Source organism: Populus trichocarpa, chromosome 11 (genome assembly GCF_000002775.5).
Source record: "Populus trichocarpa isolate Nisqually-1 chromosome 11, P.trichocarpa_v4.1, whole genome shotgun sequence".
NCBI classification, from domain to species: Eukaryota; Viridiplantae; Streptophyta; class Magnoliopsida; order Malpighiales; family Salicaceae; genus Populus; species Populus trichocarpa.
In genome coordinates this window covers 2309415-2374403 of record NC_037295.2, presented here as the reverse complement: position 1 = coordinate 2374403, position 64989 = coordinate 2309415, and the positions used below count along the sequence as shown (strand labels likewise).

General features: G+C 34.6%; 5 protein-coding genes, 1 long non-coding RNA gene and 2 pseudogenes across 7 annotated transcripts; 1 reads left to right on the top strand and 7 right to left on the bottom strand.

Moving 5' to 3' along the window:
- Positions 1–140: 140 nt before the first annotated feature.
- LOC127904049 (cytochrome b5-like) lies at positions 141–2102 on the bottom strand (annotated as a pseudogene).
- A 3854-nt stretch (positions 2103–5956) lies between these two features.
- Positions 5957–9607, bottom strand: LOC7464319 (metal-nicotianamine transporter YSL3). 2 transcript variants are annotated; one of them, XM_024582240.2, is made up of 9 exons: positions 9255–9607; positions 8905–9114; positions 8738–8874; positions 8466–8638; positions 8165–8262; positions 7936–8070; positions 7652–7841; positions 7425–7539; positions 5957–7130 (listed from the first exon to the last, which is right to left on the bottom strand). In XM_024582240.2, the coding sequence occupies exons 2-9, from the start codon at positions 9099–9101 to the stop codon at positions 6208–6210; spliced, it is 1968 nt and encodes a 655-aa protein (XP_024438008.2). In that variant the 5' UTR covers positions 9102–9114; positions 9255–9607; the 3' UTR covers positions 5957–6207. The 2 variants fall into 2 exon arrangements, with proteins under 2 accessions (XP_024438008.2, XP_052301582.1); XM_052445622.1 differs by having other exon boundaries at positions 8738–9114; positions 9255–9399; positions 9502–9556.
- A 5881-nt stretch (positions 9608–15488) lies between these two features.
- Positions 15489–21857, top strand: LOC18103663 (uncharacterized). Its single transcript, XR_002976818.2, has 5 exons — positions 15489–18067; positions 18627–19689; positions 19982–20481; positions 20844–21045; positions 21519–21857. It is a non-coding gene; the product is annotated as an uncharacterized LOC18103663 (long non-coding RNA).
- A 208-nt stretch (positions 21858–22065) lies between these two features.
- On the bottom strand, positions 22066–25251 carry LOC7496443 (receptor-like protein 9DC3). The gene has a single exon (XM_052445621.1). It carries the CDS (start codon positions 25020–25022, stop codon positions 22128–22130), a length of 2895 nt encoding a protein of 964 aa, XP_052301581.1. The 5' UTR covers positions 25023–25251; the 3' UTR covers positions 22066–22127.
- A 5194-nt stretch (positions 25252–30445) lies between these two features.
- On the bottom strand, positions 30446–34759 carry LOC18103224 (ribosome-binding factor PSRP1, chloroplastic-like; annotated as a pseudogene).
- Positions 34760–42574: 7815 nt separating this feature from the next.
- On the bottom strand, positions 42575–44728 carry LOC112323399 (receptor-like protein 9DC3). The gene is made up of 2 exons (XM_024581455.2): positions 42939–44728; positions 42575–42832 (listed from the first exon to the last, which is right to left on the bottom strand). Exon 1 carries the CDS (start codon positions 44521–44523, stop codon positions 42961–42963), a length of 1563 nt encoding a protein of 520 aa, XP_024437223.2. The 5' UTR covers positions 44524–44728; the 3' UTR covers positions 42575–42832; positions 42939–42960.
- A 6709-nt stretch (positions 44729–51437) lies between these two features.
- LOC112323389 (uncharacterized) lies at positions 51438–54154 on the bottom strand. Its single transcript, XM_024581398.2, has 4 exons — positions 53825–54154; positions 52356–53707; positions 51703–51866; positions 51438–51607 (listed from the first exon to the last, which is right to left on the bottom strand). The coding sequence occupies exons 1-4, from the start codon at positions 54152–54154 to the stop codon at positions 51438–51440; spliced, it is 2016 nt and encodes a 671-aa protein (XP_024437166.2).
- Positions 54155–57118: 2964 nt separating this feature from the next.
- On the bottom strand, positions 57119–58552 carry LOC18103669 (ribosome-binding factor PSRP1, chloroplastic). Its single transcript, XM_024581456.2, has 2 exons — positions 57848–58552; positions 57119–57383 (listed from the first exon to the last, which is right to left on the bottom strand). Exons 1-2 carry the CDS (start codon positions 57989–57991, stop codon positions 57267–57269), a joined length of 261 nt encoding a protein of 86 aa, XP_024437224.1. The 5' UTR covers positions 57992–58552; the 3' UTR covers positions 57119–57266.
- Between the last annotated feature and the right edge of the window lie 6437 nt (positions 58553–64989).

Here is a 64989-nt window from a genome sequence, read left to right as displayed (position 1 = left end):
CAAATTGTTTCCTCAACTAGGAGGCATCATCTAATAGTTTCAAAAGCAAATTCAACCCAAACCAGATGGTGCCATTGGTCCCAATTAGTTCGAAAATGTTGCAATTTCGCTTTAGAAATTTATTCAGATATTGCCGAGAGTTCGAAAATGTGAAGTTTATTCAGATATTGCAGAGATCCAGTTGAGACTTTTACACAGCTTTTGAAAAGATTTTCACACCCATTGCAATGCCTTCGGTTTACAAGGTACCTCCTGATATCATGAAAACCAATATTTATCCCCGTTGCTACAGAAAGAACAATGGAAAGAAAGATTTCAAAAGTGGAAAGCTCCTGTTTATCAACCAACAAAATCAGAACATGTCCAGTTACCACTTACAAGTGACTAACTGTTCCAAATAAATACCAATGGGTTCAATTATGGACCCCTAGCTAACTTCAAGCACAAACACAATGCAACGGAGGAACAAAACAAAAGAGTGTTTTAAGAATTAAACTGATTGAATCCCCCATCTAACCCCTTAAAAAGATAGATATTGATAAATCATAGCCTCTATTCTTTTTTGGTGTAGGTTCGGACGGCAAGAGCCAAGCCCCAAGATCAGGAGGGGCACGAGTAGCTGCAAGATCTTAATCAGAAACCCAGGCTTATCGTCTTTAGGGTTTGTTCCTCCCAAACCTGGTGCTACGTAGAGGCGTTTTGTTGGGACTGTTGTTACATCTACCTCACCAATGACATACTTTTCCATCATCTCTCTAGCATCATCGCTGTGACCCACATCTCAAAATCGTTTGTTGCATCTTTCCCTGTAAAATAAATGAGAGAGTTCATGCAAGTAACTTGGAATAGGTGGTTGAATTTGGGTTTTTGTACTGTTAAGTAACACACAGAATGAGTTCAAGAGGGCAGGCTTGGTTCCTCTAAAAACTCTTCGTGCTAAAATTTAAGAGGTTTACAGAACAGATATCAGAACCAACCTGTTGATGACAGCAAAACCTCATCGCCTCCGGGGTGATCATCCATGAACGAGGTGACATCATACACCTGAGTATAATGCTCAAAACTTCAATAAACAATTAAATAAAAAGAAACAAAGAATCAAGTACAGATTCCATTGCAAACACACATTGGCGTTATTTTTCATATCAATGAAAAAGAGTAGTGCGGGCAGTTCACATCCTACTGCAAAGAGTAATTACCATAACTCCAGTTTTCCATGCAAGAGATAAATATCAGTGTATCACTAAGCAATCAGATATTGCACTGACAGATATTAAAAACAAGGTGAATGACCATATGTATTATGTACAGGCGTTACTCTTCCAAAATCATCATAGAAGACCTATCAAAGTGATTTTGCCAAATATAATGCAAGTTAGCTTCTCAAGGCCTTCCTCTTTACCCCTTCCATAAGGGAATTATTCTGTTACACACTTCACAAATTAATATGGGATCCAAGGTTGATACAAACCATGCGATGAGAGCGCACTGTAGCATTGCTTTGATAGGTTTAAATTGTGTTTGGGAGTGTGACGAGGGTTGTTTTTCAAAATACTTTTCGCTCGAAAACATATCAAAATAATGTTTTTTGTTTTTTTAAAAAATTATTTTTCACAACTCACATGAAAACAATCTTAAACATAAAAAAAAATTCAATAAATTTTTATTTTCTAATTTTGACGAATACAGGTAAAACCGCGCAGCCAAACATAGCCTAAGTAATTTTTCCTTCCACAGAAGAGGTGGCACTTGGTTCATAAAGCATAATAAAGGAACAGACTTTGCAATTATAAGCATAAAAACAAACTTCAGCTCTTAATCATGCAATAGAAACGATAGCAGAGGCAAAGATTTAATTTTCAATTAAGAAAAAAATCCAAAGAGGCAAAACAAAAGGTCAAAGTTCCCATCTTGCAATCTCACACAAAATTTTCTCAGCAACCAAACAGAATTTCCCTTCTTAGTCACAAAAGGTACAAAAATGAAACTTTGAGAAGGAGATCTGACCTTGCCAGAGATAATAAGCCAGCAATCCTTGGTTTGTTGTGCTTGGAAATCTCATCAAATAAGTAAACCTTTGAAGAAGCCATATCTTTCACAAATACTGATCACAAAACCACAAAAAGCATTCAAAACCCACAAATATCTACAACCAAAACCCTTCAGATTTCCACAAAAAAGAAAGATCCACATAAAAAAAAGGTAAAAAAAGAAGAAGACCCTTATTAATCACAGAAACCCATCACAAAAACAACGAAAGATCATCAAAACAGGCGATTAAGAATATGGCTAAAAAAAAAGACACCATGAAGAATCTATCTTGCTTACATGAAAGACGTCTTGTAACTTGTAAGATGCGGGAGGCTGCCTCTATCTCTTGGCTTTTGACAAAAGTTTATGGAGCTCTACTAACCTTGGATTATGCTTTATAGTATTTTATAAAACTCGAGAGAGTGGCAGCTGGCAAGACGACGAATCATGGTTTGGTGGACTCTCCCATTTTAGATGCCGTATTTAGAGATTGTACACTATATTAGAAAAAACAAAGAAGCATAATTAGGATATGATTAATTTATTAATTCGATGAATTAAGTAAGAAAATTTTTCCATCTTAATTTGCAACAAAGTTAGAAAAATTACAAATGCTATGAATATTTGCGTGTGTCAGCCACTCAAGATTTGATTGCCGCATCCATACACATGAGATATGATAGTTTATGCTGCATAGTCCAGTATTCAATGAACTTAATGAAAGTTTTTAATTTTTAATTTTAAACTTATAAATTAAAAAATATATTTTTCTTTATAAATCATTGGAGGGGAAAATTAGATCTGAGTTTATATGTAAATTAGTTTGAAAATACCATGATATAAAAAATAATGGTAGAAAAGATTTTGTATTATACAATCAAACCTCTATAAATTAATATTTTTGGAGTCAACCTTTTCTCCTGGGAACGCAGAGTAGACAAAACCATTAATTAAAAAACAATTAAGAATCCTTAAGTTTTTGTTTAGATATAGGTGTGGTTTGTAACAGCTTTTAAAATTTATGTTTTTAGATTATTTTGATATATTTAATATTAAAAATAATAAAAATATTATTATGATGAATTTTAATAAAAAAATACTTTTAAAAAAATTAGCATCCTAATAAAAAATAATAAATTTGGAATTTTTGAAATTGGTAGAATCCAATGAGTAAAGAAATTAATTTGATGAGGAAAGAACTAAAAAGAATGATATCAAATAATTCATTTCAAGAGAATTGTCTTGTGACGAAAGATGCCAATTTGTTGTTTGGTATTGCAAGGTGGAAAGGTTGTTGTATATAATTTGGTGTATGTTTGTGTTGCAAAAATATATATAAAAAACACTAATTAATTTCAACATAAAGATTACTTGCATTACTAAACTATTTGTTTTTGTGTTTTAAAAATTTTTTAAAAAAAAATTATTTTTTTTTATTTTTTTTACTTCAAATTAATATTTTTTTGTATTTTTAGATTATTTTGATGCACTGATGTCAAAAATAATTTTTAAAAAATAAAAAAAAATATTATTTTAATACATTTCCGAGTGAAAAACATTTTAAAAAACAACCGCAACCACACTTCCAAACACGCTTATATTAATTTATTGCAATCAAGAAACATTATGACCATGTGATTTTAATTTTAAGAGTAAGAAAAAAAAAACCCTATTCACTTACCCTAACTTGCCTCTAAAGGTTGATCTATTCTAAAGTATTAAGTTCTAGGCTTCTAGCTGCATTAATGTTTAATTTAATGAGATATACTGTTTTTAAAAAATATCTTAATTTAATTAAAATAGATATTTTTATCAACAATAAAATTATTTTTTGTTTTGCATTATCAAAACTTTTCTTGAGACTAATTTTATACGAATTAATTACCCAAATTATATATTTTGTATAATTTTTGTTAAACCTACTTTGGTATTGTCAAGACTTTTCTTAGGTCTAATTTTATCTAGTTAATTAAGATTTATTAAGGAGTTTTGAGTAAAAAAACAATTTAATGGGGGTTAGGGGATAAAATAATAATTTAGGTCACCTAAATTATCCGAAATATAATTTAAAGAATAAAGAGTTATTTCATGTCAAAGAATGTGAGACATTTTTAAATAAATCAAAAAAATCTTTGAAATGGAAAATATTTATCCAAATTTCTTAAAACCCAACCAAAAAAAAAAAATTCTTACATTTTAAAAATGGACCAAAAATAACTTTTAAACAGTTGGGAAAATAAAAAAGAACCAAGAAAAGCTTGTCAAAAAATACCTATAGAAAAGAAGGCTGTGGGCCTCACGGTGAGAAAAGCATATCTACAAGTTATAGACTATGGAACCTGTGGCTGCCGTGAAACAATTCATAATTTCCAAGTTGCATCTACAAACTCCCGCAGCTCACAGCCCGCAGCTCAGAGTCGCCTTATAGCCAGACTTCTGAAAGAGTTGTTATTTTTTAAGTATTTTTTATTTAAAAATATATTAAAATAATATTTTTTTATTTTTTAAAAATTAATTTTAAAATTAACACATTAAAATAATTTAAAACATATAAAAAATTAATTTTTAACAAAAAATAATTTTGAAATTTTAACAAATATGACCTGCGTTTCCAAACGCTCTTTAACCAAATTTTGAAATTTTAACAAATATGGCCTGCATTTCCAAACGCTCTTTAACCAAATTCATTGGCTGTTTGTTTGATTTTGTATTTTAAAAATTTTAATATTTTTATTTTATTTTAAATTAATATTTTTTTAATATTTTTAAGTTGTTTTAATATTAAAAATAATTTTTTAAAAATAAAATAATACTATTTTAATTACAAAAACTTTATAATCAATTGGCCGGCAGTGCCGTGGACAATGAACCTCACAACTTGACCTCATGATATGATATGGGCAGCCGCTTACCATGCAGGATTGTCCAATATATTAATCAATTCTTTTCAATGGCTTTGAATGAAGGCTGAAGAGATTGTTTAAATTATAATGCATAGTTCTATAAACTCCATCACATCTGATTTGGTGTGTTAATTTAAAGCTTTACTTAAAAATTCAGTTAATTTGATTAAATTAGAGTCAGATTTGTCCATCTCAACTTTGATTTATTTATTTTTATTTTGTGTCTGAAATGATATTATTTGGAGGTTTTATTTTTTCAAAACAAATTCATTTCAAAAAAAGAAATTAAAATAATATCATGAATGATAAAAGCCACCACCATCTAAATTCAGCCTCATGTCAAAGTCTTGGCATGAATTAATTTATTAATTTTTCATGTCCCATTGTCATCTATTCTGCTATATATTTTCCTATTCTCTTATGCCCTTTCCCCCCTCCTTGAATAGATCTTTGTATCACATCACAAACCAAAAGTCTAACCCTATTTTTTTATCCATGAAATTCAATCTTGATAGCTTGAGTTTTTGTTTTTTTTTCCAGTAATATTCTTAAATTAATTTTTGCATGTTAAATACCGTTCGAGATCTTTGAGTAGATATTTTTGATTCATTCCTGAGAAAATTCATTCATTCCTCGCATATTTTTTAAGAGTATTTAAAAATATAATATGTATTTTTTAAAGTGTTTTTAACTTAAAAATATATTAAAATAATATATATTTTATTTTTTAAAATTTATTTTTAATAACAGTATATTGAAACGATCTAAAAATATTTAAGAAATAATTTGAATAAGAAAACTTTTTAAATTTCGATGAAAAACAGGTTTTCATTTCTATCCAGTATATCAAATAGGCACGAAGTTACATATGTTCTCCATTCAGCAAAGATGAACATGACCAATCTTGCTGTCCATTTGTCTCACCTCTTGTACATGTTTCCATTTCCTATCAGGTGTCACCAACCCCAGAAAAGTTGTGTGGATCTGAGCGAAGAACAGAGCATAAATGATAAAACCCTGGCTAAAACTGAAGCTGAAAAATAAGTGATGCTTCAAATGGGACACTGTTTGGAGAGAGCTGAACATTGGTGTCAGCTCAAGTAACTCTATTAGAGCTAAACTGTTTATATTATGCTATTTGACTACAGGATTATTATTACTCTACAGAGCAGCTTAGCTATAAAATTTGCTCTTCTGGTGTTAAAATTGGAAACCTCTCCAACATAGCTATACTTGTCTGATTCTGCAACCAATACTGCATGTTTGATTAGTTTTAGTTGGTTGCCAGGAAGCTCATGCAGATCGGAGGACGGATTTTGGCTAAAGCAAGGATTGATGAAGGAAGAATCCACAGCCCATCTCCACAGATCAAGCCAGAGGCCACGGCAGGAACCATCAAGCTTGCCTTTCTGCTGTTTAGCTTGTGCCAAGCGAACACAACCAAACTCCCCACACACATATCAATTGCGAAGTAGGCTCCAACGAGGAAAGGCACTGCCATAGCCATTGGGAGAGGAACATATTTCCCAATATTGTTGGGAGAAAGATCTCTCGACAAGTTGGCCAGTATAGCAAAGGCGAAAAAACCATAGCAAAGCTGCAAGCAGTGCTGGGGAAGGGCAGAGAAGCCTTCAACACCAAGAATTGCCATGTTTCTATAGATAATGGCATAGGGAGCTTTGTATTCACCATCGGGGTTTCCGACATCAAAAGCCTTGTAGAAGAGGAAGAACGTGACTGGAGCTACAACACAGCCTATGACAGTCCCAATGGCCTGGCTAAGAAGCATTGATCTAGGAGAAGTGAGAGTGAGATGACCAGTCTTGAAATCATGCATCAAATCAGAAGAGATGGAAACAATGGATTTAATCAGGCCACAGCCCACCAGTCCTGCAACTACGCCGTTGTTTTTACCTGCCAAGGCTGCGAGTAAAAAGAGGGCCACCTTTCCATAATTGTAAGCCATGTTCATGTCAGTTAGACCAGCCCCATAAGCATTGCAGAAGCTAAGAGAGGGAGCTAGAATGTAGGCAACAACTACATAGTACCACTTTAGCTCCGGAAACATGAATGGGATGGCAATGATGGCAATGATGGAGAAGGTGATGTACCCTAAACATGCTACCCAAAGAGGGATGCCCTCTCTTAAGAAGATTTCATTTCTTTGAAGATCATCAAGAGCTTGATTTTTGTCTTCTGCAATTGCAAGTGGAAAACGATATTAATGAAGTTTCTATGACGAGCTCAACGTTATCAAAACGGGGCTTATCAACATTAGCATGCCACTGGTTGTAGCACATCAAATTACAGAATATAAGAGCATTCCGAAAATCACCAAGAAATTAGAAATGAAAATTCCTGAAGTCTCTGGTCAGGTCAATGGAGGTCTTTTTAGCTATAGTATGGGGGAGCTGTAACCGGAAAGGGAAGATTTAGCTATGCAATATGCTGTACATAAGTAACATGATGAACAAAATAACATCAACTCACCTGTTTTGAGTTTGTTAGCTTTTGCTCTAGCACGCATACTCCTGGCAGTGAAATAGAGTATCTTGAGAAAATTGTAGAGGCCATCTCCTAGGATCAGAGAAATAGAAATGAAAACCTGCAACAAAAATGAATTTCTTTAAGACTTATTTCAGCAAAAACCACTTGCACCGAGGAATGTGTGGGGGAATCTACTGAAGAGATTGAGCTAAAATTTCTTAATTGCAGACCTTGTAGCCATTTAGACTCTTCATACTACTTTCTGATAAAGTTGAAGGGAACCACTCTCCTTTAAGCCCACCTATCAACGGCCACATTAATCCCCACGAAAGCACTGCTCCGAGAAGCAAAGACAAATTCACAAGATGGGAACAGATCATTCCCGCACCAATATAAGTCATGCTGAAATCGAAGTAAAACCTGCCAAATTCAATTTCTCTAATCAATTATGATGGAAGAATCAATCACAAGCAGGCCCACAACATGTGGAAAAAAAAAATAGCCAAGCACTCACGAATTTTTCCAAGCTTTCAACCCCAACGCAGGGAACTGAGAAAATCCACATTTTTCTCCACCAGAATAGAACCACTGAAAGAAAGCCCACAGGAAACTTAATGAAAAGAACTTCATGAACCCATGCACCTGTTTCCTGCAAGGTAATGGTTTTCGTTTTTGAGTTGTTTCGTACTCAACTTCTATCTAGTGCTAAATCAGCAAGAATCGGGAACAAGACTCATGCTTACCTAGCCATCTTGTCTCCTGTAGGAGTGTGGAACCCATTGATGAGAACTGCAGTTGCAGTTCCACTTGGATAACTCAATTTGTAATCTATTATCATGATCTGGGGCAGCAAAAAATGCATAATCAGAGACCAATTCAAGCTTCATAAGTAACATACAGAAGAAGTCGAGATCATTGTCGATTAAGATTCAAATTAAGCTGAAAACTTGCAATCATCAATTCATGAAGAATTACCTCTAGAACACCAGCACTAATAAAACATAAACAATCGATTCATCAAGAAAATTGAAGAAAACATTTTACCTTTCGCAGAGGAACTAGAGCAAGTAGCCCAACGAAGCTGCTTACAAAGAGGAAACCAGTCATCCAACCAATCCCAGGTTCCTTAGTGCTCCCAGGAGTATTCCCCTCTGCATCAACCCCAGCTTGCTCATATGTCTTCCTATTCAAACCCAGTAGATAAGATCCAAAACCACCTGCAATTCAATAAACAAATCACAATTCGGCACACATATTAAAAAGATTAGCAAAAATTGTTCAAAATATAAACAACAAATGAGATCAAAGTCTCAAACCTCCAACAGCAATGCTATAACAAGCAACAGCACAAGTTTGAACTATGGTATTCTCTTGTCGGGTAAAGGGACTGGTTACAATTCCAGCCTTTGAGAGGAGCTTAGTCCATGTTCTGAGGAACACAAATGCAAGAAGAGCAGCAGAGACATTGAGATTTGGAACTAGACCAGTGGTGAGATTCAGCTTCATGACTATAACACTGTATATGATTCCAATTGCTATGCTAGCAACAATTCCCCTAACTGTAATCTGTTTCGTCCACGGAGCAATCCTCTTGATATCCTCTGGCTCATCTCTAACTTCTTCCATGCCCTCTCCCCCAACCCTCTCAATCTCTTTCATTTCTTCCATGTTCATATTCATCACAATCTTCTCACTAATACAATCAACCAACCAAACTCATCATCTTGAATCCAATAGAATGATTTATAGAAGCTAAACACACATCAAGAAAATCTGATAAAACTAAAAAAAATAAAAAATTGAATAAAAACAAAACGTCATGAATTATATTACCTTATAAGCCTCCTCCTCCTTTTTCTTGCTCCTCTTCTTCTTTCGACCACAGCTTCAAAAAGCACCCGAAGAATCCAACTTCCTCAGCCAACTACTAACAAGTCTCCATCAATCAATACGAATAGATGCGAGAGCATATGGTTTCCTTCAGAAAGACAACAAAACATTCAAATCAACACATGGGCAAGGGCCAGCCTCTAAGTTGACTTAAGAAACTCTCCAAGAAAAACAGCGACAGCATACAAACTTGATTCGAGGCCTTCAAGAAAAGCCCAAAAAACATAAAGATTGCTTCTTCCAATGCAATAATCAAGAGCAATAAATGCCTAGCCAAGAGAACAAAAACCCAAACTTCTTATACGGGAAAAAAACACAGCAAAATTTTTCTTATTTATACTAAATTCAAGCACCACCAGCCCACCCACCAGCATTTTCTATGTACTGCAAAGAAGTACAAGGCAAGGCTGCGTTGTAGTACAACACCTATCAGAGCTCCAACGACGGCTGCTATACATTTGAACAGATGTCAGGTTCATAATTTTGATCCTCGTCTCGTTGACTTATCAGCACCACTTTTCACTCTCTCTTCATCCTTGTAGTACAGATATAGAGCGAAGAAAAGTGGGCAATCGTAAGCATAAAATTGCTTAAAGTGAAAAGCACAAAAAGCAAGAAATGGAACTGCTAACTGGCTTGAACTGGCTACTTCACTTGAAAGTGTCCCTTTTACAGTCATAACATGTGTGTGGCAAGTTAAGAGTGCATTTTGGTCCCTCTACTCTCATTTCCCTTATTCTATCACCTTTTGTCTTCATATTATATTCTTTATTTTAGTCAACTGTAGCCTAGCAGTTAGACACCTCAATCCCAACCTAACTTGTTTGGATTAGAACCCAAAGACTGCTTCGTTAAAGATTGAGATTTATTTAATCAACTATTGTACTATACTAGGGAATGACGTCGTTTAATACTAAACATTTTCAATAGGATGTTCTCTTATCCCACGCATAAGAAAAAAAAATGTTACTAGGGATTAATTGTTAAGGGGTTATATTGAAGAATAAAATAGTATAAGGATCAAATTAAGATAAAATGTATAGTGGAAGGATCAAAAAAGACAACATTAGCAAAAGGCGTGTGGCCAAAACATGTCAAAGTCAGTTAACCAGAGGAAAAAGGCCAGTTTTGAGGCCAATAATATAAAAATCCTAAAAAAACGATTGATGATTGATGTAAGAGAGAGATATCATTTGGATGGTGTGGTGGGCCCCAGAAATGGTGGGGATGGTATTCATCGAGTGCTAATTTTATCAACCTTTAGATGGGACCACTATTTCTGACCATTAATTTCCTTCCAGTTTATAAGATAATGTGATAAGAATCGTTATTTTAAAAAAATTATGTTTTGAATTTAAAAAAAAATTATTTTTTTAATGTTTTTTTTATTTTTTATGTGTTAATATAAAAATAAATTTTAAATAATAAAAAATATATTATTTTAATATATTTTCAAATAAAAAATAGTTTTAAAATAACTGTTAAAATAATAATAGGTAGGCAATGACATGGTTTGTTAAATATGATTCTTTTCATGCTACTTGGAATTTATGCAGGTTTACCATTATAAAAAATAAATTTTAAAAAATAAAAATATTATTTTAATATATTTTTAAAAATAATTATTATAATAATATTGATCTTACTAAATTTAAGATAATATTGTTTTAAGATTTTTTTATAGAAAAAAGTTAAAACGTTATCAACTTCACTGGATTTAGTTTAATATATATAGGAAATTGTTTTTAGTAAATTATAGTAGGTCATAAAAATTTAATTTATTGGTAGATGGAATAAACTACACGAGAATTTATAATTTGATTGATTTACTTCATATAATTTAAATTTAAGAAAAAAAAACACACATTTCCTCTGCCTCAAAATAAATGAAAACAAAAATACAAACGAATTATTGAATTTCCAAGTGATTTTATTATTCCTATTTTCAAACTTGGAATGTAATAATTCCTCATCTAATTTTTTAATCGGATGCAATCATTTATTATTCCTATGAAAATGAGAAAAAAAATCACTATTATTTATCTCTTAGTTTACAAAAAAAAAAAAACATTTATTTCAAAGGGTAGATTTTCTAATTAATTCAATTGTTTTCTACTGTGATCACTTTGTTTCTGGGATTGAGAGTGATAAAATTATCATCTAATTAATTTTGGTAAGAAGGGAATCACTTAGCGTGAGTATATATCTATCTCTTAATGGGAGCCGATCGAGTCAAGACAGATAGTTACGTGCAAAAGGGGAACCCTCTCGTCCTTTCGTTCTTTTGCACCAAAAAAGTCATCGAGAAATTATTCCAAGACGAACACCACAGACACCCACCCTCCCACCCTCCAAGAAGCAAACAATTTTGCTGAGAGGAATAGGGAATAAATATCTCCGTTTAAATAACCTTAATTCAGTGGAAAATTATGTGCGCATTATTTGTACATTAAGCTATGAGCATGCATCAAAGTGTGGTTAATTTGATTAACTACTTGACATAAATAAAATGAAGAGAGTTCTTTGGCATTTTCTAGAGACAAAAAGTTACTTTATTATGGGCCAGAAATGTTTGTGATATTTGTTTTTCTCTAACCCAAGTTTTGTGGATACGTAAAAAATCTGGATCAAGGTTAAGTTCTATTAATTAAAATAACATTACTTTAAACTTTTTAAAATTAACTTAGATTTTGATTTTATTAACTAGATCATGAACTAATTCATCAGATCATTTAAATTACATTGGTTCAATTTCCACTTAATTTTTTAAAAAAAACCAACATGAACTAATCGAGTTTAATAGCTTGTTACTGATAAATTATGCCATTTTACATTTACTTATGTTTTGGGAGTAAGAACTCAATTTTGAAAGGGTTTCAATTTTGCACTTTCTTTTCATCCAATATTGCACTTTATTTTTACCTTTTATTGGAACTCAATATTGAAAGGGACGGTGAGTTTTAGTTTTAATTCTAGGTGGGCTCGATTGTATTCCTTTGTTAAAAAAATAATAACATGATCAATATATATCTTCAAATCAACTTTAGTGATGTCATTGATATAACATTTTCGAGAATCGATTATATTGTGGATTAGTGATAAAATTTAAAAGAAGGAGCATTCTTGTTTTAATTTCTTTCATGTTAAAAGCATTAATTACATGTCTAAAAAACAAATCATGATTAATTTGCTATAGCATACTTGTTTTAACAAACAAAAAATAGAGTTAATCATGCATTGCATGCGTGAAAAAAATATAACTATAGGTTCAAACCTATGTATCTCGTATCAATATGTTAAATAAAAAGTGTGGAATACATCTCATTTTGTCTATAACTAGATATGTTTCTCACGTGTTGCTGCAGATTAAACAATTTTTTTAATGTAAAAAAAGTGATAGGTTAAAAAAATCTAAATCCCAAGTCATTGATTAAATTGATAATTTAAATATTTACAAAAATAAAATAACAACAACAACAATAACAACAACAAATAAACTGATAGAAAAAAAACCATACCTGAGCCTATTCGAATTATCAAATAATCCAATGTTAACCTAACCGAAGGAAAATCCAAGAAAAACAAAGTCAAACAAAAAACATTGGCTTCAAAAAGAAAGATAAAAACCAAGCAAACCTAGACGAACCTCCTAAACCTAGTCTTATCTAAAAAGTTATAATTTGTTAAATCATGAACCCGAGTTCAATTAAAAAACTTAAATGTCATCCAATTTAATTTTGAAAGTTGCGTTGGAAAAACTATTAATAAAAAATCTTGCAAAAAAAAAAGGAGCAACAAAAAAAGTATAGAGCTAAAATTTAACAGGAAAAAACTCAACGAGGATGGAAACTAAAAAGACATTATCGCAAACAAAAAAATTTCAATTAAAATAATTATGACCAAAATTGAAAGATTAAAAAATCATAGGGGGTGAAATTAAAATTTATTTATAGATTTAGAAATGGTGGGGGTAAAATATAATAAAAAGTATTGACGGCTAACTGAATAGAATCAAATCGAAAATAAAAGTTAAAAATAGAGAATTAAACCAAAAAAATATTAAAAAAGGTTAAAATAAGGATAAAAAATAAGACAACATCAATTTAGAAAAAAAAAAAAAACAAGGCAAACATCTTAAACATGATCTAATCTCTAAAAGTCGCATCGCATTACATTTTTATCTTGATTCAATCAAGAATCGTAATTTTCAACTAATTTAATTCCGAAGGATGAGATCAGTAGAAAAGTATTAATAAAAAACTTGCAAATAAGCTCGCAACCTATTAAACTCCGGATCAGGGTTCTATCAAAAAGTTTATTATAAGTCAATTTAAAAAACTTGTCAATAGCAAAACAAATATATATAAAAAAAAACCTAGAGAAAGCTTGACAGTCAGCTCGAGTCAACAAATCAAACACATGGTCTAGGACATGAAATTAGGATGACCATATAAATAGGAAAGCTAAAAAAACACTGTAAAAAAAATACTTTTAAAAAAATAAAAGTCGAATCAAGCTAATCTTTCAAATCTATTACCTGTGTCATGAGACTAAGGTGACCCATTCAAAGGCATATTTGAAAAAACAAAGAAGCAACATTCTTAATCAAACAAACTTTGAAGGATAAAAATGAAAAAAAAATCAATAAAAAAACATTGCAAAACAAAAAAAAACAATTAAAAGAATTATGATTAAATTTGACATAAAAATTAAATGAAATAAAATGTTTTGGTAAAAATCAAATCAAATAAAATGTTTAGGGATGAAATTGTAAAAAACGAATCCATTAAGAAAATAATTAAAAAAATAGCAATTAAAATAATTAAACCAAATTTGACATAAAAATTAAATAAAAATAAATGCATAGGGGTGAAATTGTAAAAGAGTAAATCAATCAAGAAAATGATTAAAAAAATAGAAATTAAAATAATAAGGACCGAATTTGACAACAAAATTAAAAAAATCAAATGACCAGAGATAAAATAAAAAATAAAACCCAATTAGAAATAATCAATGTAAATAAAACAATTACAAATAAGAGAAGAGGGACTGAATCAAAAGAAGAAATAAAATGAAGGATTGGAATGAATTTTTTCATTGCCAGCACGCAATCTGATAAAGAAAGAAAAGGAAAAGAAAGAAAAAAAGAAAAGAAAAGAAAAGTAATTTCAAGTTAAATCACGCTGAACCACGATACACGCGCCACTCAAAGAAAAAGATGATGTCAAGATGAATCAAATGATGCTACAGAATCACGACTACAACCGCTCGAGTTAACCACACACACTGCTAGAATTGAAAATGTCCTTTGGACTAAATGATATTAACAAATAAACCATGGTGAAATTACAATTAAGCCCCTGAAACCAAGGTTAAAAAATAAAAATTGTATGGACAATGTAGTAATTCAATTGTCCTATAAAAAATAAAAATATAAAAACACCCTTGTGGAGAAAGCATTGAATTATTTTATTCAAGGGTTAAATTAATAATTTTTATGTGTATTAAAAAATATAATTATCAAAATAACCCCACACAATTCTTAAATAACATCTATGTCATTGTAAAAATACCACCTTACTCTCGAAGCAAAGACAAAGGATAAAATAATGAAGGGATAATGAATAATAACTTATGTCTGGAGTGTTGTGGATTATTGTATAAATATTCAAGTATGTATATTATATCTATAAAAAAAATAGAGATAACAGGGCCAAATGAGATATGTTTTCATATGCCTTTTTATTTTAAAACTACATAAATTCATTATCAAATTATTCTAGAGATTAATTTCTTTTTGTCCCGTTTCATCCCTACTGAAAGACTATAAAAAAATAGTAACCAAAATTATAAAAAAATGTTAAATAAATGATAAATGGGTACATATTTGTTTTTTCTCTTGAGATCAAGTTGTTCAAAGAAAATTGATTACTAGAACCTCATGAAAATCAATTGTAATTTTTATTATTTATAATCTGATTTCTATGGAATTCTAGAAAATTTTCCATACCATAAATGATATACATTTAATTGGGTTTGGAAAATATAGCCTCGTTGATTAAAATTAAATTTGGCCTTATATTATTTCTTTTTATAAAAGTATTATTATTATTATTATTGTTATTACTATTTTATCACAGGGCTTTTAAGGAAACTTCATTAAGCCTAGAAGTAGAAAGCAAGTTTGCTTTAATGAGGCTTCTCCCCAAAAATTCAGCTTGTCCTTTCCCAGCCCAACCCTAACCACCCAACATAGCTCATACCCTAACCACCCAACATAGCTCAAACCCTAACCGCCACCACCAGGTCTACTAGCACATAAATTTACAACACAGCCCCAACAAACCACCCAAAAAGAACTGCAACCCAAGGAGATTACTGTACTTTAAACACAAATACAAAATCAGAGGGGGTTTCGTCAGAGACCATGTTTTTGCAAGAACCAGTGTTATATGTAGCAAGTGCAGCTTTAAGGTGTTTGGTATTGTTTGCTGAGCTCCGGAAATCGTGAAGCATCAAAGAAAGCCCTTGAACATAAGAAAGAAATCACTAAGCATTTGGGTCGTCCCTTTATCCAAACAAACCCTTATGAGGTGTGTGTGTGTGTGTGTCAGTTTCTATTTTCGTTGAAAAGATTGGATTTTTTTTGCATTTTTTGATTTGGGTTTTTTTTTGGGTTTTAGAGGATTATGTGAATCTTGGTTCTAGGGGTAATTAATGGAATTTAGGTTTGTTTTGGTTTATTGTTTTCTGGAGGATTCTGTGAATTTTGGTTATATGGTCAGATAATGAAACGAAGAATTTTGTGAATTTGGATTATATGGTTAGTTAATGGCATATAGGCTTTGTTTTTATTATGTGCTATTGGTTTTATTATATGCTTGAATTGTCATTTATCTGCAAAAGTTTGAGTTTTGTTTGTGATAGTGGGGTTGGGGTTGATATTGCAATAAGGGATGTGGGTGGTTTATTGTAGGGAATAGGGATTGGGGGGGTCTGGGTGTTTTGATGTAGATAGGTGCTTTAATCGGTGTTTGGGATATGAGGGAGTGATTACTTGTGCCAAATGGGATGGGATTAAGTTTCCAGTTTTGCTGTGATGAATGAAGTTGCTTTTTGGTAGTTGAAACTAAGTTCATTTCAGATTGAGTTATTTGTTGAACTTTTGAAATGATGGGTTGGAGCTTAGGCCTCTGGGTTGATGAAAAGTTCAAATTCTTGTGTGACAATGGAGATGGGGGCCATGAGATTAAGATTGCGATGAGGGATCTTTGGTGGTTTAGTGGGTTATCGTAGGGAATAGGGATTAGGGGATTTGGGTGTTTTAGTGAAGATAGGTAATTTAATCAGTTTTTGGAACGGCGGGGAGTGACTCCTTGTGCTGAATAGGGTGTGTTTAAGTTCCAGTTCTGCTGGGATGCATGAAGTTGTTTTGTGTGTGTTGGTAGAAACTAAGTTCAATTCTGATTGAGTTGTATATTGAGCTTTTGTACTGGAGCGCTGGAGTTTAGGCCTCTGGGTCGATGTTATAGCATGCTTGAATTGTCATTTATTTGCTAGAATTTTGAATTTTGTGTTATAATAGGATGAGGACCATAAGGGTAAGACTTCAATAAGGGATGTGTGTGGTTTGGTGGGTTATTGTAGGGAACAGTGATTGTAGAATTAGGGTGCTTTGGTGAAGATAGGTGCTTCCATCAGTTTTGGGGATGTTGGGGAGTGATTGCTCATGCTGAATGGGATATGATTAAATTTCAAGTTTTGTTGGATGGATGGAGTTATTTTTGGTTGGTGGAAACTGGAGACCAAGTTCGTTTCTGATATATTGGAACTTTTGTACTATTGTGTTGACCTTGGGTTGGTGCTATAGTACTGTTGTCATTGTTTATACAACCATAAACTGTTATAATATTTCCTGGTGTCTTCAAACGTGCCATTTGTTTTCTAGGCTGTCTATGCTTTGTTGGGTGCTACCATGCAACAAATACTCAAAGTTTCTAACGTCAACTGAATAAATGAAAATATCCATCAATTGGAGTATATTTGAGTCTCTTCTATATCATAAACTAATGGCACATGATCATTAGTTACATTTATATTAGTCCACCTTTTTTGAAAATGATACTATGTGAACGCTGATGGTTGCTATGTTCAGTAATAGCCTCCTGCGTGACTGACTTTACAGGTTCATAGTTGGAAGAAATTAAATTTGAAGACTTGGCCTTGAACCAATATGATTGCTATAACTGGGAAACATAGATATTAGTTCTTTCTATGCCTAATGAAATTTGGATCGAAAACCAAATTTTCAAATATGAAGCCTTCTGATGGCAATTGCTTTGTGGAAGATTTAAACTGCTTCGTAACAATCAAGCCTATCCTCTAAACACTATCCAATATGGCCATGTTCTCATGTTGAAAATATAATTGATTGGAATAGAGGCTTTAAAATTCATGGTCGGTTTAATGGTTTATCAATATGCTGCAATTGTATATTTTTATTTTTGAATCAATTGGATGATTGGAATCTATCAAGCAAGCTTTGTATGAACTGGTTATTCTTCCTCTGCGGAAACCTGAGCTCTTCTCACATGAGAAACTTCTTGGTCCACAAAAGGGGGTATTGTTATATGGACCTCCAGGCACCGGGAAGACCATGCTTGCAAAAACTATTATCAGAGAGTTTGGAGCTGTTTTTATAAATATGAGGATCTCTAATCTGATGAGCAAGTGGTTCGGCGACGCACAAAAGCTCGGTGAGCATAGATCGCATTTGAATTGCCTCTCATGTGCTTGAGCTTTGTCTTGCATTTAGCAAAATAATGATGATTTAAAATTATTGCCTTTTTATTCTAAAACTTGCTGTCACCCACCGACTATGTTGAGTGAAATTTAGTTTCACTTTGATAATGGAAGCAAGGTAGTACTTTGTGAAGATTCTTAACTAAGATTGAACATTCCTAACTTGTCCTTTTTGAAGATCTTTATTAGCAGCAAGATTATTTTGAATGCTCTACTAGCTTTAAAAAACAGGGCACTGTAGCTTGCTTATCTAATGGATCTTACTCCGATGAATGAGATTGTGAAATGATCAAAATATTGGTATTTTTGTTGCTGTGTGGTATTTTTATATGTCCTGCATCAGGGATATAACAGAAGTAACTGAATGGCATACACTCTTGCAATTGTGAAAGTGGTCATTACTGTATTTTACAACAACATCTTTGTGTTGAAACCATCCCTCATTACATTCTTTTCTGCACCTGAATCCAAGCAAGGTTAAGCCCAGTTACATGACCGGATTTCATTCCACAGGTCACCCCATCCCACAAGCAGCAATCTGTACCCTCTTTCCACGACTCTGTCTTGGGATGCTGGCAATTCCATGAAGCAGAGCTATTAATGGAAAAGGATTCTTTGAATTGGAGCAAAGAAAGATTTTGGTCATGAGCACAAAAATGAGATGAAGAAATTGTCGAAAGGAAATGGAAGAGAAACAGAATGAAAGAGAGGGACGGTGGTGAAAACCCCATGTTTGGCCTTACAGGATTTAGTAGTATATTTGGGAGAGATGAGGAATAAAGAAAGGCATTGTTTGTATATTTAGTAGTATATTTATAGACAAAGCAATCTTAGATTGTATACTGACGAAATCAAAGTCACTGACCGACCAAATCTCAAGTACAAGAGTGAGTAATACGTGCGCAAAGCAATGGGGGCACTAAAGACTTTGCACTTATATATTGTTTCTCGTGACCCAAAATTACTCTTTGTGTGCGCTCGGTAATGAATAACAGTTTAAAAATCGTGACAGCTTAATTTGAATGTTCAGAGATGTTTTTCCAAATTGTATTTAGCAATGAGATTTATGCGAAGATTGCTTTGCCAACTAAAATATAATTTCCAAGAAATTCAAGTCACAAAATCCTCAATACATAGGAAGAAAACTTATCGATGATTTACACTCGTAGTTTACTCACAGCAGAGTTAAAAAGTCATCCTCACCTTCTTATGTCGACTTCAATCCAATCCAGTCAACACGTTCTGGCAATAGCTTTATTGAACCGTTACTAGAAAACTGACAAACAATGGAGAATGGAGTTTGAAGGTTCTTGCACTCAAGATGCTGTGGGATCGGTCCTCCTAAAAGGTCTTTCTCTTTCAGCATCAACAAGGGAGAAGCAATCTTCATTTGGTCTGTCCTTGATCTTCAAGTCTTCGGAACTTGGATGTATAGATATTGTCCACTCTTCATGTGGTGTTGAATATGGAACTGAAGGTTCACTTGCAAATATTTCCACACAAGAGTGAGCGTCGGAAACACGGCAGTACTAATTTCCAAAATTGACATTTTTGCAGCAAGTCTTTGTGCTAACAGGTACAGTTCATGCTCTAATTAGAACTTCCTTTGTAGCTCGTCTGATGGCAGCTGTTCTCGGGGACATCTACCCCGCTATTATTCCTTGCTGGCTTATAAATTTAATACTAATTGGATCCCCCTTCGCATGTACTGATAGATTATTCTTGCTATTATTAACAAGAATACGTGACTGTTTACTTGAAGGGTTAAGCAATTTATATGTTTCCCAGAAGAAGAAGAAGCATTTCATAGCTTAGAAAATAGCAATGAATATCTGCTAATAGATACAGTTTGTGCTCTTCCTTTGCAGCTCGTCTGATGGGAAGTGTACGTTTCTGGGGACTTCTACCACTCGTCCTCGTCTTCTATAAAACTCCATGCCAACAAAAGGCATTAATGCAACCCTTGATACAGATTTTTGCTGGATATTTCCACGCAAGGAGAGCTCCCTTAACTAGTTGATGACTAAACAAGAGTATTGGACAGAGGGAAACAGAATCGTTCTCAGGTATCATTAGGAATTGTTTCAAGGAGGAAAAAGTATAAGGTTAGGTTTCTTAATGCCAGAGGCAGTTTGACAGAGATGGATAAGGAGGTTAGTGACAACTCTATGGACTCTACTCTTGCCAATGTCAATGGAAGGTTGGAAAATTTGGCAACTTGTACTGAACCCACAATAGTCTATAGCTCTGAACGAGAGGTGGCAGCTACACATCACCTTGGCAAGGTTTTAGGGATTCATAGAGATACTAATGATGGTTTGGTTGCTGAACATATTCGGAGGCAGATTGATACGAAATAGAAGGAATGGTTGGACTCCCTCTAAGTTCTTGCTCTGGTGCCCAGTTTATGAGTTTTGTTCTAATCTTAAGCAGATGCTACCATAGAATTATAGAGATTTAGACAGTCTTTGTAGAAGGGGGGCTGCGCAAAAGTATGTTAGTTCCAATGATATTGAAGCTTTTTGTTTCTTGGAAACTAAAATTTCTAATTATACGAACACCTTAGTCATAAGTATTTGGAGTGGGTCTAAACTAAAATTTCTAAGTATTTGGAGTGGGTCTAATGTTAATTAGAATGGTATAATTTCTAAGCAATTTTAACTATGTTATTGTATGTGTGTTAAGCATTATTGCATGCATCACTTATAAAGTATTTTTATTTTTGAACAGGATGTCATAGCATGTGATGTTATAAATCCTGATCACATAGATGTGGAATTTGAATTAATTGGAGGATTGGAATCTATCAAGCAAGCTTTGTATGAACTGGTGATTCTTCATCTGCGGAAACCTGAGCTCTTCTCACATGGGAAACTTCTTGGTCTACAAAAGGGGGTATTGTTATATGAACCTCTCTGATAATTGAAGCAAGGTAGTACTTTGTGAACATTCTTAACTAGATTGAACATTCCTAACTTGTCCTTATTGAAGATCTTTATTAGCAACAAGATTTTGTTGGATGCTCTATTAACTTTAAGAAACAGGGCACTGTAGCTTGCTTACTTAATGGATCTTACTCCGATGAATGAGATTGTGAAATGATCACAATATTGGTATTTTTGTTGCTGTGTGGTATTTCTATGTATCCTGCATCAGGGATATAACAAAAGCAACTGAATGGCAATTGTGAAAGTGGTCATTACTGTATTTTGCAACTACATCTTTGTTTTGAAACCATCCCTCATTACATTTTTTTCTGCATCTGAATTCATGCAAATCTTGTTGGTTCTGTGCTAACTAGAAACAGTTTTAGAAGTAATTAACTAAGTTTGGATAGTTGCTTTTTTGCTCCTATCGAAGTTTTCATAATCTGACTGCTGTTGATTCTCTTCTATGCTGTTGCAGTTGCTGCTGTTTTTAGCCAGACTTATAAACTCCAGCCTGCTATTATATTTATGGATGCGGTTGATAGTTTTCTAGGGCAGCTTCGTACAGATCGTGAGTTCTTACTCTTGAAACATATGCTGCATTTGTGCAGTCTTCTTATACAGTGACTTGTTAGAATGTGTTTAATGTAAGATTTGTGAAAGTGTGATAATATCTTACAAAAAATTATTTTAATGTTTTCCCTATTAAGCATTGTTTGCATAAACCTATGTTGATTTTTTTTTTTGCTTTAGATATAAACGATGCATTAGAACATTGTTTGTACCTGTTGAGATGATTATATTACACTTTTTAATAGTCATTTATGTCTTATAAGTTACCGGAATTACTCTATTTTACATGCAAATATTGCTGCTGGTGTGATAACAGAATCTGTCAGTCCAAGTGTTCTTTCAAATTTACAAGAATTGCTTCAATCTGTTCATAACTCTATAACTTTCAAAATACTCCCAGAAACAGAGATTGATTTAAGTGATCACGAATAAGAAAATGGACACATAAAAAAAGGTCCCAAAACATAAATGATTTTATAGTTAACACAAACCTGTTACATACATGGATTCTTTTTCATAGAAGTAATGCCCAATTAACCTCGAGATTCCATTTATCTTCAACCATCCTAAGAAACCATAAATATTTTTTTGTTCTAAACACAAAGTATCCCGTTGCAACTCCAAACACAAACCCACATCCATACCCCATTGTCACAGCTTTCCATCCACATCCATCTCCAAACAATGTTGAATCATCTCCTTCATTAAAGCTTGATGGCGGCAATGATGGCGGCAATGATGGTGCCTCATCACCGTAGCATTCTTTTAGTACTTGAAATCCACATAAACCCAAGTTTCCTTCAAATGAGCTTGCATTAAAGGTGTTGAATTGCTCTCCACTTGGTATTGGCCCCTCGAGTTGGTTATGTGAAAGGTTTAGGATTGCAAGAAATGTTAGACCCTCCAGCTGCATTGGAATCCTTCCGGTAAGCAAATTTGAAGATAGATCTAATGATTCCAAATTGGCCAAAATTCCCAATGATGATTGGATATGACCTGTAAGGGAATTATGAGAGAGGTTGAGTTGTTGGAGTGCTTTAAGCTTTCCGATCACCTTTGGAATTTCTCCCGTGAAATTGTTATTTGACAAATCAAGTACTCTGATGGTACTTTGTATCTTGAGAAGCTCAATTTCTACACCTTTCCATGTTATTTCTATGGAATAGACATAGCTAGAGTAATTTCTTGCTCTCATGTAAATCATGTTTTGATCCGAGGCCATCATTGCTTCAAGACTATTGAAATATTCAGTTGGCAATGGCCCACTAAAATTGTTGTCAGAGATGTCAAGAATCCGTAATTTAGAGAAGGAATTATATGCAGTCGGACCCTTCACAAAGCCTTGGAGTTTATTGGATTTTAGGACAAGAATTTGCAGCCGTGGAAGCGTTTCTAGAAAGCAGGGAAATGTATCCTCAATCTTATTGTTGCCAAGATCAAGAACTTCCAACATTGTGCAGTTGATGATAGACGGTGATATTTTGCCTTCTAATTCATTTCCATTGAGGTTGAGATATTCCAAGCTATTATCCTTTGAAAATGTTGAAGGGATGGTGCCTTGAAGATTGTTCATGCCTAGATGCAATACCGAGAGCATGTTGCTGAAGTTCCCCAAACATAGTGGCATAGAACCACTAAAGCTGCTGTTGGACAAGTCCAGGACCCGAAGGAATCTCAGCTTGCAAATAAAAGAAGAAATCTCACCTGTCAATCCACTATTGGACGCAAGAATAAGGACTTCCAAGTTCTGTTGTTTGAAAACCGAACTTGGGATTGTACCGTGCAAGTGGTTATTACTCAAATCAAGGTATACCAATGAATAGTGTTGGAGTTCACTTATATTGCCTATGAGATTATTGTTATGAAGATCAAGATGCTGTAAAGAAGGAAGAGCTAACAAAAAGGATGGTATTGTTCCATTGAACAAGTTATTGGATAAATATAGAGATTGTAGATTTGAAAGGGTATTTAATTGAGAATGGATAGAGCCTATTAATTGATTATTTGATAAATCTAAATATAAAAGATTGACAAGGCTATTCAAAGAATCTGGAACTTGACCCATAAAATTATTAGAACCGAGAAGCAAGGAATGGAGGTGTACAAGGTTTCCAAGTGACGATGGAATCTCACCGCTTAAATTATTAACTGAGAGATCTAAATAAATGAGATGTGTAAGATTACCAAGCGGGGCTAAATCTGACCTTATAATATTACTATTACTAAGATACATATATTCTAATGACTTTAGATTACTGATTAAGTCGTTTTCTAAATAAACTGAAATTCTTGTATTAGAAAGACCCAACCGAGAGAGGACATTACTCAAATTGGACGAAGGAAAAGAGCCAGTGAGGCCCTTGTTGTCTGACAGATCCAGTGATTCAAGGTTTGGGAGGAGAAAGATGTTACCCGGGAATTTCCCCTGCAATCCACAACCCCAAAGGGAAAGAGATGACAAAGAAGAGGACAGATTCGTCAAGGAATTAGGTGCAACCAAAGACATATTTACAGAACCCAGAGCGAGATCTCTTAGCTTGGTTAGGTTTTGAACAATCTTGTCAAAAGAAATTGGTTCTAGACTTAGATAATTGTTGGAAGAGAGATGAAGGGAAACCAACTCACTGAGTTGCTCAAAATCATATGGAATTGGACCAGTAAGATTGTTCTCTCCAAGATCCAAGTACTGCAGGTGCTTAAATTTCCCCATTGAGGATGGGAGTTTTCCTTGCAATCTACAGTCATTGAGTTTGAGTGATGACAGAGAAGAAGACAGATTCATCAAGGAACTGGGTACAACCAGTGACATGTCTACGGAACTCAAATCGAGTTCTCTAAGCTTGGTTAGGTTTCGAACAAGCTTGTCAAAACAAATTGGTTCTAGACTTAGATCGTAGTTCCAAGAGAGATCAAGTGAAACCAATTTGGAGAGGTGAGAGACTTCTAATGGAACTTGGCCTGCAAGATCTGAAGAACTTAGGTTAAGATGTGTTAGATTGGAGAACTGGCCAAATCGAGAAGAAATATGGGAGGAGTTGAAATCATTGAAAGAGAGGTCGAGCTGTTGAAGATGATGGAGAGAGAAGAGAGAATTATTGGGAAGGAGGGTGCCGTAAAGCATGCTGCAAGAGAGGTCCAGTCCAGTGACATGCCCGGTTTTCAGGTCACAAGAGACCCCATCCCACAAGCAGCAGTCTGTACCCTCTTTCCATGACTCTGTTTTTGGAAAGGGATATTGACAATAGTACTCCGATGAAGCAGATCTACTAATGGAGAAGGATTGTTTGAATTGAAGGAGAGAAAGAGATTGGTAATTTGAGGAGAGTGGAGCTGAAATTGTTGAATGGAAATGGAAGAGAAACAGAATGAAAGAGAGAGATTGAGAGAGGCACAGTGGTGAAAACCCCATGTTTTGCCTTGCAGGATTCAAAGTATAACTGGGAAAGATGAGAAGTAAAGAAAGGCATTATTAGTAGAACTTATAGACAAGCCAGTTTTAGATTGTATCAAAGAAACATTTAGTTAGAGAATCGGAGCAAAGGACGACTACTTTGATCATGAGCACATAATTGTTAGTATTAAAAAAGCTACAGAAACATAATATGAATAATACCTTTTCCAGGATTTAAAAATTAAAAAAAAATAAAGTAAGAATAAAAACCGATGGAAATAATGTATACATCTTGATTAATAATATTTTGTTTTTTTTTAAATTCTTTCCATTCCTTCAATTGATATACTTTGATTTTTTCCTTTTCTATTTTAAATAAAAAATAATTTAAACTATGGGATTATGTATACATAATTGAAATAAAAAATTTGATAAACAAAGTCATCTTCACCTTCTTATGTCCAATCCATTCCACCGTTGTAAATCATGTGTATTTAGCAATGAAATTTATGCGAAGATTGCTTTGCCCACTAAAATGTAATTTCCAAGAAAACATCGGAAGAAAACTTGTTAATAATTTACGATCGTATATAGTTTACATCACAGCTTAAGCAAGTGGGGATGCAGAGTTAAAGAGTCATCCTCACCTTCTTATGTCCACTTCAATCCAGTCTCCAGTCAACACGTTCTGGCAATAGCTTTATTGAACAGTTGCTAGAAAACTGACAAACAATGGAGAATTAATGGAGGTTTGAAGGTTCTTGCACTCAATTAGATGCTGGGGGATTGGTCGTCCTAAAAGGTCTTTCTCTTTCAGCATCAACAAGGGAGAACCACTCTTCATTTGGCCTGTCCTTGACCTCCAAGTCTTCGATCGGAACTTGGATGGAAACCAAGGCAAAGTAATAATGACGCCAAGCAATGGAGCAGCAATAATGACTTTGCACACATATATAATTGTTTTTCACGACCCAAAAAGTCTTTTTTAATTATCCAAGAGTTCCTATCAACTTTTCCTGTGTACTTGGTTGAAATGATATTATTTTTTTACATTTACACATCACAATTATAAAAAATCATTTAAAAAAATTAATTTAATATTTTTTTTAATGAAAAAAACAAGATTAAGTAACCAATAAATTCGTTCGGTGAATATATTGCAATGACATTACTACTGGAAATTAAACAGACAAATTAAGAAGATTGGAGTTTCTTTCTCAGCATCAACCAATGTTCACTGGGTCTTTACTTTTCCAGCATGTGGACATGCAGAGTTTTAAGCACCAAAACCATCGTTGATAAAAATAAACAAATTAATGACTTTCTGAGGACTATAATTTGTATAGCAGCAGTAAGTAAATGACAACGTGCAGGATACACACACACACTTGGACTCTGTTCTTAACCATGTTCAAAGACATTATTGAGCCTGTAAACATAAGCCTCATCCATCTATCATTTGATTATCATCTTACCTTTAGACCTTTTTAAAAAAATACTTAATCTCAAAATTAAATTTTCAAAATGCGCATAAGCATGTGAACTCGCTAGGCTGTTTGAAAGACATCATTCGAGTGGAAACATAAAATTAGCCCCCGATGTATTACCTAACAATCAATTGAATTCCAAGACAATACTTTCATCAATTAGATATCCTAATTAAGGGTTTATAAACCGGACCCCTTTATCCATTTCTGCCAAGTTTTGTATTAAATTTGATGTAAAATTATGCCCTTTTCTTATTAAAATAGGCATAGTAGATAGAAAATATTAAGGAACTTGATAAAAGAATCCAATTAAGAAATGTTTGAAATATTTAGGGCCTAATTAATAAAAGACATTGTATCGAGCTTAATTGAGTATTGAGATATAAGTTGAACCACAATGGTTAATTTGCATACGTCTAGAAGTTAACCTTTGTTTTTGAAAGCTTATTAGAAGATATCCTGACTCATAAATTAAAAAAAATTACAATGAATTATTTCTAAATCTTGCTTTAGGGGCTAATTAAATGGATAAAATAAAAAGATCGTTGCTGTCTCTTTTGGGATGCTAAGGAATCGTGTTGGGGTGCTTGAAAGTGGAACGATGAACGAAGTTTATGCTCGAAACCAAACTTGAATAAATATGTTTATAACTTTGAATGTTTAGACATGCTCCTTCATGGTATGACTACTCTTCCAGAATAACTTGTTTAGAATTAATAGCTTGAGAAACGTTTTAAAAAAAAATTAATTTTTTTTTTATTTTTTTCTTTACTTCAAATTGATTTTTTTTAGTGTTTTCAGATTGTTTTGATATGTTGGAGTCAAAAATAAATCTTAAAAATAAAAAAATTACTTCGATGTATTTTAAGAAAAAAATACTTTTAAAAGCAATCGCTATTAAACGGACTCTAAAACTACTATAACATCGAGAGAGAGAGAGAGAGCATGGTTAGCTATTGATACGAATCCAAGCCCACTGCGTAGCACAGACAACACATCTAATGTAAACTATTAAAAAAACTAAAATAAACAACAACAACAACAACAATTTGTGTAGACATTATGTAAAATGATAGCTTAGTAGAACTATATATACTTGGGCTCTGCTCTTAACAACGTCAAAGGACATTGAGCTTAGAAATGAGCTAAAATCATATCATTTAGGCTTGATATTTTGTCAAGCCTAGAGATATTGGATGTTAACATAAACTCAACTTGTACTCTATAATTGAATTATCACCCTACCTTTAAACCTTCTAAAAAAAACATATTTAGGCTCAAAATTAATTTTTCAGCAAGTCTATGTGTTTATAGATATACTAGGCCTTTTTGGAATTGTAGTAGCGGTTACGGTTCAAAGTGTTTTTCGCTTAGAAATGCATCAAGATGATATCTTTTTATTTTTAAAAAATTATTTTTGATATCAGCGCATCAAAATGATCTAAAAACACTAAAAAAAATATTATTTTTAAGCAAAAAAAAAAATTTCAAAATTTTTGAAAACACAAGTTGGACTACGTTTCCAAACAGGCCCAGTATATGCTCCTCCTTTGCAGCTCGTCTGATGGGAACTATATGTTCTTAGGGACTTTTACCCTCTTATGCCTTGTTGGCTTATATTTTTAATACTAATAAGAATCTCATATCCTTTTTTACCCCCAAATGTCAAATCTCTTATGGCATATAGACGAAACTGAAAGTATTAGCCCAATCATTATATCTATATTGGTCATCTGCGTTAACAACCTCAAATTTAGGAGTAGGAGGTATCATGTATTGATTAACAAGCTAAACTAACTTAGCGTCCCTATCATCTCGATCATCCTTATCTTCCCCATCAAACACAACTATATTAATATGATGCTTATCTTCGTCATCACTTGGTTCAGATCCTCCATAGCAATATGGAGCAAATGTCATGCCTAACAAATGTTCCATATTAACGATTTCTTACACCGAAACTTGTCTACTAACATTACCACCTAACCTATATGGACTAGCTATTTGTGATACTTGTGTGGTGTCTCTGAGAGTTACTTGAAAATCAAGTTAACTCCATGCTAGAAGACTTTTCTCGTCTATGTCTACTATTTAAGTAGAGGTCCAGCATATTAATCCATTGATCCTTACAAACCTAAGCATTGAGTTCACACTTCTGTCACTACAAATTGATACACCAACATAACAAGCTTGACTAACCCTGATTTGCAATGTCCTCCAAGTAATTTCAACTTCTATTTCAAACATATTCCAACCAAGTTGATAACATAGTATTCTTGATAATTTGTTAAGGGACATGTCTGATATAGTAGTTAGAAATTATTAGCTTCTTCCATTATAAGTGATAACATTGTCAGTATTGACAATGATCCCACCATGAAAGCATAATATTCTTAAATTATAGACATTCTGTCAAACAACATAACAAAACACAATTTTAATTTATTAATATCTTAGGGTTAATCAAAATGCATTAATTATCAACTAAATATATAACAAAAAGGAGAGAAACATGGATAATGTAGAGAGAGATGAGTGTTTTAGGGTGCTTGGGGTGTTTTTCACAGTGGAGAGAGAAAGATCTAGCCAGTGGTGAGAAGGGAGGAGCGCGGTACAGAGTTTCTCATGTGTGGAGTAAATTAGCATAGGATCTTATAAATTATGATCTCTTATGAATGTAAATATCTGCCAACCTCACCATTCTCCACTCAGTAGAGTAGCTCATTCAGTATTCTTGGTTTGACATTTTTATGGCTAAGTTAACATTGTAATCTGCATCTATTTGTCCAAAGACTGCAAACAGATCGAAGTATCCTTTTTCTTTCGGTTTGTTTGGACTTGTGGTTTTAGAACTGCATCCAACAGCGTGCCCCTCTGAAAGCTGTTGGGAAGTTAAAGATTGCTATAGCAGGAACCCATTGAAGTATCCTTTTTCTTTATGCTTATTTACTAACCTGTGTTCAGCATGCTTTTGGCATTTGGCATCTGGCTTGGACTAGTTCAGTCAAACTGTGTGAAAGTAATAGTCTTTCACATAGGTTCTGCCTGAATCAAAGCATGGCAAGCAAAAGTTGACCACCTATGTCATCTCTCTCTCTCTCTGAATCAGACAGCCATTGAAGTATCCTTTTTCTTTCTGCTTATTTGCTAACCTCTTTGTTCAGCATGTTACGGCCATGCTTTTGGCATTTGGCCTGGACTGAGTTCAGTCCAACAGTGTCAAAGTAATAGTATTTCACACAGGTTTTGTTGGAATAACAAAGGCAGTAATGCAAAGTAAAAAAAACTCAAGAACAAGAAGAAAATTGAGATGAAGATATATTTTTATTAAGTGTTTCTCTCTAAACTCTTTTAGTTATTCTCTCTTTTTGTCACTATCTAATAATGCTCAGTTACAAGGTTATAGCAGATTATTCTAGATAACCCACAGTTAGAGCCTTCTATTCTAGATGTGAATCTTCGGTTCATGGCAGTCCCAAGACTGAAACACCCTGCCCCAGTGGTGTTTATCCATTGTTGAACCTCTTGTTGACACAACCATAGCCATACGACCTCATGTACTGGTCTTCAACCCAAGTAAATACAGTTGGGAAGACTGACTGGCTCAGTTGGACACATATTAAGAAGTCCCCAACATAAAATTAATGGGACTGAGATTGCAGAACCTATCGCTTGAATAGCAGAATTGAACTATATGGATAGGCAAAAATGACCAACATATATAGCTCAAATTCACTGATTAGAGCGCGGATGGAAGCTGTCAATCAACAAGAGAAGTTGCAAGAAATTTGAAAAACCTAACATGAGAGAAAAAGCAGAACATGATATCATAGGAGGGGAAAAGCAGGAAAAAAGAATGACATCATAAGAGGAAAAACAACTGAATTTCTAAACAGAAAACACAGCGAAAATCCAAGGGAAATGGGAACGGTTCAATACTAGATCGACACCAAATGAATAGAAGTTTCGATCGAATATAAATTGAATAGTGATTCCAAAATTCTTTTTTCTCGTCCCTGTAAGTTTGGACGCCAACATAGTGGGTCTGATTTTCCATAAACTAACTCATACAAGCATGTTAATACATCTCATTAGTTTGAGTTCACTTGATCTCAAATTCTCTATCTTGCCCTTTCAGCATGCCTGAAACCATAGAAGGCATGATCCACATTTACCAGCCGCACAATTGCTTCATCGACAGTCAGAGGTGGCATGTCAAAGTACTTTGTGTGAACAGCCTGAAAATGGTGTAGATAATGAGTCTATGGCAGACAAGAATAATATGTCCAGGTGGGCAATGGTTTACCTAGCCAAAAGCATGCATCAAACTTAAAGGTAATAGAAAATATCTTTTACATTGACACCCAGATGTAAAGAAGAATTTTGAGCGCCAAGCCATGATTTGGAAAGATGAAGATGGTAATACATTTTCCTTGTGCAACAGTCCATAAGTATCTGGCTAAGAGAACCGATATGGTATTCGCAATAGTTCACAAGTTATAATGCTAAAACATTATATGCAAATTACATGTGCCGTAGTAATCGCCAAATGGTGCAATGGGGAAAGCCCTTTCGAACCGTTGGGAGTATAGCTATTCACTACAAGTCTATATTAATGAACTCACAAGAATACATAAGACTTACATTAGATGGTATGAAGCTATGGATAGTAACTAAATGCATATAAAACAACTAAGACAACATAAATGATAAACCGCGAACAAAAATGTTAAAGAGCCCTACCTCATCAAGATTGTCGTCATCTTTTCGCTGTGAAACTGTATCTGCATCATTCTCCACCACTTGTGACATTGGCTCCCTAACCTTCAACTTATTAAATCCTTTCATGTGTCTACCATGATCGGATTCCTTGTCCTTAATCTTCCTCAACTTGTTGAATAATTGACGACACCAAATCAATACTTGCTTAGATTTCTCCGCATCTTCCTCTGCCCTCACCACCCCATGACTTTTAGTAAACACAGTAACCCAAAATCACAAAAAATCTAAAATTCAATTCATAATTTGAAGGGTACCTTTCTAATCCTTGGGCCTTTCCCCATCTCTCCACCTCTAAAACACAACCTTACATCAACTGCCCGTACAAGATGACAACGTTTCTGAATTGCCTGTCGTACTTTGTACCCGACATGCTCTATAACTGTATCAGTCAACTGTTACATCGAAACATTTGTTACAATAATTAATGATTAATTTGACAGAGGGAGGAGGAACATCCCATGACATCTTCACTGAGTATCCACCATGGATCGAAGGGATCTTTGTTTTCCTTCAAGTTTCAATAATTTTCACGTTTTTTGCATTAAAAAACTGGACTTTAGAGACACTTTCGGGGAGTGGATCTTTGTGGAATTCACCAAAGAAGAAGCTAGTGAAGTAGTAGGAGTTGTTGATGATAATGGCTTGTTTGCAACGAACCCAAGAGAGAAGCCATCTGCAAATTTTCTTATGAGGGTTGTTTGGATTGCTGGAAAATGAAGGAAAATAATGGGGTTTTTAAAGAGGTACTATTAACATGACAAATGGACAATGACACGTCAGCTAATTGATTAAGTTGGGCCCCACTTTATGAGGGATGAATCTTTATCTGCCAAGTCCACATTCAATTTGTGGGAAACATAAAACATTAGCCACAAGTCTATAAGATAATTATAAGTTAAGTTTAAGAACAAATAATGTCATCAATTATGTCCAAAGTATTGCAGAGGTTTCTCAATTGGATCCTTCCATCCATTTTCTCTCAATTTTAATGTTAAGTTTTCCTTTAATAGACCAGTTTCATTGCATAAAACAGTAAAATTATAGGGAAATAATTTTTAAACAAATTGAGAAAAATACCCAATTGGGAAATATATGGCGTATTGTGGATCTAATTGATAAAATACATTGCTCAGGGTCTTGATTAAGATACATATATAGTTTAAGGTCCAGAATGAGGTTTACCCTTTAATTTACATGCATGGAGTCTTCAAAGTGGGGGCCACCTTCTCCTTGATGGCTCACCAATCATGATCTTGCTTGAGCGACAACAATTATTACCATTAATTAATTATTAACATATACTACAAAGCATGGCGGATCCCATGTCAAGTTCTGTTTTTTTCTTTTTTTTTTTTTTCAGTAGATGGGTGAAATTCTTTGTATTTATTTGAGATATAAGGGTTTTTATAAGATTTCAAAACTTGATTATGGATTAATTTTGATGAGATATATTTTAATTTGTAATATTAAAGAATAATTAAAAAAATAATAATTTGACAGATTATCTTAAATTTTTATAAAACAAAATACATATTAGGATCTATCCTTACATTTCAATACAAGATGGCGTAAAATGTTAACTAATTTTTCCTTTGTCATGATACTATTCATGAAATTTTAATATTTTTTATAAAATATATATTAAATTTATTTTTTATTAATTTAAAATTAAAAATAAAATTTAATTAAAAAAATAAGGCAACTCAACACCGGTTTATCTATCAAACCTGAGTCATGAGACTAAAATAATCCTATAAAAAAATATCAAAATAAATTATAAAATTCAATTCTCGATCAATTAAAATTTTAATAATAAAATTAAAAAAACCAATAAAACAAAATGCTAAACCAAATGTTTCAGTCATATTATAGGCTAAATCCACTCACTTAAAAATCCCAATGATATATGAGTCCATAAAAAAAAGACCTTCGCACGTAAAATCTCAAAAAAAATCAAACTAAAAAAAAATAAAACTCACGAAAGTATAGCAATATGTTAGACCAAATGTTTTTGAGCCCGCTTCTCTCTAAGAACATATTAATTTAGTAAGATATAATACCCAAATTGTTTGGTAAAAAATCAGCTTGTTGTAACCCAATTTTGGATTCACCAAGATTTTCTTAAATGTTATTTTATTTCTATTATTATTTATAAAAATCCAAAAAAAATTAATTAAAAAGTTTAAAATTCAAAAATATATTTTTCTCGAGTCAACCGCATCTTTCAACCAAAACCGAGTCCACCGGGTCAATACGGGTCAAACCATGTCGACCAGGGTAAAAAATGAGTTTCGGGCTGTTTCGGGTCAAAACCGTCATTTTTGACCAAAACCGAGTTCACCAGGTCAATACGGGTCAAACCATGTCGACCAGGATAAAAAATGAGTTTCGGGCCGTTTCGGGTCAAAACCGTCATTTTTTACCAAAACCGAGTTCACCGGGTCAATACGGCTCAAACCATGTCGACCAGGATAAAAAATGAGTTTCATGCCGTTTTGGGTCAAAACTGTTATTTTTTTGGTCAAAACCCGGTCCACCGGTTTTATATCATTTAAAGGTTTTTTTTATGTTTCAACATAATTTTCGGTAATTAAAATTGATTTTTAGCGGTTGAGTTTGGCTTTTTCTAATACTGATTTGAGTTTTTAATTTTAATTATATAAATATATATTATTATACATAATAAAAAATAAAATAAAAATAAAATAAAATAAAATAAAAAAATTTGTCAAATGGGCAGTTGCGCCGAAAGCAAACGGTGATTAAAAAATAAGATTTGTAGAAATTTGAGATTTGTATGTAACCTGTCATTGTCATTGCTATAAATAGACAGTGACAGTGCGGACGAAAGGAGGACGAGAGGAAGAAAAGAAAAAAAGACAAAAAAGAGAAGAGAGATTACATACATACTATTCAGGTTTTTTTACTATTTCTTCACGAGAGTAGGATATTGATTTTTATTAAAAACAATATGAAAAATATTAAATATATCCTAACCGTTAGATCTAATAGTGTTTAGATCTGAACCGTTGATTTAATAAATACAATAGGGCTTATCACACCAGATTAAAACCCAGACACATCTCAGCCCTTGAAATAATCTAAGCTTTGATCCCGTTGCGCCACGTCACCGGGTGTACCGAGATTTCGGTGCACCGCGTCGCACCCGATCCCACCTCTGTTCATCCGGACCGGCCGATCAACCTGCAGATTGGGCCAATCACAGCCGCATGATCTTTCCATCAGAGATCCAACGGATCACAGGCCTCAGCTGCATAGGTGTACCGTGCTTGCGTTCTCACCGTAGCATAACCCAGAGCATCTCTCTCCTCTCGCCGGCGACTCCCTCTCTCTCTCCCGATCTCCCATCTCCGGCCATCTAAAGCTTCCAAACCACCACAGAAAGGTCGCTATCCTCATATAAAGCAAAACCCCGTCAGGTTTCAGCGTTTTCTCCGCCCCATTTGTCCGGAAAAGGGCCGCCATCGTCGGCTGCCACCGAAGCTTCAAGTCGTCGATTCTCACTCATCAGCTATCAACGGCCGTCGAGACCACCGCCATCAGAATCCTCGCCCTCAGATCTACCAGAAGCGACCATTTTTTGGCCGGAAATCTCGCCAGAAAATTTCACCACCTACAACAGTAACCGCGCGTGGGCCACACGCGCCGCCAGTGGCATTTTCGTAATTTTCGGAGAAATTCGAGGGTATTTCAGTATTTTACCTATACAGTGGCACTCAGGTAATTTTTCGGGGTTTCTACTGGTATTTTTTATATTTTTTTATATATAAATGCTTGTAAATTTTCTTGCATGTTGTAAAAAAATACAAAAACCAAAGCCGACATGTCTCTTTTTTTAAAAAAAAAGGACCGATGTCAAAAATGTAAATACCAAATATGGATTATGTCCATTATTTCTTTTGGTAACCCAGACGTAACTCTCATTTTTAGGGTTAAAACGTTATATTTTAGACAAGTCTCGTAATTTTTAGGGACTGATGTCATTTTTAACGCGTCTTCTATTTTTAGGGACCGACGTTAACCATTTAAAAAAAAGCAAGTTACCAATAAACCCAAAATATAATGGATTATATCCATTATTTCTTTTGGTAACCCAGACGTAACTCTCCTTTTTAAAGACAAACGTTAATATTTTAGACGAGTCTCCTAATTTTTAGGGACTGATGTCATTTTTAACGTGTCTCCTATTTTTAGGGACCGACGTTAATCATTTAAAAAAGAATTACAAATAAACCCAAAATATAATCGCATTTGAATCAAACAAAAAACACACAAGTAATGGTAACCTTTCTATTGAAAGGATGTTTTAAGGGTGGTGTCTACCTTTCCTTAATCATAACTAACCCCGTACCTGAATCTTTGGGACCAGTGTCTAATTTGGGATTTCTAGTTCCCTCAAATTATTAGATGGCGACTCCAATAAAATCTTTATTTCCCCCAATCGAGAAAAAAAAACCTTTTTTGTTAAATAAACAAAAAAAATAGGAACCGTCGCCCGACGTCGTGTATCGACACAGCTAATCAGATATCATACTCAATATCTACAAAGTGGAATTCTATTCATGTCTAATTAAGGTTGTGAAAATTATGAATTCACTCATAAAATTATATAATTTTACAAGTTAATATGTATATAACAAGTAAAATCAAGTTAAAAATTTAAAAACCAGCAAAATCAATTAAACTTGAATAAATTTAGTCAAACTCGATAAAATCAGCCAAATCAAACCGATTTCACGAGTTCGACAAAAGTTTACAATATTACTGACTAATACCAGCAGTCCACAATCCCCACACCCGTCTTCCCTTTTCTCTTTGCCAAATCTCAAATTCTCAATCTCAACCCTACTGACTAACACCAACAGCGCAGCTGATTCCTGTTCCACTCTCCAGTCTCCACTCACCAGCAGCGCAAAGATTAATCTCATTTTTTTCTTTACTTTGTTTGCCTCTGATTTGATTGTCTCTACTCTTTCATCTGATTTTGCTTGCCATTGTAAATGCTGGATTCCCTTCTTTTCTAGATAGTGGCCAGGTTTGCTTTCTGGAATCTCTTCTTTTCTTGTAAGTTTTATTATGCGGAATAGGGTCATGAGCTTATATCATTTTTTGGTGGTTTCAGTTAAATAATCTTGAACTTGTTGTTATTCTTCTTGGTGCTGAAAATCTGGTAAACACATTACTTGCTGTTAATTTCGGTTGGACATTTTCTCTCCCTGTTTTCCCTTTGTTTCGAGTCCATCTTGTGGTTGCTACATGGATAGAGTTCATGAGGGATTTTTATGGTTTAGAGATGGGCATGAAGAGTGTTGTAACCCAATTTTGGATTCACCAAGATTTTCTTGAATGTTATTTTATTTCTATTATTATTTATAAAAATCCCAAAAAAATTAAGAAAAAGGAAAATTCAAAAATATATTTTTCTCGGGTCAACCGCATCTTTCCGTCAAAATCGAGTCCACCAGGTCAATACGGGTCAAACCATGTCGACCAGGGTAAAAAATGAGTTTCGGGCCGTTTCGGGTCAAAACCGTCATTTTTGACCAAAACCGAGTTCACCGAGTCAATACGGGTCAAACCATGTCGACCAGGGTAAAAAATGAGTTTCGGGCCGTTTCGGGTCAAAACCGTCATTTTTGACCAAAACCGAGTTCACCGGGTCAATACGGGTCAAACCATGTCGACCAGGATAAAAAATGAGTTTCATGCCGTTTTGGGTCAAACCTGTTATTTTTTGGTCAAAACCCGGTCCACCGAGTTTATATCCATTGAAAGTTTTTTTTATGTTTCAACATAATTTTCGGTAATTAAAATTGATTTTTAGCGGTTGAATCGGGCTTTTTCTAATACTGATTTAAATTTAAATTTTACCTGTATAAATATATATTATTATATATAATAAAACAAAATTAATAATATAGAATTGTCATATTAGGCGGGGCAGTTACATTTATTGTAGCGAGCAGTTGGATGGATACATTTTTTAATTTAAAGCAGATGCTTGTTGTCCCCTCTCGCAAACACTATTCACGTTTTTTTACTATTTCTTCATGCTGGTAAGATATTGATTTTTATTAAAAACAATATGGAAAATACCAAATATATCCCGACACATCTCAGCCCTTGAAATATTCCAAGATTTGATCCCGTTGCGCCACGTCATCCGGTGTACCGAGCTTTCGGTGCACCGCGCCACACCAGATCAAAACTCCGCTCATCCAGACCGTCTGATCAACCTGCAGATCTAGCCCATCACAACCATCCGATCGTTTCATCCGAAATCCAACGGTGCACAGTGTTCAGCGGTACCGGTGTACCATACACGCGTTCATACCGTAGCATAATCTCGGACTCTCTCTCTCCTCTCGTCGGCGACGCTCTCTCTCTCATCCGATCTCCACTTTCCGGCCGTCTCCAGCCTCCGCACCACCACAGAAAGGTTTCTCCCTTGCTGTAAAGAAAAACCCCGGTGGTTGTCATCGTTTTCTCCGCCTCATCTGGCCGGAAAAAGACCGCGATTGTCGTCGTCCACCGAAGCTTCAAACCGACGATTCTCCCTCGTCAGCCATCAACGGCCGTCGAGACCACCGCCATCAGAATCCTCGCCCTCAGATCTACCAGAAGCAACCATTTTTTGGCCGGAAATCTCGCCAGAAAATTTCACCGCCTCCAACAGTAACCGCGCGTGGGCCACACGCGCCGCCAGTGGCATTTTCATAATTTTCAGAGAAATTCGAGGGTATTTCAGTATTTTACCTATACAGTGGCACTCAGGTAATTTTTCGGGGTTTCTACTGGTATTTTTTATATTTTTTTATATATAAATGCTTGTAAATTTTCTTGCATGTTGTAAAAAAATACAAAAACCAAAGCCGACATGTCTCTTTTTTTTAAAAAAAAGGACCGATGTCAAAAATATAAATACCAAATATGGATTATGTCCATTATTTCTTTTGGTAACCCAGACGTAACTCTCATTTTTAGGGTTAAAACGTTATATTTTAGACAAGTCTCGTAATTTTTAGGGACTGATGTCATTTTTAACGCGTCTTCTATTTTTAGGGACCGACGTTAACCATTTTTTTTAAAAAAACAAGTTACCAATAAACCCAAAATATAATGGATTATATCCATTATTTCTTTTGGTAACCCAGACGTAACTCTCCTTTTTAGGAATAAACGTTAATATTTTAGACGAGTCTCCTAAATTTTAGGGACTGATGTCATTTTTAACGTGTCTCCTATTTTTAGGGACCGACGTTAATCATTAAAAAAAATTTACAAATAAGCCCAAAATATAATCGCATTTGAATCAAATAAAAAACACACAAGTAAGGGTAACCTTTCTTTTGAAAGGATGTTTTAAGGGTGGTGTCTACCTTCCCTTAATCATAACTAACCCCGTACCCGAATCTCTGGGACCAGTGTCTAATTTGGGATTTCTAGTTCCCTCAAATTACTAGATGGCGACTCCAATAAAATCTTTGTTTCCCCCAATCGAGAAAAAACCTTTTTTGTTAAATAAACAAAAAAAGCGGGAGCCGCCGCCCGACGTCGTGTATCGACAAAGAGAAAAAATAGTTTGTTAAACATCTAAGATTAAGGGAGATGCGGGCACTGTCTGTGGCCCGATGTAATCTTGGTGATCTTTGCAATTATGGAACCTACAAGTATGTAGGCTCGTCGTGTTTAGGAATAAATTGTACGCCCTTTCAGTTGGTGTTTGTTCCACTTTTCTGAGGATCATGAACCTCTTAAGATGCTCATAAACCTCATTGAGAAACAGAATGGCTCGATCAGATGTTTCATATAATTGCTAATCAAATGTCAGAGTTCAGCGAATTCTTGATCTTCTTTCTGTTTTTTTTTTAGCAAATTAATAGCTTTTTACTCGTGACTGCATGCATGAATTACTTGTAATTTTGTGTTTCAAACAAAACTTTCTGTGATAGTACAGAAGACCAACTGAGGTAAGAGGTTGATACACTGGGCTACATTTCATAAATACAGCACTCACCGTTCAAAAATTATGTACAAGGAAACAACAGCTAGATTGTTTACTTTGACTCTAAAGTTGATTTGATTTGGTTTTGGTAATAATGTATTCAGCTAGAATGTATTCATCACCTCTTTAAAGATTGTTAGGAAGATTGTTTTAGGTCCTGGTTGTTTTTCTTTTCTTAAGCTGTTTGTACACAAAAGAGGGTATGTTTATTCCTGGAAAAAAACATTGTTGCTGCCATGTTGTAATTATTTAATTTAATGCAAATGTCAATTATATTGAGAATTCTCTGAGAGCAAATTCTATGTTTTTATGAACCTATACATATTGGACAGACCTAGAAAGTGCTTGTAGATCTTCTTCTCCTTCTTCTTGTTGTTAAAGATTGGAATTGTGAATATAATATATAATAAGTTAAAATATTTTACTTGTGATTTTATGATTTTATGATTTTACGATTCGAGTTTATATTGTATATTCCGTGTCGTGCCAAAAAAGTTTTTTTGACAACCTTGTGTCTGATCTTACATCAAAATATTATAAGTCTTTTTAATACTCTATATTATCCTTTATCTTTCATATAATATGGAATATAATATGGAGTATTCTATTTTGATAAAATCAAGTTTATTGAAACAATATAACTTTGAGATTGTTAGAAATCAAACTCTCTTTTTTCCCCTATATATCCAGGATGAGTTTACAAGATTTGTGATTAGATAAGTGCATCAGATTAGATTCCATGCAAGCACTTCAGCATTGGCAATAACAGCCACTAATTACTATCAGTCCTAGTATGAGAAAATTGAAGATACATAGCTAGGAATATCCTCTATTAAAAGGAGCCTAGCAGGATCAAACCTTATATTTCAATGCCAGATAGGTAATGCTATGTCTATTCTTCCTTGTGTATGTTCATAAACAAGAGGATGAGAGAAGGGAAGAGGTTCATAAACAAATGCCAGAGGATCTTAGCCAAGTTCCCAAAAGGAGGCAAGTATACTTGCAAGCCTTGTGCTGCTTCTCATAAATTCTCACATTGCTCGATGCTTGAATTCACATGAGAGATGCATTTCTCTCTCTCTGAATGCGTTGCTGGTTTCATTTTTCCAGATCACCTGAGAAATCTAAAAAGAGTGGTTCATCTCATCATCTGTTATTCTTATAATAGTTATACCTAGTAGCAACAAAAGTGGGAAGAATATTACCAAAAATGGATTTGTTCTAAACTCCTGAATGGATAGCTGCAAGTTGTCTGCAAGACCAAATCCTTTACATTTGTCTAGAATGCCTCCAGCACCTGAATTCATTTGTCACTTACTCCCCTTTGGAAAGAGGTAACAGAATTTGGTGTTTGGAACTCAAGCTCCCAATTACCAGCTCAAACCCTGATTCTAACCCTTGATTGATTGAACATGGAGCATGATCATTATTAATTGTATTAGTAAAATCCTGCCCCAGTGGTCTTTATCCATTGTTGAACCTCTTGTTGACACAACCACAGCCATGAGACCTCATGTACTGGTCTTCATCATGCCTTTCAACATTCTCCAGATGATGGAATATAAAGTGCATTATCTGATATAAACATGAGTTTTTTATCCTGAAAAATGTAGTTTTCGCAAATGAAAAGTTTAGGCAGCTACTGATTTGTTTTTTAAGATTTTTGATGGTTGGGGTTTCGATTTAGTCACTCATTTACTCACAGATTATGATGGTAGCCATCTCAGCTCAATATCTCTTGCAGCTTCTTTCAGTCTCTCATGAGTTCTTGAGTTTTGCCAAATCTTAAACCATGTTGTCAGCTCCTTAATCTGAGCTATAGATAAAGTTAGACGCAGGGTAGTTTAATCCTAATCACACGAAAGAAAGTGTCAGGTGTGCAGTAAGAGCGAGACACCTTTTCTACAAATTTTCTGAACTCCAATGAAATCTACGGCAGTTTGGAAAAAAACCAACTATCTGGCAGGAGGGAGAAGAAAGAAGCGTGGAAAACAGGATCGTTCTCAGGTATCATTAGGAATTGTTTCTAGGAGGAAGAAGTATAAGGTTAGGTTTCTTAATGCCAGAGGCAGTTTGACAGAGATGGATTAAGGAGGTTAGTGACAACTCTATGGACTCTACTATTGCCAACGTCAATGGAAGGTTGGAAAAACTGGCAGCTGATACTGAACCCACAATAGTCTATAGCTCTGGACGTGAGGTGGCAGCTACACATCACCTTGGCAAGGTTTTAGGGATTCATAGAGATACTAATGATGGTTTGGATGCTGAACATATTCGGAGGCGGATTGATATGAAATATATAGAAGGAATGGTTGGACTCCCTCTGAGTTCTTGCTCTGGTGCCCAGGTTATGACTTTTATTCTAATCTTAAGCAGATGCTACCATGGAATTATAGAGATTTAGGCAGTCTTTGTAGAAGGGGGGCTGCCTGCACAAAAGTATGTTAGTTCCAATGATATTCTTGGAAACTAAAATTTATAATTATACGAACACCTTAGTCAAAAGTATTTGGAGTGGGTCTAATGTTAACTAGAATGGTATAGTTTCTTAGCAATTTTAACTATGTTATTGTAAGCATTATTGCATGCATCATATATAAACTGATTCTGTTTTGCTTTGCGATCGAATATACCTGAGAACGTGGGAGGCTGCTAACGCGTGGGAGACGCCAGTGGACTTTGTTCAGACGCCTGCAACGTGGTGCTCATTGTGTTCTCTGACAAATGGAAAACAAACTAATAAAGTTGTTTAATATATCAAAATTACTTTGAATAGATCAAATCGATTGTAATTGGGTTATTATGATGAAATTAGGATTCGAAACCAAACTTTTCAAGTTCACTTATAAATTCACTCTACAAATTGATTTATTTTATGTTTTTTATCCCTCCAATGAAATTTTTTTTTATCCGTACTAAAAAAAATAGTAATCAGACACTAATGAATAGTTAAAAGAATGATAAATGGGGGAGTAATTGCTGCTTGAGCCGAATGGAATTTCAGTGCATGAATGGAAAGCTTTTCTTTTGCTTTAGATATAAACTTGCCAATCACCAATGTTGACTGATTTTGTTGATGATTTTGGCTCTGTGTAAGAGTTGTGGAACATTGTTTGTACCTGTTGAGATGGGTTTGTTACACTTTTAATAGTTATTTATGAGTTAAAAGTTATCAGAATTACTTTATTTTGCTTGCAAATATTGCTGCTGTTGTGAGAACTGAATTTGTCAAGTTACTCGCTGGTTTGTAGAGCAATTTGTTCATAACACTATAAATCTCAAAATACTCCCAGAAAGGGAGACTCAATTAAGTGATCAAGAATAAGGAAATGTTCATAACTCAATAAAACATAAATGATTTTATAGTTAACACAAGCTATTGCTTGCTTGACCTATTACATACATGGAATCTTTTTCGCAGAAGCAACACCCAAACCATTTGATATCTTGTTTGTAAAGGGAATCCAATACCATGAATCTGCCACTCTAGTGTTGTTTAAATGTCAAATCCACTTGATATCTTGTTTGTACTGTAAAATTAGAAAGGTAAGACTGATCAAATAAATTGTAGAGAAAAGATAGCCTACATAAACTGTGAACATAAAATTTGAAAACTCAAATGCTCGCATAACTTACTTGAAAATATCAATTGCATTATCTAGTTTCTTCCAGCACCACATCTGCCAACATTCTTCTTTGTTTTCTTGCTCTTGAGATTCCATATATCTTCAACCATCCTAAAAAACCATGAAGGTTTTCTTGTTCTAAACACGATGTATCCCGTTGCAACTCCAAACACAAACCCGCATCCATACCCCATTGTCACAGCTTTCCATCCAAATCCTCCTCCAAACAGTGTTGAATCATCTCCTTCATCAAAGCTTGATGGCGGTAATGATGGTGCCTCATCACCGTAGCATTCTTTTAGTACTTGAAATCCACATAAACCCAAGTTTCCTTCAAATGAGGTTGCAGTAAAGGTGTTGAACTGCTCTCCACTTGGTATACGCCCCTCTAGCTGGTTATGTGAAAGGTTTAGGATTGCAAGAAATGTTAGACCCCCCAGCTGCGTTGGAATCCTTCCGGTAAGCAAATTTGAAGATAGATCTAATGATTCCAAATTGGTCAAATTTCCTAATGATGATTGGATTTGACCTGTAAGGGAATTATGAGAGAGGTTGAGCTGTTGGAGTGCTTTAAGCTTTCCGATCATTTTTGGAATCTCTCCGGTGAAATTGTTATTTGACAAATCAAGTACTCTGATAGTACTTCGGATCTTCGTAAACTCAATTTCTACACCTTTCCATGTCATTTCTATGGAATAGACATAGCCAGTGTAATTTGTTGTCCCCATGTAAATCATGATTTGATCCGAGGCCATCATTGCTTCAAGACTATTGAAATACCCAGTTGGCAATGGCCCACTAAAATTGTTGTCAGAGATGTCAAGAATCCGTAATTTAGAGAAGGAATTATATGCAGCCGGACCCTTCCCAAAACCTTGGAGTTTATTGGATTTTAGGACAAGAATTTGGAGCTTTGGAAGCGTTTCTAGAAAGTAAGGAAATGTATCCTCAATCTTATTGTTGCCAAGATCAAGAACTTGCAACATTGTGCAGTTGATGATAGACGATGATATTTTCCCTTCTATTTCATTTCCATTGAGGTTGAGATATTCCAAGCTATTATCCTTTGAAAATGTTGAAGGGATGGTGCCTTGAAGATTGTTCATGCCTAGATGCAATACGGAGAGCATGCTGCTGAAGTTCCCCAAACATTGTGGCATAGAACCACTCAAGCTGTTGGTGGACAAGTCCAGGACCCGAAGGAATCTCAGCTTGCAAATAGAAGAAGAAATCTCACCTGTCAAATTACTATTGGACGCAAGAATAAGGGTTGTCAAGTTCTCTTGTTTGAAAATCGAACTTGGGATTGGACCACGCAAGTGGTTATTGCTCAAATCAAGGTATTCCAATGAATCGTCTTGGAGTTCACTTATATTGCCTATGAAATTATTGTTATGAAGGTCAAGATAATATAAAGAAGGAAGAGCAAACAAAAAGGATGGTATTGTTCCATTGAACAAGTTACCATATAATCTTAGACTCCCTAGATTTGAAAGGGTATTTAATTGAGAATGGATAGGACTTACTAGTTGATTATTGGATAAATCTAAATATGAAAGATTGACTAGTCTACCTAAATCTGGAACTTGACCCATAAATTTATTGGAAGAGAGATACAAGTAACGAAGCTGTACATGTTTTCCAAGTGATGATGGAATCTGACCGTTTAAATTATTACTTGAGAGGTCTAAAAATGTGAGATGTGTGAGATTACCCAGTGATGATGGGATCTGACCGCTAAAATTGTTACTTGAGAGGTCTAAAAATGTGAGATGTGTGAGATTATCAAGTAATGATGGGATCTGACCACTAAAATTGTTATTTGAGAGGTCTAAATTGATGAGCTGTGTGAGATTACCCAGTAGAGGTAGATCTGATCTTATAATGTTACTATTACGAAGAGACATATATTCTAATAACTTTAGATTACTGATTAAGTCGTTTTCTAAATAAACTGAAATTCTTGTATTAGAAAGACCCAACTGAGAGAGGACATTACTCAAATTGGACGAAGGAAAAGAGCCAGTGAGGCCTTCGTTGTATGACAGATCCAGTGATTGAAGGTTTGGGAGGAGAAAGATGTTACCCGGGAACTTCCCCTGCAATCCACAACCACCGAGGGAAAGAGATGAAAAGGAAGAGGACAGATTCGTCAAGGAATTAGGTGCAACCAAAGACATATTTACAGAAGCCAAATTGAGTTCTCTAAGCTTGGTTAGGTTTCGAACAAGCTTGTCAAAAGAAATTGGTTCTAGACTCAGATCGTCATTCTGAGAGAGATCAAGTGAAACCAATTTGGAGAGATGAGAGATTTCCGACGGAACTTGACCTGCAAAGACTGAGTAATTTAGGTTAAGAAGTGTCAGATTGGAGAACTGGCCAAATCGAGAAGAAATATGGGAGAAGTTGAAATTATTGTCAGAGAGGTCGAGCTTTTGAAGATGATGCAGGGAGAAGAGGGTGCTATTGGAATGGAGGGTGCCATAAAGCATGCTGCAAGGGAGGTCTAGTCCAGTTACATGCCCTGTTTTCATGTCACAAGTGACCCCATCCCACGAGCAGCAGTCTGTACCCTCTTTCCACGACTCTGTCTTGGGATGCTGGCAACGATCTGAAGCAGAGCTATTAATGGAAAAGGACTCTTTGAATTGGAGCAAAGAAAGACTTTGGTCAGGAGCACAGAAATGAGATGAAGAAATTGTTGAATGGAAATGGAAGAGAAACAGAAAGAAAGAGAGAGATTGGGAGAGGGACAGTGGTGAAAACCCCATGTTTGGCTGGCCTTACAGTATATTGGGAGAGATGAGGAATGAAGAAGGACATTATTTATAGACAAAGTAATCTTAGATTGTATACAGACTGACATAGGATGTGTAAAACATGTAAAGACGAAATCAAATCTCAAGAAACAACAAGAGTGAGTGAGTGAGTGAGTGAGTGTTGGAAACGCGGCAAAGTATATTAAACAAGATATATATTCCTTGTTGACTTCAAATTGTGCAAACTGAATTGTTGTTTCTTGGCAAAGTAATAATTACGCAAAGCAATGACTTTGCACTTAATATCTCGTTTCTCGTGGCCCTAAAGTACTTTTTGTGTGCGCCCGGTAATGTATAACAGTTTAAAAATCAGAATATCAAAATTATAAAAAATTCATAAAAAAATTTAATTTTAGGTAAAAAAAAAAAAACTTACCGTAGTGCCTAACAGACACCTTATTAACGAGAATAAGAATAGGGATACAATTATGTAGTATTTTGACAAATTTTGATTTCCTACAAGGATTAAATAGTTATTTGACAAATTTTGATTAGTAATATTTTGTATTTTAAAAATTATTTTCATTCCTTCAATTGATATACTTTAATTTTTCCAATTTTCTATTTTAAATAAAAAATAATTTAAACTAATCCTTTTTTCAATTATGTATACATAATTGAAATAAAAGATTGATTAACAAATTCATCTTCACTTTCTCATGTCCAATCCATTTCACAGTTGTACAGCAAGATTAAGCAACCAATAATTTCATTCAGCGAATATTTCCTCACGAGGAGAGGTCCCTTAATTCACTACCACAAGTGCTAATAAATAAGGTAGATAATCATGAATTCCGCATTTTACATGAAATATTTATAGCAAGATAAAAATAAAAATAAAAATAAAAATAAAAATAAAAATCGTGACAGCTTAATTTGAATGTTCAGAGATGTTTTTCCAAATTGTATTTAGCAATGAGATTTATGCGAAGATTGCTTTGCCCACTAAAATATAATTTCCAAGAAATTCAAGCCACAAAATCGGAAGAAAACTTCTTAATAATTTACAGTCGTAGTTTACATCACAGCTTAAGCAAGGGGCCATGCAGAGTTAAAGAGTCATCCTCACCTTCTTATGTCCACTTCAATCCAGTCTCCAGTCAACACGTTCTGGCAATAGCTTTATTGAACAGTTGCTAGAAAACTGACAAACAATGGAGATTGCAGTTTGAAGGTTCTTGCACTCAAAATGCTGTGGGATCGGTCTTTCTCTTTCAGCATCAACAAGGGAGAACCAATCTTCATTTGGTCTGTCCTTGACCTCCAAGTCTTCGATCGGAACTTGGATGTAAGGATATTGTCCACTCTTCGTGTGGTGCTGAATATTGAAGTGAAGGTTCACTTGCAAATATCTCCACACAAGGAGAGCTGTGAGCGTTGGAAACACGGCAGTGCTAATTTCCAAAATTGACATTTTTGCAGCAAGTCTTTGTGCTAACAGATACAGTTCATGCTCTAATTAGAATTTTCTTTGTAGCTCGTTTGATGGCAGCTGTTCTCCGCTATTATTCCTTGCTGGCTTATAAACTTCATACCACTGATAGATTATTATTGTTAATTTAAGAAAAAGTGAATTAAAAGAGAAGAAGGAGGAGTGAGAAATGGTGGATTGGTTTTTTAGAAGAATTAAATGCATTAATCGAGATTAAGTCTCGTCCTTGGATGATCTGAGAGTGTCATAATAGGCTATTTTTGCCTATCGAAGCAAGAGTGAGAGAGTGTTGGAAAGGCGACATATTAATTAATTTATGGAAAACATGGATATATATAGAAAATGAAGTTAGAGAATCAAAATTTTCAGATAAAGCCTTAATTAAGTTAGATCTTCTCCAATGTGCCTTTTAATCGGAGCAAAGAAAGACTAATTTGTTCATGAGCACATAATTGTTAGGATTAAAAATGCAACAGAAACATAATATGAATAATACCTTTTTCACGATTTAATAATAAAAAATAAAGTAAAAATAAAATTGTGCAGAATAATGTCCCACTAATTAATTGTTGTGTCTAGACGGATGGAAACCAAGGCAAAGTAATAATTATCCAAAAGTTCCTATCAACTTTTCCTGTGTACTTGGTTGGTAATATGAATGATCAGTGTATTTTTCTTCAAATATTTGTTTATTACAAATATATTAAAATGATATATATATATATATATATATATATATATATATATATATATTCAGTAAAACATCACAATTATAAAAAATCATTTGAAAAAATTAAGTTAATGTCTTTTTAGATAAAAAGCAAGATTAAGTAACCAATAAATTCGTTCAGTGAATATATTGCAATGAAATTACTACTGGAAATTAAACAGACAAATTAAGAAGATTGAAGTTTCTTTCTCAGCATCAACCAATCTGTTGGGAATTCCGACCGGTGGTGTACTGATAATTGTCCAATGAAGGCTAAGCACACTAGGACACAATATTTAACATGGTTCGGAAAAACTGCCTACATCCACGGGAGAGTCTATATTATTAGAGATATATAGAGAAAGGTTTACAACATACATGGAGGAGGAGGATCACTTCACTCAAACTCAACTCCCAGATCTCTTGCTGCACTTGCAGCTGCTGCAATGGCAGCAAAGCTGCTGCCATTGCAGCCCTTCACTTTCACTCTACTCTCTTCACATTCTCACAACCCTCTCTACATTTTGCTCTCTAACTTATGCCTCTATTTATAGGCATGGTGACACCAACTCCAGCTCACCTTCAACAATGGTGGCTGCCAATAGTCAATGGTTGGTGCCGTTCATTTGCTGCACATTAATGGCAACAAACCCAACATAATCTTCATTGGGTCTTTACTTTTCCAGCATGTGGACATGCAGAGTTTTAAGCACCAAAACCTAGATAAAAATAAACAAATTAATGACTTTCTGAGGACTATAATTTGTATAGCAGTAAGTAAAATGACAACGTGCAGGATACACACACACACACTTGGACTCTGCTCTTAACCATGTTCAAAGGCATTATTGAGCCTGTAAACACAAGCCTCATCCATCTATGATCATTTGATCATCGTCTTACCTTTAAACCTTTTAAAAAAATACTTAATCTCAAAATTAAATTTTCAAAACGCGCATAAGCATGTGAACTCGCGAGGCTGTTTGAAAGACATCATTTGAGTGGAAACATAAAATTAGCCCCCCGATGTATTACCTAATAATCAATTGAATTCCAAGACAGTACTTTCATCAATTAGATCCTAAGGGTTTATAAACCGGACCCCTTTATCCATTTCTACCAAGTTTTGTATTAAATTTGCTGTAAAATTATGCCTTTTTCTTATTAAAACATGCATAGTAGATAGAAAATATTAAGGAAATTGATAAAAAAAAAGTTAATAAGACGCAAAATCTTGCTTTAGGGGCTAAATGGATAAAATAAAAAGATCGTTGCTGTCTCTTTTGGGATGCTAAGGAATCGTGTTGGGGTGCTTGAAAGTGGAAACGATGAACGAAGTTTCTGCTCGAAACCAAACTTGAATAAATATGTTTATAACTTTGAATGTTTAGACATGCTCCTTCATGGTATGACTACTCTTTCAGAATAACTTGTTTAGAATTTAATAGCTTGAGAAATGTTTTTGAAATTTTTTTTTTTTCTTTGCTTCAAATTGATTTTTTTTAGTGTTTTTAGATTGTTTTGATGTGTTGGTATAAAAAATAAATCTTAAAAATAAAAAAAAAATTTACTTCGATGCATTTTCAAGAAAAAATACTTTGAAAAACAATCGCTATTAAACGGACTCTAAAACTACTATAACATCGAGAGAGAGCATGGTTAGCTATTGATACGAATCCAAGCCCACTGCGTAGCGTAGACAACAAATCTAATGTAAACTATTAAAAAAACTAAAATAAACAACAATGACAACAACAATTTGTGTAGACAATATGTAAAATGATAGCTTAGTAGAACTATATCTACTTGGGCTATGCTCTTAACCACATCAAAGGATATTGAGCCTGGAAATGAGCTAAACTCATATCATCTGGGCTTGATATTTTGTCAAGCCTAGAGATATTGGATGTTAACATAAACTCAACTTGTACTCTATAATTGAATTATCACCCTACCTTTAAACCTTCTAAAAAAACATATTTAAGCTCAAAATTAATTTTTCAAAATGTGATGTGCAGCAAGTCTATGTGTTTATAGATATACTTGGCTTTTTTGGGATTGTACTAGCGGTTACTGTTCAAAGTGCTTTTCGCTTAGAAATGCATCAAGATGATATCTTTTTATTTAAAAAATAATAATTTTTGATATTAGCACATCAAAATGATTTAAAAACACTAAAAAAATATTAATTTTAAGCAAAAAAAATTTCAAAATTTTTAGAAACCCGGTTTAGTCCGCGTTTCCAAACGGGCCCAGTACATGCTCCTCCTTTGCAGCTCGTCTGATGGGAACTATATGTTCTTAGGGACTTTTACCCTCTTATGCCTTGTTGGCTTATATTCTTAATACTAATAAGAATCTCATATCCTCTTTTACCCTCAAATGTCAAATCTCTCATGGCATATAGGCGAAACTAAAAGTATCAGCCCAATCATTGCATCTATATTGATCATCTGCATTAACAACCTCAAATTTAGGAGTAGAAGGTATCATATATTTATTAACAAGCTAAACTAACTTAGCGTCCTTATCATCTCGATCATCCTCATCTTCCCCATCAACACAACTCTATTAATATGATGCTCATCTTCATCATCACTTGGTTCAAATCCTCCATAGCAATATGGAGCAAATGTCATGCCTAACAAAGGTTTCATATTAACGATTTCTTGCACCGAAACTTGTCTATTAACATTACCACCAAACCTAGATGGACCAGCTATTTGTGATACTTGTGTGGTTCTCTGAGAGTTACTTGAAAATCAAGTTAACTCCATACTAGAAGAATTTTCTCGTCTATGTCTACTATTCAAGTAGAGGTCCAGCATATTAATCCCATTGATCCTTACAAACCTAAGCATTGAGTTCACACTTCCGTCACTACATATTGATACACCAACATAACAAGCTTGACTAACCTTGGTTTGCAACGTCCTCCAAGTAATTTCAACTTCTATTTCAAACATATTCCAACCAAGTCGATCACATAGTTTTCTTGATAAGTCGTTAAGGGACATGTCTGGTATAGTAGTTAGGAATTCTTAGCTTCTTCCATTATAAGTGATACCATTGTCAGTATTGACAATGATACCACCATGAAAGCATAATATTTTTAAATTATAGATATTTTGTCAAACAACATAACAAAACACAATTCTAATTTATTAATATCTTAGGGTTAATCAAAATGCATCAATTATCAACTAAACATATAACAAAAAGGAGAGAAACATGGGTAATGTTGAGAGAGATGAGTGTTTTAGGCATAGTTTTGAAACCCGACCCGGTCAAGTGACGGGTCACGGGTTAGATGGGTTGACCCGGGTCAAAAAAAAAAAAACCTATAAAAAAAACACATAACTAGTTACAATGCAACACTTACATAAACCAAATTTAAATTATAAACCAACAACATAAATTTAATTCAATATCCAAAACACAAACAAAATATAAATTCTAAAATATTTAAAACAAAACATCCAACCACATAAATTCTAAAATATTTAAAACAAAACATTCAACCACATAAATTCTAAATCAACAACACATTCACTTTTGTTGAATGAACACATTAAGTTCTTCTGTGTCCATAGAAGCAAAATTTGGATCAAATGTCGATGGAATTAAGCCAATCTCGTCAACACCTAATAAATCATCTGCATGCTCCTTTGAAACTTCATCGTCACAATCATCTTCAATATGATTAACATTTATGACATCTACATTTCAAACACAATTAATAAATAAATATTATGTGTTAAACAAAACTTTATTTTAAATAATATTTATCACTAAATAATCAATCATTAATTACCATCATCTAAAGTATCTTGCATGGTCATAGTTGATAGAGCTTGGTGAAAACTCTCTGCTTCTTCAGCTGTCAAGATTGACGGGTCATCTTCAACTACCCAATTTTCAATGTCACAAATTGTCTCAACATTAATTGGATCATAGTTTCGTCCTTTCCAATAATTCCTATATATTAAAAGTGAAGATAAACACAATATAAGTATTAATAATATTACTAAACAAGATAAAATAATATTTAAGGAATTAGAGAAAAGAAAAATACTTTTGTTTCAATCTTAGATTGCAGTGGACGTAAACAAGGTCATTAAGCCTTTGGTGCTCCAATCTATTTCTCTTCTTGGAATGAATATGTTCAAACATACTCCAATTTCTCTCACATCCCGAAGAACTACAAGTTTGACTTAACACTCGTATAGCCAACTGTTGTAGATTTGGAGCGCTGGTTCCATATGTCATCCACCATTCATCTATATAAAAAAATAATAAGTAAAAGGAGACTATGTCAAATAATATTTTTAAATATAAAAATTATATACCTGGAGGCATAAGGATGCGATTATTTATTGCGGACACTCGACCAAAGTCATGTTCAGCATTCCTAAACAACTTCATCTCACTTGTAATCTTACTTTGCAAAGGTAGACATGTGCATACTTCTCAAGAACATCTAGAAGTCCAGAAATGGTGCTCATATGTTTATCCATTATATTTGCATCATATTGAAATCGAGGATTCAACCAAAATACCGCAGCATAAAGATGTCTATAAAATTGTCCATCCCACCGATTACTGATAATGTCTATGAAAGGTTTCACTCTAGCCTTTCTCTTTTGAAATCTCCTCATCATTTCTTCTTTTGCATGATGAATAGCATCATACAAATATCCCATCGAAGGTCTATCATCACCATCAACCATTCGTAGAACTCGAATTAAAGGCTCACTCATTCGCACAATTATTGCACATTCTTCCCAAAATAAAGAGTCTAGCACACTCTCAACAAACTTTTTTCCTTTGCTATCTTTAGCATAAGCAGATGAGACCCATTCCCTAGATGTCGCCATAGCTCTCAACTCATCTTTATGAGCTAAAATGCTTTGCAATGCAATGAAATTGGTAGCAAAACGAGTAGGAGCAGGACGAAGTATTTCTTTTCCTCCAGTGAACTTCCTCATCAAATACAATGGATAACAATGATTATAAATGTACTTTGTGATACCAGAAGCATGCTCAACAACACAACAAACCGACTGCAATTTACCAATGTCCTGGAGTATGAGGTTGATGCAATGAGCAGCACAAGGAGACCAAAATATTGAAGGAAATTCTTCCATCAATAACTTGCCAGCAGCAACATAATTTGCAGCATTATCAGTCACCATATGCACAATGTTTTCTACCCCAACATACAAAACAACCTCTCTAAACAACTGATACAACAATCTAGCAGTCTTTGAGACATCTGATACATCCACGGTTTTCAAAAAAACTGTTCCTTTAGGACAATATACTAAGAAGTTAATTAAAGTCCTCCTCTTCTGATCTGTCCATCCATCAGCCATTAATGTGCAACCAGTGTTCTTCCAAATCTCTCGATACGTCTCAACATAAATCTTGACTTCATCAACCGCTTTTGCCAAGTAATAACCACAAATAGCATGCAAGTTTGGTCCTTTATAACCAGGACCCATGGTTGTTACAGCATCTATGGCATGCTGATAATACACAGAATTAACAGCATTAAATGGCACACATGCATCAATCATCCACTTCGCTAAAGCAAGATCACACCGTTCAACTGCTTCCTTCCTTTGCCAACAATTCTGAATAGACTTTTGAGCACCAGGAGTTGTTCTCGGCATGAAATATGTCCCTAATGTTGCAGATTTCTTCTGCTTTCCACAACTTGTAGTCGATTGTTTTACAGTGCTGGTGCTTTGAATCTTTTTCTTTTTTGCAACCTTCGGTGGTAACATATGTTTTTTAGTACTGACATCCTTATCATCCTCATCATCACCATCATCATCACCATCATCATCATCTTCTAATTGCCTAATCATCATCTCTTCATGCTCCCTTTATCGTGCATTAAATGGATTGAATTCTGCTTGCATTTCTCTAACTCTTTTTTTTGTTTCAGCATTTCCTTTAAGATTCAAAAGCATTTGATGTCGAACATCAGGAGGACATTTACGACATTGTTCAACTTCTCCTTTAGCTCCAGCTAAATGTTGCTTAAATCGATTAATGCCACCACCCGCAAATACTTTAGCACAATATAAACAAACTAATTTTGTTTTTTTACACCCAACACTAAGTTCAGGAGCTTCTCTACAATGACCCCATGCCAAATCTGTTCTTCCTCTACTACCACTTGACATAGAAATTGAAGGTTGAGATGATTGGGCTGTTGAAGGATCACTACTTGGAGTACTACCATCATGTGAAGACATTTTAAGACCTGACATAATTTATATGAGGGAATATAATTTCAAGCCAACTCACTTTGCAATCCATTCATAAATTAACAATGACAGTCCCATAGTTTCCATTCAATGCAAAAGAATTAAAAATAAACAATTTATAACAGTAGAAATAAACATTTTCCCATGTGAATAAAAAAAATTTAATCGATAAGCATTATAATCACATCACATGTAACTGGAATAGGTTGTGCTGATATTATAATTTTAAAGATTAGAAAGAAGGACGAGGAGTGGTTATACACACACACACACACACACACACACACACACACACACACACACACACACACACAGAACACTTAATAAAAATAAATAGAACTAGTTGAATTAATATTTATACTCATAAATCTCAAATAAAAAATAAAACAATATAATATGAATTCATAACTAAATTAGAAGCTCGAAAAAAGTTGCTTGAACAATATTATCTATTCTGTAACAAGTAGTGCTATTTATTTTCAGATACAAGGCAGTAGAAAAATCTCAATTTCATCTGGGAGTGCTATCTGGGAGTAAACTGCTTCTAAAAAAGCATTGAATGCTTCTCAATTTATCATAGTTTCCATTTTGTCCACGATTTCCAGAGTGAACTGCTTCTAAACATTTTGACAGAAAAGCAACGAAAACTAAACCTATTTGGGTGTTCAATATCAACCTCATTCAAGCTACAAACCGTGGACAAAAGCTAAACCTAACAGATTAACATTCAAGCTACAAACCGTGGACAAAAACTAAACCTAACAGATTAACATTCAAGCTTTAACCACAATTATTTATGCTTCAAAAGTCCCAAGTCTAACAGAGACAAAAAGAATGAAAGAAATAGCAGTTGAAAACTTGAAATACTGACTGGAAGAGGCAGCCGGGCTGCAACTGGATCAACGAAGATTGAAAGAACTGCAAGTTCAACAGCAAAATGTTTGTTTGAAATTGATCAACGAAGGTTGAGATGACTGAATCAACAACAAAATGATGCCCAGAAGTCCAGAACTGCAAGTTCAACACGGCCAAGAATAAAGAAAAGAGAGAGTGAAAGAAGAAGATTTGTGAACAGAAACAAGAAACTAACCTTTTTCGCAGTGAAACAACAATGATCAAGACGTCTTCGGTCTTCTGCTCTCCTCTGCTCCTCAGCTCATCGATTGAAAATTTGAAATTGATGCGTTTTGTTAATTAGGTTTCATTGTTCTTCGTCGTTTTGAAATTGCTCTGTAGTCTGTAATTAAAATGCCCAATTCTGCTTCATTGCTCTTCGTCGTTTTGGCCTCTAAAACAAAGGCCAAAACGACGTCGTTTGACATCAATCAGGCTAAAAAAAAAATAGACCGGGTCTCACCCGGGTTTGACCGGGTGGACCGGGTCCCGGGTCGACCCTCCGGGTCGACCGGGTTTCGCCGGGTCAATTCCCGAGCGGGTTTTTGCCTTCACCCGGACCGGTCCCAGGCCCGGGTCGGCCGGGTCCCGGGTCGACCCGCCGGGCCGGTCCAGGTCTTAAAACTATGGTTTTAGGGCTGCTTGGGGTGTTTTTCACGGTGGAGAGAGAAAGATCTAGCCGATGGTGAGAAGGGAGGAGCGCGGTACAGAATTTCTCATGTGTGGAGTAAATTAGCATAGGATCTTATAAATTATGATCTCTTATGAATGTAAATATTTGCCAACCTCACCATTCTCCACTCAGTAGAGTAGCTCATTCAGTATTCTTGGTTTGACATTTTTATGGCTAAGTTAACATTGTAATCTGCATCTACTTGTCCAAAGACTGCAAACAGATCGAAGTATCCTTTTTCTTAAACGGTTTGTTTGGACTTGTGGTTTTAGAACTGCATCCAACAGCGTGCCCCTCTGAAAGCTGTTGGGAAGTTAAAGATTGCCATAGCAGGAACCCATTGAAGTATCCTTTTTCTTTCTGCTTATTTACTAACCTGTGTTCAGCATGTTACGGCCATGCTTTTGGCATTTGGCATTTGGCATTTGGCTTGGACTAGTTCAGTCCAATTGTGTGAAAGTAATAGTATTTCACATAGTTTCTGCCTGAATCAAAGCATGGCAAGCAAGAGTTGACCACCTATGTCATCTCTCTCTCTCTCTCTCTCTGAATCAGACAGCCATTGAAGTATCCTTTTTCTTTCTGCTTATTTGCTAACCTCTTTGTTCAGCATGTTACGGCCATGCTTTTGGCGTTTGGCCTGGACTGAGTTCAGTCCAACAGTGTCAAAGTAATAGTATTTCACACAGGTTTTGTTGGAAGAATAATGGGCAGTAATGCAAAGTAAAAAAAACTCAAGAACAAGAAGAAAATTGAGATGAAGATATATTTTTATTAAGTATTTCTCTCTAAACTCTCTTATCTCTTAGTTATTCTCTCTTTTTGTCACTACCTAATAATGGTGAGTTAAAAGTTTATAGCAGATTATTCTAGATAACCCACTATTAGAGCCTTCTATTAATGTAGATGTGAATCTTCAGTTCATGGCAGTCCCAAGACTGAAACACCCAGCCCCAGTGGTGTTTATCCATTGTTGAACCTCTTGTTGACACAACCATAGCCATAAAACCTCGTGTACTGGTCTTCAACCCAAGTAAATACAGTTGGGAAGACTGACTGGCTCAGTTGGACACATATTAAGAAGTCCCCAACATAAAATGGGACTGAGATTGCAGAACCTATCTCTTGAATAGCAGAATTGAACTATATGGATAGGCAAAAATGACCAACATAGCTCAAATTCACTGAATAGAGCGCGGATGGAAGCTGTCAATCAACATGAGAAGTTGCAAGAAATTTGAAAAACCTAACATGAGAGAAAAGGCAGAACATGATATCATAGGAGGGGAAAAACAGCTGAATTTCTAAACAGAAAACACAGCGAAAATCCAAGGCAAATGGGAACGGTTCAATACTAGACACCGAATGAATAGAAGTTTCGATCGAATATAAATTGAATAGTGATTCCAAAATTCTTTTTTCTCGTCCCTGTAAGTTTGGACGCCAACATAGTGGGTCTGATTTTCCATAAACTAACTCATACAAGCATGTCAATACATCTCATTAGTTTGAGTTCACTTGATCTCAAATTCTCTATCTAGCCCTTTCAGCATGCCTGAAACCATAGAAGGCATGATCCACATTTCCCAGCCGCACAATTGCTTCATCGACAGTCACAGGTGGCATGTCAAAGTACTTTGTGTGAACAGCCTGAAAATGGTGTAGATAATGAGTCTATGGCAGACAAGAATAATATGTCCAGGTGGGCAATGGTTTACCTAGCCAAAAGCATGCATCAAACTTAAAGGTAATAGAAAATATCTTTTACATTGACACCAGATGTAAAGAAGAATTTTGAGCGCCAAGCCATGATTTGGAAAGATGAAGATGGTAATACATTTTCCTTGTGCAACAGTCCATAAGTATCTAGCTAAGAGAACCGACATGCAAATTACATGTGTCGTAGTAATCGCCAAATGGTGCAATGGGGAAAGCCCTTTCGAACCGTTGGGAGTATAACTATTCACTACAAGTCTATATTAATGAACTCACAAGAATACATAAGACTTACATTGGATGATATGATGCTGTGGATAGTAACTAAATGCATATAAAACAACTAAGACAACATAAATAATAAACCACGAACAAAAATGTTAAAGAGCCGGCCCTACCTCATCAAGATTGTCGTCATCTTTTCGCTGTGAAACTGTATCTGCATCATTCTCCACCACTTGTGACATTGGCTCCCTAACCTTAAACTTATTAAATCCTTTCATGTGTCTACCATGATCGGATTCCTTGTCCTTAATCTTCATCAACTTGTTGAATAATTGACGACACCAAATCAATACTTGCTTAGATTTCTCCGCATCTTCCTCTACCCTCACCACCCCATGACTTTTAGTAAACACAGTAACCCAAAATCACAAAAAACCTAAAATTCAATTCATAAAATTCAACTGTTACATCCAAACATTTGTTACAATCACAAATTAGACAGAAAAAAATCCAAAAAATATAGTGCGTTTTCAATTCTTACATTAAAAAACAAAAGAATCAAAACTTCAATCTTTAAAGAGTTTAAAGAACAACCTTCAAGTTTTCCATGAATGATTAATTTGACAGAGGGAGGAGGAAGATCCCATGACATCTTCACTGAGTATCCACCATGGCTCGAAGGGATCTTTGTTTTCCTTCAAGTTTCAATAATTTTCACGTTTTTTGCATTAAAAAACTGGACTTTAGAGACACTTTTGGGGAGTGGATCTTCGTGGAATTCACCAAAGAAGAAGCTAGTGAAGTAGTGGGAGTTGTTGATGATAATGGCATGTTTGCAACGAACCTAAGAGAGAAGCCACTGGCAAATTTTCTTATGAGGGTTGTTCGGATTGCTGGAACATGAAGGAAAATAAAGGGGTTTTTAAAGAGGTTTCTATTAACAAGACAAATGGACAAGGACACGTCAGCTAATTGATTCAGTTGGGCCCCACTTTATGTGGGATGAATATTTATCTGCCAAGTCCACATTCAATTTGTGGGAAACATAAAACATTAGGCACAAATCTATAAGATAATTATAAATTAAGTTTAAGAACAAATACTTTCATCCATTTTCTCACAATTTTAATGTTAATTTTTCCTTTAAAAGACCATTGCATAAAAAGTAAAATTATATGGAAAGAATTTAAAAAACAAATTGAGAAAAATACCCAATTGAGATATATATATGGCATATTTTGGATCTAATAGGTAAAATACATTGGTCAGGGTCTTGAATGAGAAACATATATAGTTTAAGGTTCAGAATGAGGTTTGTCGCCCCTGCGCAGCGTTTTTAAATTTTTTGTTTATTTAATTAATTGATTCATTAAAGTCGCCATCTAAAATGGACTACTAAAATACTAATCTGTCAAAAATTAATAAATAAAAAACTAATTATAGCTAAAACAAAATATTAACACTCTTTGCAGCTTAATATGATTTGAAAATTTAAAATATTAATTAAATTCAAAGATTATATTCTACATGTTCTTATATTTTTATGGAAAATATAACATAATTTTATTTATCCTTAATATATTTAATCATATTCAAATTAAACAATTAATTCTTTTTATCTTTTTTTAATTATATTTTTAACATTAAAAAAAAAACATTCATAAAAAAACAAACACTCACACTAACACTACTTTTTTACTATACTCATTCTGTTACATGTTTGCAGAATAACATAAGCTAAAAAAAACATTTAACATAAAATTAAATACATGTTCAAACATCTAAAAATTACAAAAAAAAAAAAAAAAATAGGTCCCTAAAAAGTCCAGGAACAGTAAAGGAGGCCCTCAAGGAACTGTGGAGCAGTGGCGGCGCGTCTCCCCACGCGCGGCCGTAACTGGCGGCGCGTGGGCTCACTGTTTTCGGATCTGCTTCTCCCTCTGCAAATCTTTTTTGTTTCCTCTTCTTCTGTTTTAGGTGGCCGGTGGCACGACCAAGGGACTGCTCCCGAATGGGTTCATGTCGCGTCTGTGCAGCTGCTGGCGGCCGGTTCGGGTCTTTGCGAGGACGAGGGCCTGCGGGCTGTTAGGCGGCGTCCTCGATGGCTGCCGGCTGGAAGAGTGAGGTCTGGCGAAGGGGCCGAAGCCAAGAGAGGTATGGCGCCGCTGCGGCTGACGGTGAGGACCGTGGGTCTGTGGCCGCTGAAGCTGCGGTGGAGGAGACGCTGCTGCACGGTGGGGCCTAGAGAAGACTGGGAAGAAGACAGCGGGGGCTGCCGCCGTGTTCGGTCTGAGGAAGAAAGGAACGGCTGTGGGGCTGGTCTCCTGTCGGTGGGAGGCGGTGTTATCTCGGCCGCGAGGGAGAACGACGGCCAGAGGAGGGGCGCGGCCGGCTGGCTTTGGTAGCAAAAATCACAAAGCAGGGGAACGGTTTTGGGGAAGAAAAGCAGAGGAAGAATAGTTGAGAAGGGGAGTCTTGGTCGGGCAAATGGAGCAGGAAGGTGGGTTTCTCTCAGGTTTGGGCAAAAGAGAGGAGTGGCCGACCGGTTTTCGGGAGAAAAAAAAAACCAAGAAGATGGGGGCGGCGGCTCCCCTTTGAAAAGTAGAGGTTTTAGGGTTTTCTTTTTTTTTCTTGTCTTCCCCCTTGTAAATTTTCTCCGCCTATCAGTCAATTTTTCTCCCCTGTCTCTAAATTTTTCTCCTCCTATTCTTTTTACTGTAGACTATATTTATAGAAGAAGTGTGGCTTGGCCACAATCAAACTATTCCCTCAACCTTTTTTTTTATTTTTTTTTTGAAAATTTTGATTTTTTTTTATCTTTTATATTTTTAAAAGCGAGCAATATCAACATCAACTCAACAAAAAAAATCAATAATCATAAAATTTACGCGTTAAAAATTAAATGCATTTTAAATACCTTTAAAAATTTAAATTCTTTTAAGATGATATTGAAAATGCTAAAAACAATGTAAATATATTAAAAATATATTTTTTATGGTTTTTATTGTTTTGTTTTTTTTTTAATTTTTAAAAATTTTATCAAAAATATAAATAAAAAATTAAGTAGCAACAAGGTTTATCCTTTAATTTACATGTCTGGGCTCTAGAGTCTTTAAAGTAAGGGCCACCTTCTCCTTGATGGCTCACCGTTCATGATGTTGCTTGAGCGACAACAATTATTACTATTAATTAATTATTAAAATATATATATTTTGATAGTTTTTATAATTGTGATTTGAAAAAAATTATTTTATAAAAAATATATTTAGAAACACGGTCCAGTTCGAGTTTTCAAAAATATTTAGATTTATTTCTTTACTTAAAATTAATATTTTTTTATTGTTTTTGGATCGTTTTGATGCGCTAACATCAAAAATAATTTTTTAAAAATGAAAAAACATCATCTTGATGTATTTTTAAGCAAAAAATACTTTGAATCGCAACCATTATCACAATCTCAAACAGGCACTTTTAGTTGAGGTTGGTTTAGTATTTATATATGTTTGGTTAAAACTATAGTTAAAATTGAGGTTGAACAAAAAGTAGTTTAATATATTTGGTTAAGAATGTTTTTCAAATTGAGGTTATAAAATAACAAAAAAAGACATATATTAATATTGATGGTTTTTAATTGAAATATTATAGATTTAACTACTGCTATTACATTATGAAATAAACAATATTTTATATAAAAGTATTTTTTATTGTTCCATTAAACTATCTGCAATTTCATCACGTACGAAATCCATCCGAGAATGACTATAGTTTCCATGGTTTCCTGAGCGTGCAACAACATCAGGTAAAATATCATCAGGAACAAAATTGGGATTGCGATCAAATTCTCCAAATGTTACATCATCATGCGATCTCCTTCTAATTTAATTATGTAGTGCCATTGAATAATGTTAAACACTAGTTTTTTGAATAAAACACAATTAAAAAAATAGATTTTTTTATTTTACTGGGTCGGACCCGATCCAATTCATTTAGGTTTGGGCTGGACTCGGTTCGGACATGAACAGTGGAGACGCTCTCAACTATTCATGTGAACAGTTGAGACGACAAAAGAAGGAGAAGCAGCTTCAACTTGCTTTCGGTTACCCTGCGTTTTAAACGTAAATTGTAATAGGTTCCACAAACAGTAAATTATGTTTCGTAATTAACCAAACAATTTGTTTTTGTGGAAGCAGCAACAAAAACAAAACACTCTCTAAAAAGTGTGGCAGATTCAACGTATTCATGTCAAGTTCTGTTTTTATTTTATTTTATTGTTTTATTTAACTTATTTTTTCTGATTGAAATTCTTTGTATTTGTTTGAGATATAAAGGTTTTTATAAGATTTTAAAGATTGGTTATGGATTAATTTAATGAGATAAATTTTAATTTGTAATATTAAAAAATAATTATAAAAATAACCAAAGAAAATAATAATTTGGCGGGTCTATCTTAAATTTGATAAGATATATTTTTATTTCTTATTTTTTTTTAAATACTTTTAAAACACTAAAAATGGATTGTGATAACTTTTAAATTTGATGAGATATACTTTTAAAATTAATTAAAGGTTTTTTTTCTTGAACAAAATGGATTGCGATGACATTATAGTATCATCATGGAGTATGTATTATCGATAAAATATTAGCAATTTCATCACTCAGACACACATCAAACTTATAAAATTCCTGCCAATTAGCATTATTATTTTTAAAAAAACTCTTAAGTTACACATTAGTCATTATGGGAAAACATTGTTTTATTTATTGGAAGTTATTAGACTTTTTTTTTTTTTTTAAAAAAAGAGTTTCATAATTCTTTCATGTTTTATTCTAGATATTGTCGCACGTCACCCGCGCGACTATTCGGTGATTTTTTGTTAATTTGCTTGATTGGTTCTTTGAAAGTCGTCACCTAGTATTCCATTGAGGGTTACCAGGAAACCCGGATTTACTGGTCATTGTCAAAGATTCAAAGACAAGGAACTACTTGTGATTAGGAAAAGTATTAGCACCCCTAACACACCCTACCTGAGGTAACCTGCTTTGCGGTTTGATATGATTTGAAAATTTGAAATATTAATCAAATTTTAAAACTTTAATAAGTCAGTTATTAAATCCTGAAATATATAGAAACACGTTCTTACATTTTCAAGAAAATACAACTTGATTTTATTTATCCTTGAGATATTTAATCATATTCAAATTAAACACTCAATTCTGTCTCTTTGATTTTTATAGTTCAATAACATAAATAAAAAGAGATACAAACACACACATCCCTTTTTACTATTTTCTCACCCATAATTACATGTTTACAAAATAACAAAAAAAAAAAAAAGTAAATCAAAACACAACAGTATCCAGACATATACAGCAACATTTAAAAATTACAAAAATAGCTTCGGGAACAGTGCTGGAGAATTCTGGGCATCTTCTGTGGCTATGACAAGTGGCGGCGCGTCTCCTCCACGCGCCACCGCCCCTGGCGGCGCGTGAATTCACCTGCCTGCGGTGAGGAAATCTGTCACCTGCAACAGAGAGAAAACGCACAAACAGCAATGGGTTTTGTTTTTTAGATCTGGCCGGTTCCAACTCCTTCTCCCTTCTCTGTTTATTTTCCTTCTGCCGATGATGGATTTGGTGGTTGGGAGAGCTTCTTCTTCTCCTCAGCTTCAGTGGTTGGCGGTGACTTTGGCTCACTCAGGTTTTGGCCAAAAAAACAGAGGCGGCTGGGGAAGAAGAAAGCCGGACTCGGGTCTGTCGGGCGAAGAAGAAGACAGCAAAAAATAGGAGCGGCGGCCTCCCTTTGGCTCCCCGGTTCCAGCTGTGGCTGTTTGGGAGAGAGCCGGCTGAGGGAAGGATGTGGCCTGGAGTCGGTGGCCGAGAGAGGGTCGCTGGTTTCTTTGCCTCAGAGAAGGGAAGGACCGCTGCTGTCTGGCTTGGATAGAGAGCAGAGACGAGGAGGTGCTCTCCGATTTATTTCTTTCTGCAGTTTGGGGGGGCGGCTTCTCCTTGGTTTTGGCCGGATGCTCTAATCCGGCTGAGGCAGGGGGAGATGGGTTGTTCTGTCCTTGGCTGGGTCTTTTGAAGTTGGAGGTCGGCTGGAAGGAGAAGGGAAGGTCAGTCCTGCGGTCGGCTGGAAGGAGAAGGGAAGGTCAGTCCTGCGGCCGGCTGGAAAAATCAAAACCAGGGGGCTCTGTTTGGTTTGTCTTTGGCTAAAATATGGTGCTGGCCGAGGAAAAGGAAGAGAGATGGCCGGGAAATGCTGGGTTCAGGGCTTGTGATGGTAAGCTGGGGAAGAATGATTGTGGGAGCAAAAGTCCCAAAACTCTCCCTCGGGTGAGGGAGCTCTGGTTCTCCTTTTCACCAGGAGGCGGCGGCCTCTCCCTGGATTAGTTTTAAGATAGGGTTTTTTCTGTTGTTTTCCCTCTTGTTCATTCTCTCCACCCGTCTAAAATTTTCTCCCCGTGAATAAAAATCCCCCCCGCCCCTGTTTTTTGTTTTTACTGTAGCATGGTATTTATAGGAAAAGTGTTGCTAGATTTTCATACTAGTCCCTCAACTTTTCCTTTCCTTTTTTTTTCTTATTTTTTTTTTAAATTTTGATTTTTTTGATTTTTTTTGTATTTTTAAAAATGAACAAGATCAACGTCAACTCAACAAGGAAAATCAGTGATCATAAAATTTACGTGTTAAAAATTAAACGCGTTCCAAATACCTTTGAAAATTTAAATTATTTTGAGATGACGTTGAGAATGTGAAAAACGATGCAAATATATAAAAAATACATTTTTTGAGGTTTTTGTTATTTTTTTGCTATTTTTAATTTTTTTCTGAAAATTTATCAAAAATATAGATCAAAAATTGGATAGCAAGATATATAATTACATGTTTGGTATGGCAACATTATAGTGTCAAAATGACATACGAGTAGGTTTATCTATGCTAATGCGATGATCAATGTATCAGCAATCTCATCAAAATGACACGTAGAATGTTAACATAACAGTAGATGTGTTGAATTTTTAATTGTGACATCAATAAAATTATCAACATGTGTTAGGCATGGATTTTAATTGAAATCTTTAATCTTTTTTTTTTAAAGGAGAGAAATTTCTCAAACAATGGAGCCTTGTTTGAATTTGATGTTGCTGGGGATGATTGATAATGCATCTTAATATTGGCCCAACAACAACAGAAATAATAATAATTTTAATTTTCTCTTTCTCCTTTATTGTGAGGAAATTCCCTGGATGGAATAGATACTAAGATTGATGACATGTAGTTGGTACTTTAAATTGATGTTTTAATTAACATT

What these genes read in the sequence shown, in the direction of transcription:
- LOC112323389 (XM_024581398.2), bottom strand. Translation starts at nt 54,154, where the DNA reads ATGTCTTCACATGATGGTAGTACTCCAAGTAGTGATCCTTCAACAGCC. An exon ending in CTTCTAGATGTTCTTGAGAA is followed by an intron (nt 51,867 to 52,355) that starts GTATGCACATGT and finishes TTTAATATATAG; the next exon opens with GAATTATTGGAAAGGACGAA. An exon ending in GCAAGATACTTTAGATGATG is followed by an intron (nt 51,608 to 51,702) that starts GTAATTAATGAT and finishes TTTGAAATGTAG; the next exon opens with ATGTCATAAATGTTAATCAT.
- LOC7496443 (XM_052445621.1), bottom strand. Translation starts at nt 25,022, where the DNA reads ATGGGGTTTTCACCACTGTGCCTCTCTCAATCTCTCTCTTTCATTCTG.
- LOC18103669 (XM_024581456.2), bottom strand. Translation starts at nt 57,991, where the DNA reads ATGAAGATTAAGGACAAGGAATCCGATCATGGTAGACACATGAAAGGA. An exon ending in ATGACGACAATCTTGATGAG is followed by an intron (nt 57,384 to 57,847) that starts GTAGGGCCGGCT and finishes CACCATTTTCAG; the next exon opens with GCTGTTCACACAAAGTACTT.
- LOC112323399 (XM_024581455.2), bottom strand. Translation starts at nt 44,523, where the DNA reads ATGGGTCAAGTTCCAGATTTAGGTAGACTAGTCAATCTTTCATATTTA.
- LOC7464319 (XM_052445622.1), bottom strand. Translation starts at nt 9,101, where the DNA reads ATGAATATGAACATGGAAGAAATGAAAGAGATTGAGAGGGTTGGGGGA. An exon ending in TTATAGCATTGCTGTTGGAG is followed by an intron (nt 8,639 to 8,737) that starts GTTTGAGACTTT and finishes ATTGAATTGCAG; the next exon opens with GTGGTTTTGGATCTTATCTA. An exon ending in AGAGTCTAAATGGCTACAAG is followed by an intron (nt 7,540 to 7,651) that starts GTCTGCAATTAA and finishes TTTTTGTTGCAG; the next exon opens with GTTTTCATTTCTATTTCTCT.